The sequence below is a fragment of the Vicia villosa genome, linkage group LG1 (assembly GCF_029867415.1).
Source record: "Vicia villosa cultivar HV-30 ecotype Madison, WI linkage group LG1, Vvil1.0, whole genome shotgun sequence".
NCBI classification, from domain to species: Eukaryota; Viridiplantae; Streptophyta; class Magnoliopsida; order Fabales; family Fabaceae; genus Vicia; species Vicia villosa.
This window is the reverse complement of record NC_081180.1, coordinates 95,153,929-95,218,156: the sequence shown is the minus strand read 5'-3', so window position 1 is coordinate 95,218,156 and position 64,228 is coordinate 95,153,929. Positions and strand designations below refer to the sequence as shown.

General features: G+C 34.3%; 2 protein-coding genes and 1 pseudogene across 2 annotated transcripts; all 3 read left to right on the top strand.

The window, feature by feature from the left end:
• The first annotated feature begins 18,143 nt into the window (after window positions 1-18,143).
• LOC131649642 (peroxisomal ATPase PEX6-like) lies at window positions 18,144-21,967 on the top strand. Its single transcript, XM_058919396.1, has 13 exons — window positions 18,144-18,352; window positions 18,463-18,584; window positions 18,675-18,772; window positions 18,859-18,894; window positions 18,981-19,095; window positions 19,175-19,239; window positions 19,327-19,823; window positions 19,903-19,978; window positions 20,072-20,640; window positions 20,747-20,882; window positions 20,963-21,031; window positions 21,136-21,258; window positions 21,431-21,967. The coding sequence occupies exons 1-13, from the start codon at window positions 18,144-18,146 to the stop codon at window positions 21,545-21,547; spliced, it is 2,232 nt and encodes a 743-aa protein (XP_058775379.1). The 3' UTR covers window positions 21,548-21,967.
• A 27,556-nt stretch (window positions 21,968-49,523) lies between these two features.
• On the top strand, window positions 49,524-53,432 carry LOC131612834 (uncharacterized; annotated as a pseudogene).
• A 2,426-nt stretch (window positions 53,433-55,858) lies between these two features.
• On the top strand, window positions 55,859-61,573 carry LOC131649633 (uncharacterized). The gene is made up of 14 exons (XM_058919389.1): window positions 55,859-55,995; window positions 56,356-56,514; window positions 56,562-56,658; window positions 56,751-56,786; window positions 56,881-56,986; window positions 57,077-57,141; window positions 57,261-57,757; window positions 57,845-57,926; window positions 58,103-58,166; window positions 58,895-59,471; window positions 59,618-59,753; window positions 59,855-59,923; window positions 60,031-60,153; window positions 61,370-61,573. Exons 1-14 carry the CDS (start codon window positions 55,859-55,861, stop codon window positions 61,487-61,489), a joined length of 2,268 nt encoding a protein of 755 aa, XP_058775372.1. The 3' UTR covers window positions 61,490-61,573.
• The last annotated feature ends 2,655 nt before the right edge of the window (window positions 61,574-64,228 follow it).

Sequence of the window (64,228 nt, the reverse complement as noted above, 5' to 3'; positions counted from 1 at the left end):
ATCCTGACTAGATCGGAGAAACCAGAAGAAACACTACCAACCATTCTCTCATAATAATGTCCTTGAAGAGTGTTCATGAACATGTCAACCAGTTCGGATTCAGAAAGTGGTGGATTCACTTGAGCAGCCATTTCTCTCCACCTTTGAGCATACTCTTTGAATGTCTCATTGGTCCTTTGCACTTGATTTTGAAGTTGCAACCTAGTCGGTGCCATGTCAATGTTATACTGATATTGCTTGAGGAAAGCATCAGACAAATCCTTCCAAGATCGGATTCTATTACGCTCCAGATTCATATACCAGTTCAGAGATGCCCCAGATAAGCTATCTTGGAAGCAGTGAATGAGCAATGAGTCGTTGTGGATGTGAGAAGCCATCTTACGACAATACATGATGATATGGCTCTTCAGACAGCTCAAACCCTTGTACTTCTGGAAGTCGGGAGTCTTGAACTTAGGAGGGACAACCAGATTAGGAACTAGACACATATCCTCAGCATCCATCCCATAGGCACTAAATCCTTCAATGGCTCGAATTCTTTCCTCAAGGATTTTGTACTTCTCAGCAGATTTCTCAACGGGTCGAGCTCTTTCAGCAGTTGGTATTGTTTGCATTTCTGGGTTAGCAGAACGAGTACCACAGAAAGCAGGAATAGGAATCTCTGTTTGAGAAGGTGGCACAGGGAATGGGAAAACAGGCCCAGTCATAGTTGGCACTCCAGAAGTTATGGGCATGGATCCTCCTTGGTTTAAAGCTCCAAGAGTATCAGCAGTCATGAAGCTAAATGGCATTCCAAGAGTAGCATTAGTCCTTGGTTGGAACTCAGGTGGAGTAGAAGAAGGTGGAACGACCTCAAGTTGGCTAGCAGCAGCTTGGTTACCAACAGCGGGAATCTCTTGTGTAGCAGGAACCCTTTCAGTTCGCAAGGCTTGGATAGCTTCCAGGATAGCATCGACCTTAGTTTTCATTTGATCCATCTCTTCTCTAATGGCAGCTTGATCTTGTTCGTAATTCTCCATGATTCTTCTTCTGTGAGCTCTTGTCAGATATCGGTGTGGAGGAATCGTCTTGACTGATCTGATGGAGAGGAAGAGTGTAAGAGTCCTTGGTAACCATGGATGCAAATGCATGAATGCACAAATGTTAATGGAGATGCAAATGCAACATAAATCAGGATCAAGGATCAAGGCCTCTTGGATAACAGCTTCTCATGGTCAATAAGATATGGTCGAACCCTCCAGATTCAGAGGTTCGACGTTGCTTTCTGGATAAACAGCTTGTGCATAAGTCAAAGATGGTCGAACCCTCCAGATTCAGAGGTTCGACGTTGATTCTGATAGATAACCTTTGCATAAGTCAAATAAGGTCGAATCCTCCAGATTCAGAGGTTCGACGTTGATTATGATAGATAACTGATGTATAGCTTCTGTATAAGTCAAATGTCCCAGGATCAAAGGTTCAACGCCTTTTTAAATACCAGGAGAACCAATAGTCACCAACAGGACATGAATAGTCACCAACAAAACCGAGTCATCAACGGTACCTGTCATGTATATCCCTCCCCACTCACGGGTGTAGTCTAGGTCAGGGTAGGTCAATATGGCAACCAGCGTTATCAGTTCTCCTGAGATACCACCATTGTTGCATCTACATGCCAACGATGATACCCCATTTGAACCTCGACTGGGCGTGGGTCTCATGATCGCACTAGACAAGACCTGACATCTCATCGGCGTCATGACTATCCACTCTATCCTAGGTATCCTGTGTGTCTCTCTGGCCTGGGTATTGGGCCTTTTACCTCAAATCAGAAACATCCCACCCAACCTGCAAGCAGAGAAAATATGCGGCCCCCACGGGGACCCATAATATAGTCCAGAATGCGAGAAAATAAACATGATATGCGAGCAATAAATAGTCATGATATGCAAGGCATAAAGAAATAGAGCAATAAAGCAGTAAAGCAATAAAGCAATAAATCAATAAATGAACACCCAAAGAAAAGAAAGCAAACACAAGCTAGGATCGACTTGCTAAGAATGAACCAGCACAGGTCTATCACATCCCCAGCAGAGTCGCCAGCTGTCGCACGCTCGCGAAATGTGAACAACAGAGTCGCCACTAACATATCTATCCTAAAAGGAAAGGAACGCTAGCAAACCTAAAACGAATAAGAACGAGGTCTTTCGACCAGAGATAGGGTAAGAAGTCGGTTACGCAAGGGGAAGGTATTAGCACCCCTCACGTCTGTGGTACTCCACAGGATCCACTTATGTTTGCTCTATTCTAAGGGTGTATAAATCTAAAGCTTAATTACTAAGGGAATGCATGCAAATGAAAGAAAAGAAACACGGGGAAAATAAGGTTTATAAATAGTTGTGCTCGCTTAGGCCCCGCGACCTAATGCCTACGTATCCTTTTCAGGAATCAGAGCGCCGTAGTTCGGCTCTTTAGTTTTTGTTTGTTTTTGTGTTTTTTAGTTGAACAGTTACATTCGCACTCCGCTGCTCGACCTCTGGAGTCTTAAGCTGGGAATGGAGCGGAAATAACGTGTCCGATTAATGAGAAAGAATGCCCTGAAGGCAAGAGAAAGAATGCCTCGGAGGCAAGAGAGAAAAGAGATTGGTTTGTGTCTTTTATGTGTGATTCCATGATGGACGAAAACCTACTACAAGGCATCGCATCACTTCCTCACTTTGATTAGATCTGAGCCTTTATTAGATATTTTGAAATGTTTTTGGTTAGGTGTCTTTTAAGGGAAATTAATTTGTGACTTGAATCATGCCGTGAAAAGAGAGTTTTTGTGTATTTAGAGAATGCACATCGAGGCCTACGCCACAATCGTTTCTCTAAATGAAATATAGTTTTTAAATATTTAGAGAATGCACATCGAGGCCTACGCCACAATCGTTTCTCTAAATAACGGTTGAGAAATACACCGAGGCCTACACCTCAATCATTTCTCTTCCGCTAAGTGGGAAAGAACATACACCGAGGCCTACGCCCCAATCATTTCTTTCACACTAAAAAAAAAGCATTAGCATGATTCGCGTCGTCCTTTATTAATGTTTTAAAAGTTGAAAAGGAAAAGAAGGAAAACTAGCCTAAAATGATCAACTAGCCTAATGTTATGATTATAGGTCCTAAATCTTAAAGGAAGCGTACAAGTGAAGTTACAAGCAAAATTACAAGTAAGCATGATACAATATTGGTACAAAAATGACTAAAAGAATGACTTGAAAATAGTACAAAATGATTCACAATATAATGCAAAATTAGTACAAAACGTGAAACTAAACAAGCCAAAATATGGCACGAAATGGATTAAAGGACTATTTATTTGATTTGATTTTATATGACAAAAGGCAAGAAATTAATCAAGCAAATGAATTAAAAGAATACAAGCCTAAACTAATATTTTTGTTGATTATTTTTATGTGACAAAAGTTGTGGATTAAAGTCTAAAATGACAAGGAAAAATTAGTTTAGTCACTAAAAAATTATAGCAAAAAACTAATTAAGAATTAAATTCTAAAATGATAAAAAGAAATGTGAATTGAAGGGGTGCAGATTGAAACATGGTTTGTTGAAAGGAATGGGCGTGTGGCCCAGGCAGATAGGCCCAAGGTTTTTGTTTTTACATATTTTTTGTTTACAACAAGAAGGTGGTGTGCGGGCCCAAAAATGGGGTGCTGAAATAGCAATTCAGGCCCAAGCGTTTGTGTTTTCTTGTGACAGATCCGTTTTGTTTTATTGTATTATTCAGATTTTAATATTAAAAACAAATTAATTAAAATAAAAAAAAGGGAAAAGCAAAGATTGGGATTAGGGTTGAGTTACAGTACGCCGCTCCCAATTCTTTCTCTCGCGAATCCCGCAGCGGCGTCCTCTCCGTCTCCGGTTGTCCTTCACCCTCGTATTTTCTCCGGCCACGACGAAAGTTTGTCTTCTCGCAATCTCTGCCTCTCGCGTGCTCGAACTCTGATTGATGAAGATGGCGATGAGATTTTGTTGGAGAGCGACGGTGATTGAAGATGAAGTGCCGATGAATGGATGAGGAGGGCCAGAAATAAATTCCCGAGCTGGTTTGAAATGAACGCGATTTGAGGCAACTGATCTTCAGGTGAAATCTTGGCTCTTTGATTCTTCCATCTTCGAATTCTTCTTCTTACTTTGCTTCTTGCGTTTTTCTTTTATGATGATGATAATGAGCGTGGTTGTAGATTGCAGATGTTGCCGTTGATTGAAGAATTGCGTTGTGATTGATGATGATTCGGTGGAGATGATGAAGGTGATGTTGATGCTATATTCTTCTTGGTCACCGGTTATAGAGAGGGTCGAAGATTGACGAGGGTGAATCGATGGTGTATTGAAGCATAGTGATGAAGAGATGGCGAAGGTTGCAGGGAATGTGGTTTGGTGAATGGATGAAGGTTCGATGATTGATTGAGTTGTGAAAGTGAAGATGATTATTGAGATGGATGTGTAGAGAAGGTTGAGGTGAAGTCGAGAGAGTGAAGACTCAAGTACGTTGAAGAGGGAGAAGAGATTGCCCGTTATGAAAATGGTGGAGAAGTGAAGAAAATGGTCGAGTGAGAGTCTGAAGATTGAGAATGAAGGGAGAGCCTTCTGAAGTGTGGTGGTTCTGGTTTTATAGAAGTGGAGGAGACTGAATTCTGAGGTCAATTCTCTTCCCCAAACTCTTTCTGTTATCTCTGGTATAAAAAAGTTAGTTAGGTTGTTATGAAGTTAGTTATACTCTGTTATAGGGTTGTTACAATCAGTTATGTATCGGTTAGGATAGGTTAGAGATTTGTACTAGGTTGTTAGAGGTAGTTGGGATTGTTAGAAATCGGTTAGGGAAAAAATAGGAAGGGTTTTGCAATTCTGTTATGGCTGGAAAAGTTTGTTATAAAATTATTTGGAAGTTGTTGCAGGTTAGTTAAGTTAAGTTTGTTATGAATGGGTTCTGTTCTGTTATATGTTAATCTGAGTGGAAACTGAGAAATGTTAGTAAACTGTTAGTAGGTTGAAACTGTTAGAGGTTTTGGATTCTGTTAGTTTAAAAACAGTTGGTAGTTAGGATGGTTAGTTATGGGGAACTGGTTATTTGGTGGTTAAGGTTTAGGAGAGTTGGCAGTTAGTTGAGAGTTTAGAATGTAACTGATAGGTTAGAAAAGTTAGTTACACTGTTAGCAGTTTGTTAGGAAAAAAGGAATAGGTTAGTGAAATTAGCTTAGGTTGAGACTGAGTTTGATAACTGGTTATGGCTGCTGATACATATATGTTATTTTTTTCAGGCATCCTTTGTATAACGGCGACAAGCTCCCCCCTCTAAAGCAAGAATATGCATAGCGAACAATGGATAGTTCACAAGGGATGCACTCCTTGACAACAAACCAGCAGGGCTTTCAAAAACGTCATAAGTTATGCTGCTATCAAAATTAGCATACATGTGAACCGCAAATTTTTGTGTAATTCTTTTCCAAGGTGTAATATAAAAGTGCATTAGACATGTAATGTTGTAATGAGAGTGATTTTCCTGTACTGAGCTTCGAAAATACTTTTGCAAATGAAATTATGATGATTTGAACCTTGGCAATATGTATGATAATTTAAATCTTTCCTCCCATGTTTCCAATCTTTATCTTGAATAAGATGGCATAAGATAAGTCCAAAGAACAAACAAACATGACCTAGGTCAAAGCTTAATTTTTCTTGTAGCCCTCTTGATGATGCATTTGAATATGGATTATGCAATGAGAATCGGACTTTTCCTCTTCACATTCTCAAATGAAATTTGAATGACCTCTTTTTCCAAGTCATGGCCTAAGATAAATCTTTATTTAAGCAATCACCATAAGAATCTCAATCTCAAAAGGCTCGTCGTAGGTTAACATCTTTATCCAAATGAATTCACTCAATATTGTACCATAACCTATAATTCAAGCAGCGCACCGAACAATTACGTACAAGTTCCATAAAAAGGATCTCCTTGATTAATAAATGAATAGTGAAATAAAACCATGATCAAACTGATGCCTTTAACCTATCACCATCGATTTAATGAACCAGTATTATTCTTAATGAATGAATGCATGATGTGTTAAATGTTAGTGAATGAATGCATGATTTGTTAGATGAATTTAATGGAGGTATGCAAATGAATTGAAAAGCATAAGCCAGATAGATGTAAATTAGAATGGGCAAATTTTGGGGTGCAACAACATTTTAATGTAATTTTTCACCATAGAGGTGAATTTTTAATGGTCAAGAAGGAATATATCATATACAGAGGTGGTGTGGATATGATAGTTTATACGCAACATATTGACAAATGGAAAATGTCTGAAATTCGTAAGTTGGTGAATGGATGGGGTTATGATGAATGAAGTTATAGGGTGTGGACGAAAATTCTTGAAGTAGATTAAGATTTCTTTCAACTAAGGAAGGATGATGATGCATATGATTTTGCTACATATGCTTGTGCAACTCAAGTTGATGGTGATATTTATCTGGAACATGAAGTTAAAGACATAGAATTGAAAGTAAGGGTTCCTAAGTGCATTAATGGGGGTGACATATATGGAAGAATTAGATGATGAGGTTGTTGAAGGCTTTGAAGATAGTTAGGATGATAAAACTACTGCTATTATAAATGGATTTGATGGAATTGAAGTTAATGTACCTATAAATCATGGGACCATAGTTGCAGGATTACTAGGTAGGCCCAAAAAGAAAATTGAAGATGAAATATTTTATTGATGAGCTGGACATCTCAGATCCAGATGAATCGGGTAATGATGAAAATCCCAAGTTTTAAAAGTTTTGGAAAGAGTAGCTCAATAAGAACTACAAGTTTAAGTGATGTATGAAATTTAATTCTCTTGCTGATTTAGAGAGGCAATTATATGGTAGGGAAATTACCTTTGTAAAAAATTAGAGTTATAAGATATAGATAGAATGCAAGACTAAATGTGGTTTTTTAGTTCTATGCTCTAAAGTGGGCCACAAGCATACTTATGCTATAAAAACATTGGTGGATATCTACACATGTGCTACAGTTTTGAATAATAGATATGCAAACTCAATTTGGGTGGCCAAGGCAGTAGTGAAGAAAATGCAAACTTCTGAAACTGTGAGAATACGTGATATTATGCAAGATATGAGACAAAGTTTATCTGTGGGGATTAGTGCTGCTAGAGCATGGAAGAAAAAGTTGATTGCAAAGAAAATTATTGAAGGAGATACTGATGAGAAATATGAAAATCTATGGAGGTATGTTGTTGAGTTAACAAGGGTTAATATTGGGAATATTGTAAAGATCAATGTTAAAAGACCAAGGCAATCAATACAACTAGGGTTTGGATAATTCTATTTCTGTTTTTATGGTTGTAGGAAAGGTTTCAGAAATGACTGTAGACCACTTGTTGGAGTTTATGGCTTCCATTTGAAGACAAAATATGGTGGAAAACTTCTAATTGACGTCGGCAGGGACCCTAATGATCAATATTTCTAATTGACTTTTGGTGTTGTTGAAAGTGAAACAAAGGAAAGTTTGAGGTGGTTTCTAAAATTATTAATGGAAGATATTGGACAAGATAGAAGATGTATATTCATTTCAGATCAACAAAAGGTATGTATTTAATATCATGTTTTTAATTTATTTTATCCCTTATAAGTGTTGTTAACCTATTGCATATATTGAATTTGTTATAGGGATTGGTGGTTGTTTTTGAAGAAATGTTTGAAAGAATTGAGCATGGGTAATTTCTCAGACCCTTGCATAAAAATTTTAAGAAAAAGTTTGGAGGTGTCACACTTATAAGGGATTTGATGATGGGAGTTGCCAAGGAAAATTACTATCAAGGTTGGTTGCAAAAGATGAATGAACTGAAGCAAGTGGATGGCAAGGCTTGGAGTTGGCTAATAGAAGCTCCTATCAAATGTTGGTGTAAGCATGCATTTAGTTTTTACCCTAAATGTGATGTTTTAATGAACAATATTGCTGATACATTTAATTCCATTTTTTTAGTTGCTAAGGATAGGCCTATATTAACCATGTGTGAGTGGATTAGAAAGTACCTTATGAATAGGTTAACAACATCTGGCACCAAACTTGAGCAATGGCAACATAGAGTTATGTCAATGCCTAGAAAGAGCTTAGATAATGAGGTATTCGTGAGTGGTCACTGGATGCCAACTTGGTCTATTATTGAACAATTTCAGGATACACATTCATTCAACACACAAGAATTTATTATTGACATTGCCAAAAGATCTTGTAGCTTGTTATTTATTGGGAATTGGGTGGAATTCCATGTAGGCATGTTGTTGCTGCATTGAGTTATAGGAAACAAAACATTGATGATTTTGTGGATGACTATTATTCAAGACATAAGTATGCATTATGTTATGGTTTTTCTATGAGTCCTATAAATGGGCAGGACATGTGGCCTGAAGTTCAAACTGATGAACTACAATCTTGTGTGTACAAAATTGGACCAGGAAGGCCTAGGAAAGTTAGGATTAGGGAATATGGTGAGGATGGTGCTAGGATAAGAAAACTTTGTGTAGCTTATAAGTGTACCAAATGTGATAAATCTGGTCATAATGGAATGTCATGCAAGAGCCTTACGCATGATCCTAATGCTTTGGAAAGAAAGGTAATTTTCATGACTACTATATTTTATATGCTTGCTATGTCAAGATTTGAATGTAATATAACTTTTTTTAGAGGAAACCCAAAGTAGGCCAGGCTAAATTTGAGCTAAAGAAGAACAAGGCTGATGGAAATAATGTACAAGATGATTAAACTAATGTAAAAGCTAATGGAACTAATGTACAAGCTGATGCGACTAATGTACAGGATGATGCAACTAATGTATAAGTTGATGCACATAATATTCAAGCTGATGCTGAGATTGATTGAGGTCTATATGAGACTAATACAATTCGTGTTGATGTTAAGATTGATGCAAGTCAAGTTGAATCAGGTGTGATTGAAACAAGACAGGTTGAGTCAAGTGTGGTTGACGCAAGTTAGACTAAACCAAAACAAAAGAAGATTAAAAAAGAAGTTGTGAAGATGAGAAAAAGGCAAAGTGAAAGATTGATGAAGTGGTTTCAAAAACTAATTACAGGTCCAAGTTCTAATTTTGACCAGCCCATAACTTTGATAGAGCATGATGAAGGAACTTTGACACGAGAAAAAAATGCTCAGGGACCTGGTTCAAAACTAGGTGTGTGTATTAGATCTTTGAAAACTTGGGAGAAAAATAAATTATAGAGCGTGGTTATGTCTTATTAAGGAACTTTGTAACAACTAGTATGTTTATGTACCAAAGCTCGGTTATGTTTTATGGGCCAACTTTCATGTTATCATTCTGTTAAATTTGATGCACTTTTATGTGCCATTTTGTAATGAATTTGTAATGACTTATGAATTTTAAGGGCTTCTTATTATCTAGTCAATCACATTTGGTTCAGCTTGCCTTATTAACCTTATTTGACAAAATTTTAATTTTGTTTGGGACTGACCTAAAAAAGGTTAACAATCTTATTTGACAGAAGTTTAAAACAAAATACAATACCACATCCGAGTAAACCATATCACAATTATAACAAAAACAAAAAGTTTCCATTAGATAAACTAGCAATTTCTACATTGACAATTCATACATCACATTTGATTCAATATTATCAGATACACTAAAGATTATATGAACTTGAAAATAATGGAGAACAAAATCCAGGACAACATAAGTGTAACCATTAAACGATAACTTTTGTTCTTCTCCATTTCAAGCTTCTTCTTGGTCTTTTCATGCTTCTTTAAATTGACTTCTACACCCAAATTCCTTGTCAATGTCCTTCCCAAATTCCCTCAAATAAGCCATTATCATTTCACAATTATTTCAATTTATGGTAATCTTTTGAGTTCTTTGAACCTGACCAACTTCATCGTCCCAGATGAATGATTCACAGCTTACTACACTCTACAATTAGGTACATTATAACAACTAGTTAATCTTAAGAGAAAAATGAAGAAAAAAAATTAACATATTCTTACCCCTGCATTTCGATATTTCTAGAATTTTCTATTGGGGTTTTCAATGGTATTTGAGATCCCACATCTTCATTGGCTCATTACATCCACATCAGGGTAAACTTAATCCACTTGAGTTGCCAATTAATGAAGTTTTGATTCCACCCATGATTTTAAAACCTAATTTCTTAATCGCCTGAAGCATGTAATGGATGAAGAAGATGAAAGACAATGAACCTGGGAATGAAGAAGATGAAGAATGAAGAAGTTGCGAGCAAAGAAGATGAAGAACGACTATTATGTATGCTTCAATAAAAATGACTGTAACCCTAGCTGGTAAATAAAAATGGATGAAAAATTAAAAAGGCCATGTAGAACAAACAAATACTGCGATGTACGAGTAAAATATGATTTTGGGTGTAAATAGTCAACCCAGGGGCCATACAATGATACAAAGTGAATCTTGATATTATAAGGTGGAATTAAAAAATTGTATTACAGGGGGTAAACCAAAAATCGCTGACATTATAGGGGTTGACATATGTTTAACCAAAAAAATTTAAGTTTGATAGACGTTCCATTGTTTGGTGAGAGAATGAATTTCTCCATTTGATAATAAACTTTGATGGAAGTACTACTATTAATAATGCCTAATATGCACGCTAAATGCTAATTATGATCACTATTTTTTAAAATTATATTTTTATTTTTAATTTAATTTTTATTATATAATAATTAAAATAATTGCATAATTAGAAAAATTCAACGAAAAACTTCTCATAATTAGTGAGCTTCATATGAAGATTCATCTCAAAAGCCCCAACGAGTATATTGATGAACACTCAAGAATGAATCATGTAAGTTAATGTTGAGGTATGCCTTAAAACCTTAAGTGAAGAAGAGAAATAAAACATATTTTGAGATTGTAGGAACCAAAATTCTGTAAAAACAACTAGACGGTTGACAGAAGACGTTAGAATCACATGTAGGGGGTTGGGCGGAATTGGTATAAAATGACGGTTGTCGAAAATCAAAATGCGACAATGGACGACAGAGGCATCAAAGTGTGTCAAAAGGGTTTTAGGGGAATCATCAAAGCAACGATGACAACGACTGTCAAGATGTCAAATGTGAACTTCAGAGCCACACAACGATGATCTGGTGGTAGGAATTTGGGCTCTAAAGGATTCTAGTAGACAACCAATAGAGGGAGGCTAGACGACGGTAATGGCTCCATCGAGTAGAGATGTACTCAACAATTATAACTCTTCTGTTAAGTTAAATTTTTGTCTTATTTCATAAAGAGTTATAATTGTTGAAGACCATTTATTTTGGATGTCATTTTAATTTATCCCCACAAATTAAATATTGTGGTGTATTGAACCTTTTAATGTCATAACAATTGGCGACCACCATAGGCCAAAAAGGTTTTGTTTACAAGTGATTACACGAGGTTCAAAATGGCAGATTGAGAGGTTTTCTGCAGACAATGATTTTAGAATATGGAAATTGAAGATGTAGGCAATTTTAACTCAAGATAATTTTATTGAAGCATGGAAATGATGATCTTGTTTAGATTGTAGTTTTTATCCGTGAGGATAGTTATGAGACTGTCGGTGCATTAGTTGTGTCATGTTTGGAGAATAAAAAGGGTTGGATCATGGACTCAGGTTTCTCTTATCATATGTTTCCAAGAAAATAATACTTTGAGACTTTGAAGCTGGAGCTAGGTGGAGTAGTTCTCCTTGGTGATAATAAGGCATGCAAGTTTCATGGTATTTGTAAAGTCAGATTTAAAATGTTCTATGATCACGAGTTTCTTCTTCAAAATGTGAGGTATGTTCCAAAGCTCAAGAGAAATTTCTTATCTATAAGAATGTTTAATGATATAGGCTATTGCACAGGGTGTTGAAGATTTTGCACGGTGAAGTATCATAGATAAATGGTATAAAATATATGGTTCATTCATCAGCATCCAACGAATACTTTCATAATAAGAAAAACTTGTTTGTTTTAAGGTCAAGGCGTTATGGATGCCTAAAAGTTATTTCATAACACTTTAATAATTTTTTCAGAAAACAAGGGATAAAAATGCATGTGACCACTCCGTTGTCATTGGTAGGTGTTCATTTATATGAATAGACTTTGAAACACTTATGGACGTTTAGAGTAGGAAGACAACCTACTCCATTTTAATTTTGTCAAAACTTTGCCCATTGTACAAATTAAACGAATTCAGCTTAATGATAAAGTTGTGGATTATGTCTTCAAGGGCTACTTAAGAGGTAGGAAGGGTAAAGGCATGTCGATTAAAATTTTGAAAACTATGGCAGAGAAGACTCGGTTTAAGGTGGAAGTTTCTACTATGGATACGAGTAGTAGGGGGACAATTATAGATTCCTCTGATTATCACTTTATTCATGAAAAATTAAAGATAGATGTTGTACCATCATAAAGGTATGGTTATGTAAGCCTTAGGTGTTATTATTTGAATGTGTCTAAAGGGTTGCAAAACTAAAAATATAGGACCTTTAAGGAGCCATCTGAAAGTAGGTGAAGTAAAGATGTTTGAAGAACCATACACGTGGGCTTATTATACTATTGAAGTATACAAAATTTAGTTGGGAGCAAGTGAAGGCAAGTGAAAAGATCAAGGTTCAAGCAAATAAAAAATTGTTCGACACATGTTGACGCGACATTGAGCAACAAGGTGGTTGACGGGAAAATTGACATCACCCCTATTTTAAGTTGTTGGGTAGGAATATGGAGTAGATGAACAATCTAGAGGGGGTGAACAAACCCTTTTTAAAAAGGATCTATTTTCCAAAATGGAATCTCTAAGTTTCTTAAACGTGCGGAAGGCTTAAAGCAAAAATAGAGATCTTATGCTTTAGTTAGAAGTCAATCAAGATTACAAGTACACAATTCACGAATATCACAGATTGTTCAAAGACAATACACAAAAATTTAAACACTATATTTAACTGATAAATTGTAAATGACTCAAGATGCGATCTATACAAAAACTCAACTATTGTAAGATTCTAACAACACTATTCCGCAAATTTTAATTAGCACTAAAACTTAACCAGGTTTCAATTCTAACAAACAGGAATTACGATAAACCACACTAAGAAACAATTATCTAAACATGTAATAACCAATGAAAATTAAAATGCGCGCACGAGAGAGAGAGAGAGAGAGAGAGAGAGAGAGAGAGAGAGAGAGAGAGAGAGAGAGAGAGAGAGAGAGAGAGAGAGAGAGAGAATACACCCGGAGGTAAAGTGGTTCGACTCTATCTTTTTCCCAGGAGCCTACTCCACTCTCTAATGGTTTCCCATTGAAAGTAGATATTCCAATATGTTTTGAGATATATTAAACGAGTTCATACAATCACCAATCCACAATATTATTAAGAAAAATAAATCTTCTATTCGGATCTTGACTTGTATACAACCTTTATGCCGAACTCTCTGCAAAATCTTTACTCGATGTCCGCTTCTTAAATCTTCAAGCTTCACCAATTTGCTCTAAGTCTTTGTTTGTGAAAATCACCCCAGATCCCACTAATTTCTTGAGCGATGAACTATTCAAAGAGTTTGAGAAGAACTCATACCATGTCTCTAGGCTTCAACATAGCACTACCAAGGTCAACTTGGAAAGAAGAATATTCTTATTTTCATTGGAATTTGTCACTTCCAATTACAACAACCACCATCTTGAAAGCTTCTTAAGATTATTTACCAAACGTTCAAGAAATGTTAGTTTCAAGACATATCTCCTTCAACAATTACAAATCTTCATAACCAAGATCTGAAATCAAACTAAAGGTTGAAGATGAAAGAAGTCTAGTTTGCAAGAGATTGAGTTTTCAAAAATGAGAGGTTGTTGGTTTCACACAATCACACTTTTGGTTATGAGATTGCCTTATAAAAATGAGATGACAAAAAGAATTTATATGTGCTAGATATTATGCACAAAAATAGGTGAAAATTTTAGTTATATTCGAGTCAAGAGCATTTGTTTATTTAAATTAAATGAACGAGTAGAGTGGAATAATATCAACATAAAGAAAAGTGACCCATTTCCTGTGATTCGAGTCATGATGTAGCTGTATTAGAGCTATGAAAGCTCATGATTTGATTCATGTACAATTCTTGATTCGAATCAAATGGGACAATTCCAAATAGGAAAAAGTGAAAAACTTTGTCATTCGAGTCATCTAGAAAGTGTGATTCGAATCAAAAGAGGCAATGAATTACATAAGTTGTATGATTTGAATCATGTGAAACTTGTGATTCGAGTCATAGGGTCTTATGATTCGAATCCTTTGAGAACTATTATTCGAGCCACAAGCACCAAAAATTTCATGTTTTCCTATGTTTGATTTGATTTGAGTCATAGATTGTGAGTGACCCGAGTCACACACAAAAAGTATCAATTTTTCAAGTTTTTCAAAATAGTTTGAGATTTCACTTCCCACATGATTTGAACCAACAACAATTATGGTTCTTTTTCTATTAACTTAAGCAATTGACTTAAAACATAACGATCATACTCAAATACAAACACTTTGATTATGTGTATTAAAACGAATGGATTCAAAACTCAATCCAAAGATGTAAAATTGATAAAGGAGACTCAATAATAAATGAAATGAAAGCTTAGAAGACAAGAAACAAAATTGTATTTGGGTTCTCCCCCTGAATATGTTGAGACATGCAACTTCATTAGTCAAGGTGGGGATTATTGTAGTATTCCTTAAAATCTTAGGTGAAGAAGAGAAAGAAAACATATTTCAATATTGTAGAAACCAAATATTTGTAAAAGCAACTAGGAGGTCAATCGAAGGCGTCAAGACCACATGTAAGGGGTTCGATGGAGGTGGCTAGTGGCGGCAACTGCTGAAATTTGATAAATGTAAAATGTATCTATTATACATGAATCAGACGGGCCTAGGAAGTCCCTAACATTTTATTGATTGGGTTTTTTTAGTAGAACTTCTCGTCTAAACTTGGTACCATTGAACTCCTTGAGAAGTAGACATGTTAGAGTTGTCACCCAATTTGAGTTTCTTGTTTTCCATTTCCCTATCTTGGTTAACCATTTTATGAACCATAGGTCTTACAATATCAAAGTTGTTAATATGCCTAATGCATGATATCATGCATATCTAGATATAATATTGACTAATGAAACACAAATGAAAGGTATCATCAAGAGGTCAAACAAGACAAGAGAAATTTACAAGACAGAACCAAAAAATTTAAAAGATAAACATGAGAAAATTTGGAACAGATAAGACAAAACACAAATTAAACATGTGAATGAAATATATACGTAGGAGGTAAGGTATTAGAATAAAAATTACAATTACTACTAAAACTAACCATAATTGATGTTTTGAATGACCAATTTTATTTTTTTAACTACATCCATTCAACAGTGTATCCAGTGGTGGAGCCACATAAAGAGTTAGGATGACCGCTAATGTAAAATAAAGATTATAAACAAAAATATAAATAATGTTTTGTATAAAAAATTGAAGTTAAAATAAATATAAAGTTTATTATAAAAAATTAAATTCTATGACTTAAAAGTACCTTAAAATAATATTTTATGCATTTCGAGTAACTTGAAATCATAAATAATAGACTTAAACTAATGCTTACACTAATCTCCCTTTTAATATATAATATCATGTTATCTCCTAGAAACCCAACATAAACCTTGTTTCTCAATTTAGTCTTGATACTTTTCATTATTAAAAAAGACATCTCAATTGTGGTCGTAAAAACGGGAAAAGTCATGATAATGCGGAGTAGTCTATCAACCAAAAAGTAAATTTCAATATGTCCAATTGCAATTAAACATGAGCATAGTTCTTGAATAGTTGATAAATTATTCAAATTTGATGCTTGACGAGCAACAAATAGAAAATGTCAGATTTAAAGTTGTAAATTATTCTTCTCTTGTTCTCTAAAATTCATAGGATACTATTTTTCATCTAAAGAATAAATAGTATCAATGTTAAAAATTTTATATTCATCCTTATGAGAAAAAGCACAAGAAAGGATTAATAAATCCATTGCTTGCTCACTAAATCTGATATTCAACTCTTGTAACTATTTGTAAAATGGTAGTGAAAAATATTTTTGACTTTAAAGTAATGTTGAATTGTGTATTGATTATCTACAAGACCGGAACGTACGAATCTTGTTGTTCAATGAAAATGCTTGACAACGCATATTTGTTAACCCCATAATTTATACCATTAAGTGCAAAATAAATATAAAATCAAATGTCTTCAAGTAATGGGAGAAACTATCAATATCCCCATGTGTAGCATAACTTTCTTTTTCTTTTGGATATTTTTACAAATTGAACAAGTTGCTTCATATATGTTTATCAAGCTACAAATTAAATTCTAATCTTGTATGTTTATGCATAAGGACAATCCTTCATAAAGAGTGTTTGTAAATCCTTCCATTTTTCTCTCATGTTGCTAATATCATCATACCCATGGTTGCGAAGGTTAAAAACATCAAGGTTATGTCTAGAAAGTATATCACATATTGTTTCCTTAAGAGTTAAAGATGTTGTGTCTTTAACATGTGCCACATAAAAATCTCTCTTGTATTAAACCAACTTTATCAACAAATCATAATACAAGAGTCACTTGTTTCTTTTTTGACTCGTTGCGAACTTCATCTACAATAATATAAAATTTGAAATCACTAATTTCCTCACCAATATGCTTTTTTATCCTACTAGAAAGAATTTGCAATAGCTCTGTTTGAATTTGATGTGAAATATATTTACAATTTTGTAGAGCTTTTTCCAACACAATTTTTGCAATTTTATCATTGTAAGATGCTAAAAGTTTTAACAATTCAAGATAGTTTTCTTGATTTCTTGAATTGCTAGTTTCATCATGACCTCTAAAATCACAAGCTTGAAGTTTTAACCAACGAACAATGTCAATTGGAGTTGAGACGTAGTCGATTATTCATTCTGTGACTCGAACTTTGCACTAGAATAACATTTATGACCATCTTGATTCAACAAGACTTAACAAACTTGCATCGCATTGTTATATATGTGGTGAGCAAGAATCCTTCCTTATGTGTTTAAGAAAAGGAACAATATTTTCCATTCTTAATTTTCTTCTAACTTCTAAAACTCATATAAATGAAGACATGTGATTTGGGATATCCACTTGGTTTTTGTTAAAAAGATAACATGATAAGCAGTATGCAAAATCTTCTGACAGTGACTATTCTATATACTCAACCAATTGTATTGAAACCTTCTTGGATGATCCTATTCCTAGACAAAAGATAATTTTATAAATAAATTTAAAATAGACCTCATTTTAAATAAGCTCTTTGTATTACATCCACTTTATTTTTGGTGGATATTGCCAAATTAGAATGTGCTTCACAATCTAAAAAAATGTCAATGTCATGACACTCTTACTCATTTAACACTATACTCGAATCATATTGTGTGTTACTTCTAAGAAATGACCTATCATTCACCTTATTACATATTTGATCCACTCATGAAGATTAAAAAAAATTATATTAGTCGTCGTCTGCCAAACACAACCTCTTTTTCTTATCTTAACTCAGAATTAACTCTGTATAACAAAACTATCCTAAGTATAAATTTTAACCAAATAAAACAAAATTGATTAAATTTTATTTATATTTTTTTATCATTGACTATGATTTTATTTCGATTATATATTTGACATTAGAGAAGATTTTGGGTAATTTGATATCATAGATAATAGTTCCTAATTATAATGACAAATTGTTAAAAATACCCCTATACTATATACTAGAGTCCACCTAATAATCACATTCAACTGATGAATTGCTCAACCGATTATTCCTAATAATAACACATTTTTAGCAAGATAGATAGAGAAAAAATAGGTTTGTTGAATATCAAAGTTTGAAAACTTAAGGCTTCTAGATATTACTACACTCTAATTTTAATAAAAATCAGGGTTTAGTGATTTTGTAGTATTTAAGTAAACTCTATAACATAACAGTGTAACTTTTGTTCCCCGCAAGTGTATACAAAAATGAAACGTTGGATTGTTGAGCATGAAAACAAACATGCTATGTATTCTTTATTGTGTGTTACTGGATTGAACCTTGGATTTAGAACATGGGCTATTAATTATCTATCTAATAGGAAATCTAATTATCGGATGGTGATAGAACTCACGAAACTAGTCTTTCATTCCATAGACCCTGAAGTCTCATTAGAGAATTTTCCTTACCATTTAAGGTAATGTTCTAGGTTAGTTTTTCATGTGAATCTTTGAATTGCACTGTCTTAGACATTATATTTTATATAACTATTTTTTTGATTCATACATGTGATGATTGAAATTGCAGTGAAAAAACCAAAATCTTGTTGATAAGTGCTGGATATGTTCATTTAACACAACAGCAATTATACAAGCATGCGAATAATCTTTCGCCGATAAACCGAGCTATTTTGCTTTCTGGACCTGGAGGTATAATATATATAACTTCATAGTTTGATGTATAAATTCATATTATTTTGGTATAGTATTCATGTAACTGATATTTTGATTATTCTTTTTTTTGTGAAGAATTCTATCAGCATTGTCTTGCTAAAGCTTTAGCACATAATTTCGAATCGAAGATGCTGTTTCTGGATTTGAATGACTTGTCTGCAAAGGTAGAGTTATTTACATTTTGTCACTTTAACATCTTGTATGTTTGAAGTCATATACATAAAATGTTTTCGTTTCCGTTTTTTTACAGATGCATGACACATACGGATGTTCTGCGACAGGAGTAGTGAGTATTATCGATCACGCGTTTCATGTGTTTGTCATGTAATGATGATAGGATCAGTAAAAAATTTCTATTTTGTGCTTATTTAGGTCCTACTCGACGAGACTCTGGAGCGTGTGTCTGGTTTATTTGGTTCGCTATCAACGCTCTCGTCAAAGCTTTATAAGAATGCCTCTAGCGCATCTAAACCAGATCATACTAGAAGTGAGTTTTTTGTTTCTTTCTCAATACTTTGTTTCCATAAGTTTGATAACATGCTTATTGCTTTTGTTTTTGTTTCCAGCTCCTAAGAAGTGCGTAAGACGCTTCTGTTTCGAAGAAAAGCATTTACTAGATTCACTCTACAGGGTGATTATATCACTGCACTTTTTTCAAATTTCATGAACATTGTTCAAGTTTAGTTTTAACCAGCAAAACCTATTGTAATCTTTACAGGTCTTGGTTTCTATATCAAAAACTGGTCCGGTTATTTTATACATCAAGAATGTCGAGGAGATCTTTCTTCGATCACGAAGTATGTACAGTTTGTTCAAAAAGCTATTCGATAAACTTTCAGGACCAGTGTTGATACTCGGTTCCCGAACTTATGATTCAAACGATGAAGGTATAAGAGTTGATAAAAAACTCACTAGGCTATTCCCTTACAACATTGAGATCAAACCGCCTCAAGATGCGACTAGTAACAGACTCTGGAAAGACCATATAGAAGATGCTGAGAAAAAGGAACAGTTGCGAAATAACACAAACTACATTGTTGAAGTGCTTGCGGAAAATGACATTGATTGCGATGACTTGAACTCAATCAGCTATGATGATGTTATGCTACTCAGAAATCACATCAAAGAGATCGCAGCATCTGCGATATTTTATCAGTTGATGGTTAACAAACAGCCCGAGTACCGAAATGGGAAGCTAATTATGTCAGCTAAGAGGTAAAGGTCATGACAATAGTTGTTTACACGATTCATTAAGAGAAAAGGTTTTCTGATGCATAATATTGAACCTATGCAGTTTGTGCCATGTATCGAGTGTGTTCCAAGATGGTGAGAGTATTGCGAAGGATAAAAACGACACTAAAGAATCAAAGGTTTGTTAACTATTTTTCAGCTAGAGTATACTGATTCATCATATGAATAATCCAAATAGAAAATCATGATAGTAAGTATATGCATGTTTGCAGAATGTAGCTTCTGACAACGCCTATGAGAAGATCATAAGGCAAGAGCTTATCCCTGCAAATAAGATAGAGGTGTGTTTTTCGGATATTGGTGCATTGGATGATGTTAAAGAATCACTTCACGAATCGGTTATGCTTCCTCTTAGAAGACCAGATCTATTCAAGCGCGGTGGGATATTGAAGCCGTGTAAAGGCGTATTGCTTTTTGGACCTCCCGGTACAGGAAAAACAATGCTCGCGAAGGCAATTGCAAATGAAGCTGGAGCAAGTTTCATCAATCTCTCTTCGTCTACCATCACTGATATGTGGTATGGAAATAGTGAAAAGAATGTTCGAGCTGTGTTTACATTAGCGGCAAAGGTTGCCCCGACTATTATTTTCATTGATGAAGTCGATAGCTTGCTTGGGAGTCGTAGTACGAATGAGCAAAGCGTTGGGAGAAGGATTAAAAATGAATTCATGTCCCATTGGGATGGACTATTGTCAAAACCTGATGAGAAAATTACTGTGCTTGGTGCCACTAACTTGCCATTTGGCCTTGATGAAGCAGTTATAAGACGGTTTCATCGCAGGTAGAATCACACATTCGTCATGAATCATGATCAAATGTTGCCTATGCTCAAATTCAATATCTTTTTCATAAACTTTAGTGATTTCTGTAATGAAAATTTTCTGCAGGATCATGGTTGGTCTTCCGTCTGCTGAAAACCGAGAAGCGATCTTGAAAACTCTTCTAGCTAAGGAAAAACATGAAGATATAGACTTCAAAGAGCTTTCAGCTATGACAGAAGGATATAGTGGGAGTGATCTTAAGGTTCATTTTTTTTTGCCATACTCCATTTCTTATCGACGACGATGAACTATGACATTAATAGTTATTAATTTCTGTAACAGAACTTGTGCAATACCGCAGCATATCGCCCCATTAAGGAGCTAATGGAACAGGAGAAGGAACAAGAAATGGTTTAGTTACCTAATCACTTCTAATAATGTCATTGGTAAAATAATTTATATTCAATATGAACTATTCATATGCTGTAAAGCTAAGTAATAATCACTTATTTCAGAAAAAGAGGAAAAAGTTGGCAGAAGTTGAAAACTCGAAAGATGCTTCCGATCCTATAGAAGAAGATCATGTGATTGTCCCCAGGCCATTAAACATGGAAGACATAAGAGAAGCAAAGAATAAGGTGCGTTAGCGTATTTTAGATTTTCTATTGGTGTAGTTTCTTATGAGACTGTTTAGGAGAACTTATAAAAACAGTTTATGACATATGCATCAAAATTATACATTTTGTCCACATCGAAGAATGAATACTTTTTTCTATGCATATAAATTGATAGATACATGTGTAAATACAGGTGACTGCAAGCTATGCTGCAGAAGGATCAAATATGAAAATGCTAGAGCAGTGGAATGATTTGTATGGAGAAGGAGGTTCAAGGAAGAAAGAAGAGATGCTCACTTATTTTATTTAGATTTGGAAATACAGTTTCATTAAGCAGAGATATTGAATTCAAAGAGAGAGATATTGCATTAAATCAGATTTATCTTTGCCAAAATATTTAAACATGACCATTGGAATGTGATTATCAAATGCACCACCACCTCTTCTTTCAATGTCAAGTTTCAAAAGCGGTATGGGAAAATATCTACACTTGGTTGGGAGATGACTTGGAGTTTACCTTGGAGGAGTTCAAAAGTTTTGGTTACATCCAAAAAAAGGTGAAGAAATCCAACACAAGAGTTAAATTAAACTCAATTTGGTTAGCTCTAATTTGGTGCATTTGGATAATGAGAAATGCCATTATTTTTTATAATGCTTCTTTTAGCTTTGAAGTGGTGATCTCCAACATTTTGTTCTTTTCTTGGAGATGGTTGTGTAATAGTGACTCTACTTCTAGGACTATTTTTTATGATTGGTACAAGTTACCTTTAAACTATTTTAACTCTATTTAGAGTTCTTATTGTAAGAGTTGAAACCCTAGTGCGATATCTTATATCATTGCTTATTAAAAAAAAAAGTTAATTTAGTGTTAGATATACTAGTTACTTCATGTACAAGTTTTATGTTTTTCTCTATTTTTTATAGTTAGTTGGTTTGTTAGCGAGCTAACCTCAATTGATCTCTCAGAATTATATATACTCCCTCGGTTCCTCCGTAACGGTTTATAAGCAATAAAACATGCATTTTTCTTGTAACAAATTATAAGCAAAAAACAACAACTTTATTTCATTTAAGCATATTTTTCTTAAAAATGCATCTTTTTCAAGAAGAATTAAATGCAAATGTAGCAACCTGCCCTAAAAATATAGACTTTTAGAGTCGCCACCTATTCTGAAGGGCGAATAGGAAACCCTACGCAGTATAGAGATCAGGGTAAGATACTATGTTCAGGTCGAGGAAAGGTGTTAGGCACCCTCAACCCTTTCCTAAAGGCTAACATTTCAAAGATAAAGGTTTATGGCAAGGTCTATAGCTAAGGAATTGAATAGGGAAAAAAATTGAGATTTTAGGGAGGGGGACTCGCCTTGTTGCCAAGTGCCTACGTATCTCCTTAGGGAGAATCAGAGTCAACGTAGTTCGGGGACAGGGTTGTACGCCTTAGAATTAGATTTGAATGGTTTGAAGGCTTTTTGAATGGCCTATCGTAGTTTTGGATAAGGATAAAAATCCGTAGTTTGATTCGAAGTGTTTTTGAATGTTTTAGATTTGGGAAGTGTTTTAGGATTTGGGCGTACAACCCTGTTTTGATTTAGCACTATTAACCGCAACGATCAATAGATTCGATCGCCATAGTTAAAAGATTGAAATTGCATCACTACCAATTTTAATCGATTGATTCGATTATCACTAATAATGAATTAAGATATTTTTTTAATAATTTTATGAATAATTAGTTTGTATCGTTACCCCTCGTAATCGATTGATTCGATTAAAAAGAATAGCGAATTAGAATAAGGAAAATAGAAAGATTAATCATCGCGACTAATAAGATAGTCGAAACCATTTAATCAAATAGAAATTAATTGTATTTTAATTAAATACATTTTAATTAAAGTTATTGTTGACCATAGCGATTAATCGATTTAATCGGAACGAACAACAAATTGACATTTTTAACATTATTATTATGTACTAATTTATTTATAAAAATAAATATTATTACATAAATAAATATATTAAAAGAGATTAATTAAAATAAATAATTAATTAAAATTATTATAGTTTATTAGGATTGGGATTTGATGTGGTTGTTAGTGTGGTACATGGTATGGGGAATAAATCTGGAGCGTGTGATCTAGATGGATGGAGGTTGAATGGTTCAGATTTTGAGAGTCCATGATGAACCCCATGATGGTGTATGCGCAGGATCAGGAATTAGAAATCTCAGAAAAAATAATAGCAAGGGCCAGGGATCGAACCCTGGACCCTTGGTATAACCCCCAAACGCGCTTACCAACTCAGCTGTGTCGTTGATGTGTTAACAAAACATCCTGAATGAAATAAATAAAAAAAACAAACAGACACATGGTAACGCGCGCAAAATTCAAATTCGCCAATACCGTGAGGACACCTAGTCATCGTCCCCAACCAGACCTGCAAATCACACATATATTCTGCTACGATTTTGCTACGAACACATTCGTAGCCTTTTAACCCTGCAATACCAAAACCATGCATACGCAACAGAAACGTTTCACGACACTCTCAAACTCTTCGTCCAGATAATACGAATTCAATGGTGTTCTCAATTGACCCTAATTTTATCCCTAACCAGAAAGCCCCAAATCCAATTTATGAACCCTAATTCGACCGATAATGGTGAATCATGCCAAACATGCCCAGAAACCCAATTAATTATTCAGGAACGTTCACAATCATCACACAAATCATAATACACAAACAAATTAACATATGAATGCTTCAATCATGCAAATCGAGCAAAGTTTCAGAAAGACCTACCTTGGCTTATAGGAGATTATTCTGGGGTTGTTGGGGTCGAGTGATGATCCACACAGGTTCAGAATGATCCAAGGAATCTTTTGACACCTTTAAATCTCTTTGCAACGACCTAATTCCTCCAAACCGAATTTGAGTTTTGGATGGATTTTTTTTGTTCTTGGCTACACTCTTTCTTTCCAGAATTTTTTCTCTATTCGTGTGGCCTCCTTTAGATACTTATAGGCAATGAATTAGGTCAATAAAAACAGTCAAAAACCTCTTTGAATCCAATCTTGTAAGTTTGAGAAGATTGACTTTATTCTTGAATAATAACTTTCTATTTTGGCCAAATTTGTACCAATTCTTTCCTCAATCAATAGTCCACGAAAATATATTATATTTGGCCATAAATGTTGATTGGAATTGGCCTATGTAGATATTTTAACACAATATTTGATTTTTTTTACTTAATTAAATCATTAAAATGAAATAAAAAATCATATTAAATCAAATAATAGGTTAAATTTCGTGGCATTTTGTTTTGGGCATGCTAATGACTTGTGGACCAAGTTTGTATCATAAAACCATAGGCCCATTTGCAGAATTTTTCAATTTGAACCTTCTTTTTTCACATTTGGTCCTCCAAAATCACCCAACTTTGATCAATCATATCTCACTCAATTTTTAAGCTATGAGGGAGTTCTAAGACTTTTTGGAAACCTAAAGAGGTCCTCTATGAGCCACTTTGGAATATATTTTTCATTTGGAGCTTTTATCTTAACCATATCCTCTCTGGGAAAAAACTGCTTTTGGAGGATGCCTGAAAATGACCTGTAATCTTTTGCCCTGTATCTCCCAAATGAATCATTTCTAGCCCTAGCTCGTGAGAGACAAAGTTGTAGGGAATCCAATTTCCTTCAAAATAGGCTTTGAGTGGGGCATTTTTGATGTTCCATGTGAAAGATATGCCCAGTCAAATTGGGTTGACTTTCTCTTAAGAAACCCTAATTTGAACCTTTTTGTATTTGTTCATCTCTGAGTTTCTATTAATGGAATCATGATCATTCTTTGATCAAATGATGATTTTGCACCTATACTTGATGTTTGACCAATGATCATAGGTTTGAATCATGCTTTGATTGTAGTTGGCCTTTAGGATTGGATCAGTTGACTGTGGATCTTGGGATTGTTTGAGCAAAGCTTTGGGGTTTGAATCTTGAACTTTGAATCATTGTAAATGGAATATGGAAGGCAAATTTTGGGGTATGACAACAAATTGCATTTAATTTGATTTCTCTCTCATTTTTTACATAAACAACAACAAATCAAAATTGTTTTTACATCTTTCCCATCAAACATACTTTAAAAAAGACACGAAAAATTAAACTTAATAAGTGTGAAATTTTTTTTTTTTTCTTATAAATCGTTACAGAGTAGTTTATATGGAAGATCTCTATCATATTTAATGTATGCAAATTATCATTCCTTCATCAATAAAGATGGGTTTCTTTCTATGCAAGCTATTCCATTAACATGTTATCACTAGCAATTTTCGCATCCTTTCTTCACCTCTAATTTCTCCTTCTTCTTGTTTGCTTATCTCTCCAATGGCCTTTGTCAATTATGGAGATTTTTCAGCCAGTTCTTCTAATCCCTATTATCTCCACCTTAACGAAAGTACAATTCTCATTCTTGTTTCGCCTCCCTTGAATAACAAGAATTATCATTCTTAGGATTGTTCATTGAAAATTATATTCATCTCTAAGATCAAAGAAAAGTTTGCAGATAGAATTCTTCCTAATCCAAATGTTTCTAATCCATTTATGCACCATGGACACGATGAAACACCATGGCTTTTGCATGGCTTCACCGCTCCATTGGTGAATCCATGGCTAGACCAATCCTTTGGATCAAATCTGCAGTTGGAGTATGGTTAAATCTCAAGACTCGGTTCTATATTAATTCACCAAGATGAAGGCTCTTTGGGGTGAGTTGGAGAATTACAACCCCATTCCTCGTTGCAAATACTCGATTAAATGTAGCTGCAATGCCATTTCTTCTTTGCAGGTCTACTGTGATCAAGACTATGTCATACGATTTCTTAAGGACCTCAATAAGAAATTCAGTGTTATTAAATCTAAGATAATGCTTATGAACCCTTTGCCAAGGATTGATAGTGTTTTCTCATTGGTTATTCAACAATAAAGATAACTTTATATTTCTCTTCTTGATCTTCCTCTCTCTAATGCATCTGACCAGTCTTCCACCCATGTAACTTTCTTGGCTAATACTTCTCAAGTTAAGCCCAAACGAAAAATGGACAGGACCCCCTCGAGGAACTAACCATGTATGTACTCATTGTGATCGGACAAATCACATTGTTGATACTTGTTTTATGAAGCATGATTATCCCCCAGGATTCAAGAATAAAGGCAAAACTTCTCAACCAAATGGTTTTGATAATTCCTAGGGCAACAATGTCACATATGGTGCAAGCTCCTCAAGCTCCAAGTCTTTTGGTTTTACTAAAGAACAACTTCAAAGTCTCATTGGCTTGTTACATTAATCACAAATCAATTCAAACTATAAAGCCAATTTTATTTCCTGTACTCCTCTTTGCTTGACTTCCAAATAATCTTCAAATGATGGTAAGCATCCTAACCTTTGGATCTTTGACACTAGTGTCATTTATCACATTACATTCACTCTTATTTCTTTCTTGTCCTACCATAGAACCAATTTCAGTTTTCTAACCTAATGGTACAAATTTCCTTACTCATATCTCTGGTTGTGTCACACTTTCCACAACCCTTGCATTGCATGATGTCATATACATTACTTCTTTTCATGTCAATCTCATTTCCATTCCTAAACCTATCTTGTTCCATAACAGTTATTTTCAATTTACTTATGACTATTGCCATATTTTGTAGACCTCTATCAAGGAAATGATTGGTATATCTAAAATGCACAAGGGATTATATGTGATTGACATTGCAAATATTAGGTCTGACAAATCTTTATGTTATTCTTTTTCCAATGCTAATTCTACTATATAAGACTATATACTAGGTCATACTTCTCATATTGGCTTGCACGCCATTCTAAAAATAATTTCTCTTTATATCTACAAAGAATATTTGGTCTCCTTGTGACTTTTGCCATTATACTAAACAAAAGAAAATTTCTTTTCCTTTAAGTACATCTACTTCTCATGCTCCCTTTGAATTATTACATGGTGATATTTGGGGGTCCTTTTCAATTGTATCACTTTTAAGGCCACAAATGTTTTCTCACTCTATTATATGACTTTAAAAGGTATACTTAGATAATTTTTCCAAAAACCAAAGATGATACTAGAACTAACATCATCAATTTTTTTACACACATATTAAACCACTTTCACACCATACTAAAGTGTTTATATGAACCCTTTTTTGCAATCAGAATGTATTGTTCACCAAAATTCACGTGTTGAAAGTCCCTAACAATATGGTGTAATGGAGAAAAAACACCAACATATCCTTAACATGGATAAATCATTCTCTTTCCAATCCAACATACCTTTCTCCATGTAGAACTTTAGCACTTAACATGTCATTCATATCTAAATTGCAAAAGCCCTTATGGAATGCTTTATAATGAACCACCTTCCTTATCCATCTCAAGTCTTTGAATATCTATGATATGCATCTTCTCTTCAAGACCCTATGTTATGCATATGCCTTTGCTATAGCTAGAAAGGCTATCGTTTTTAGTTTTAAATATGGCATCAAAGGTTACATCTTATATAATCTTACCTCACACAACCTTTATGTTTCAAGACATGTCATTTTTTATGAAACAAACTCCCCTTTTAAAATATCTGCAGATGTAACATCATTTCCCCCTCTTAACCAAATGCTATCCCAATCTCCTACTCCACATGATCACAATCCTGAACCTTTTCCTAATCAACTTGGCCCTTTACCTAATAATAAATCTAGACAAGACAATCCTACTGAACCTACCTCTACACACCTTGACCAAACCACTACTCTTACTCTTACTGACCTTGAACCTACTCTTTCTGTCACACATAACTTGTCTTCTTCAGATACTTCTAGCAATGAAATACATGTTCCATATTTTCCTTTAAAAAAGTCCACTAGATTAGTCAAACAACTTGCATATTTTTAAGACTTTCACTATAACTCTATTTTACATACTAATCATGTTTCACATGTTAGAAATTCGGTATGATAATGCTGGATAACTTCGAAGAATCGTGTTCGTACACTTTCCGAACAAAGTATTTCGACCCTATTCTTGCCTGGGTTCATGAAATCTTTGTGGGGATAATTCTCGAAGAGCAATCTGTTTCTGACAATAGAGAACAGATCAGGAATGTAGAGAGGAAGTATTAATTTCGTGTGCCAAAATCGAGGCCAAATGACTCCTTATATAGGAGATCAATAACCGAAACCGAAAAGACACACATGTTCAGAAAAACGGTCATGCCAATTGGAAAAGGGTACAACCTGTTCAGCGGGACCCCAGCCAGGGGCTCTGCCCTGCACCGCGCACCCCGCCAGGGGCTACGCCCCTTGGAACCCTGTTTCAATTATTCGTATTCAATTACACGTTTGGCTCGACGAGCGTGCACTCCACACTACCCTAAATCGTTTCAAACTTAACGCATAATTGCATCGGCCTATAGTAAAACACATTACTACCAAAATACATTGATGGTACTAAAATCACCAACATCACATAATCATATTGCATATCCATTATCATATGTTCTTTCTTCTCAAAATTTCACACCTTCATATCAAGTATTTTGTTGTTCTATTTCCACTCATATTAAACCAAAGACCTATAAGGAAGCCTCTCAATTTGACTGTTGGAAACAAACCTTGGAGACTGAGTAACTTGCTCTTGATCAAAATCATGTTTGGTCTTTTGTTGATGTTCCACCAGATAAAAGTATTGTTGGTTGCAGGCGAGTTTATTAAATCAAGCACAAAGTTGATGGTACTATTGAAAAGAATTAAGCAAAACAAGCAAACATGTTGCCCACAAGTTAGCACATACGTCATTATATTTCGCTATCTCCCAAATTCATGATATTTTGCCATCTTGTATTGAGATTATTGATATTAGTAATGAGATGAGTTAAATTTGATGCTATAAAAAAAGACTATTTTAATTATATGTGTAACACCCCATTTTTGAATAGTTTATTTTAAGCGATTTATTTATGAATTATTTTTTATTTTTTGTATTTTACTAATTTGTGGATTGTAGTAGTTAAATGATCATAAGGAGTAGAAGTTAATTGGGATAATTTAGAGTTATTTAGAATTATTTTGATTATTAAAGAATATGACTTTATTTAATTTAATTGAGTAAATATATTAGAATAATAAAAAAAATAGGTTGTGTAGAGAAATTGAGGGCAAGGTTGAAATTAAGAAAAATATGGAGGGTAGGAAGGAAATATCCTAACTAAGAATTAAGAAAAATATGGAGGGTATGAAGGGAATATCCTAATTAAGAAGGAATTGTGAAGTAAGGGTTTGACAGTGTATGCAATTGTTGGAGAATGGGTAAGAGAGGCATGGTTGGCTAGAGGTAGAAGAAGAATAATTCAAGGGAGAATTTTGTTGCTTGCTAGAAAAATAAGGTAAGGGAGATATATGCTTCTCTAATCGATGCTAAAGCATGAGGGGTAGATGGGGGACCCTTAACCTCCTTAGGATTGAGTGTTCTAATTATAAATTCTAAATTTTGATGTCAAGATTGTTATTGTATGATGATTTTGCGATAAAATTTGTGTGTCCTATATGTGTGTATTTTTTGTTTTGATGATTGAACACTATTGATGAGGGTTTTTGGGCAAACTTGATTTGGAGGGATTATGGGATTGTATGTGTTAATATGATGTTGTAATGTGCTTATTTCTCTTGGTTCATTTACCATATGATATGATATGTTTTAAGATTGTTTAGAGGTCAAAACTTGGGGTTTAAGGCCTGTTGCAAGACTGAAAAACAAGAGAGATCATACAAAATCACGCAAAACAGAGAGGTTTTTAGCACTGTTAAGGGTGGCTGTAACACCCACTGGATTTTGGAACTAGTGCATGCTCAAAATGGGATTATGGACTGAGAGCGTTACAGTTCATGACAACTATTATAGGTGACGGTAACAGCTCCCTAGATTTTGTATTGCAAAGTCGTTTCGGTCATAACTTTTGGTCCGTAAGTCCAAATGAGTTATAATTCGAAGCGTTGAAAAACATACGCGAATTACTATCAAATGAAATTGTTTCCAGAAAATGTCATAAGACATATATATATATATATATATATATATATATATATATATATATGTTGTGAAAAACGATACCAATAGCAAAGTATAATAGGAATTAGAGATGAGAAGAAGAACACAAGAATTGGTTATAACTGCTATTCTTTTACTTTCTCTTAAAACAAGATTACAAGTTTACAAGAATAACAAATAACCTCTCTCACCCTAAATTAGGATTTGCAGCTTAGCAATGATGAGAGACTAGTATGCTATTTATAATAAAACCTAACATACTAACTAATGGGCTTTTTCAGCAAGGCCCATTACACAAGCCAACTTAATAAACAAGCTAACTTAACAAATTAGGGTTTAAACACTAAAACCTAATTTAACATGCTAACAACCCTAGCATCTTCGACATCTGCATGCTAGACCCATCTTCGACTACAGCATGCACACTTCGACACCAGCATGTGAACAATCTTTCGACTTCATGCTTAACTCTGTCGAACTGTCGAACCAAGAAGCTACCCTTCGACAATACTAGAGTTCGATCCAATATCTCACAAATCTCCACCTTGGACCTAACTCTACAACGTCAAGGGGACAAACTAGCTTTCTTCATGCAGCTTTATCAACTGCATACAGTGGAAAAACTTGCAACTCGGCAATGTCTTGGTGATCATATCAGCAGCATTGTCTTCAGTCGAAACCTTCAGCACTTGGACTTCTCCACGCTCGATTACTCCTCTGACGAAATGCATCCTCACATCAATGTGCTTAGTTCGCTCATGATAGGCTGAATTCTTCGACAGGTGTATTGCACTTTGACTATCACATTTAACAGTGATACCTCGAGCTTGAAGTTTTAGCTCCTTCGCAAAACCTTCAAGCCACAATGCTTCTTTCACAGCTTCAGTTAGGGCAATATACTCCGCTTCAGTGGTTGATAGAGCAACAACCTTCTGAAGTGTTGCTTTCCAACTAATTGCAGTGCCAAACATAGTGAAAACATATCCAGAAATAGATTTTCTGGAATCCATACAACCTGCATAATCAGAGTCGACATATCCTTCTATTACTGCTTTACTATCTTCACCCAAGGCTCCACCATAAATTAGGACTCTATTCAGAGACCCATTTATGTACCTTAAAATCCACTTCAATGCTTGCCAGTGAGCCTTTCCAGGATTCGCCATGTACCTGCTTACAAGACTTACTGCGTATGCTATGTCGGGTCTAGTACAGACCATAGCATACATCAAAGAACCAACTGTCATACCCCAAAATTTGCCCACACATTTTCTCTTATTCAAATTCAAATCAAAACCCAAAGCTCCAAAACACACTCTCCTATACAAAAGCTCTGAACTAGGGTTTGATTAATTCAATGGAAAATCATTGAATCAATGGCTCAAGGTGGTTCCATAGGGTCACTAACATCCCAAAGTATCTCCATATCAAGTTTCAAGTCAAACAGAGCAAATTTAGTCCCTCAAATCCTGATTAGGTCAACAGTCGACTCCCAAGGACAAAACAGTCATTATACAGTCAAGACTCAAGATATTTGGTCAACAACATCCTCATAACCCTAAAATCATCATTTGATCAAGGGTTGATCATGATGATGCAAGGAAAGATCAGAGAAGTCAAAAGTCAAAAGTTACTATTTTGGGCATGAACTAAAAAAGTCAACCAAACTTTGAAAATTCACCAAATATTCATACTTCATCAGAAAAATTCCCACCAAAGCTCATTTTGAAGAGAATTCATTCCTCTATCCAATGGTCCAAGAATCAAAGCTCACAGGCCAATGATTTCGTATGAGGCCTCATCTTCTTCTTTTTTAAAGAAAAAATCTTTTTCTAAATCTTTTTTATCAAAACTAAAAATAAACCTTTTGTTTTCAAAACCTTTTGGCCAATGATTATCATATGAGGCCCTTGATGTATGTTTTTATACTAACTTTAGTTTTTGGCTAATGATGATACTTGAGGCCACCTTTTATCAAAATTCTTATGTTTTTGACATCCTCTTTATGTTTCGAAACATTTTCTTTCAACTCTCTTTTTTTAAAAAACCTTTTTCAAATACTTTATCTAGAATTACATTTTTTTTGGCCAATGATGATACATGAGGCTTGTTTTTTTTTAATCATTGTTTTGGTCATTGTTGCTACATTTTAGTTTAAATTTATGTTTTTACAATCATAATTATTTTTTTTTTTACTTTTGAGAATTTTTGCCCTTTTAGCCATAATCTAACTTTCTGAACCTTTCTTTATTTTTTGGGAAAATTTAGATTATATGAGGTCAAACCTATTTTATAATATTTTTTATTTTATTATTGTAACTATTATCATTACTAACCCTTATTATTATTATTATTATTATTATTATTATTATTATTATTATTATTATTATTATTCTTATTATTATTATCATTATTATTAACATTATTACTATCCTTGTTTGCAGGTACTTCCTTTGGCCATTAACCTTGTTTTGGCCAAACAATTTTGCTGGCCACTTTCTCACCATGTACTCTCAAGAGCGCACAACACCCAATCTGAGCTAAGTTTCTTTTTTTGTTTTTATTTTAATTGCATGAAATTTTTTATATATATTCCTTTCTTTTTTTATTATTAGTATAATTTTTTTTCTTTTATTTATTTTTATTTATTTAACCAAATTAGTTTTTATATATAATAATTTCATAGTTATTTATTTTAATCGAAAACTCGTTTTTTAATTTTATCAATAATTATTTTTAAAACAATAAAAAATTTTATTTTTGTATATATTTTTAATTAATTAATTAATTGAAAATTAATAATTAAAGTTTTTGTTAACCTTGATTCATTTATAAACCTTAAAATCTTCAGGCAGGTGTTCTCCACTAACGCATTGTTAGGCCTTATAAACCTTTTGGGTCACAATAAGTTTTCTTAAATAACCCTTTAGGGTTCGTAAACTTTTTAGGGTTTATAATCAATTAACGTTTAAATCAGTTAATGCACTAACATTTCTCTTCTTCATGTCAATTCTTTTCAGGGTTACCATCAGGGTTCGTCCGCCTACGCGCCACGCCAGATCAAAAGCTAAGTCCCTAATTTGATTATTATTTTAAATATTATTTTTGTCCTATAAAATAAATTATGATTTACTTTTAAATATCAATGAGTCAGCCATACACTCACTGCATCCTTTTTCTTTATGCCCATCTTTTAGGATTCATCACAATCTGGTCAGTGTCAATGCTTCATGCCTCAAGGCTAGCCTCTGCCCATCAACCTTCATCCATCAAAGATAAAAGTTTGTCAGACTGCCAAAGCTACGTTGGTAACCCTAAACTCTGTCTTTATTATTACTTATGTCAAACCCTATTAAGGGATCCGCTGGTTTCATTGTTCCCTTCCCCGTATTATTATGTAACTGTTCCCTGGTTGTATTGTTTGGCCTTGAAGGCACTTAAAACTGTTATATTATATTAACTGCGTGGTTAGTAATTTAGGGAGTGCAAACCATGAACTGAACATAGATCACCTAATTACAAGATAAATGTAATCGAAGTTAACCACGTGATTGCTGCACACACTCATCTTTAGGGTAACCTCTTCTGTTGCCTGTTGCCTTGCTGCCTCTAAGTGTACTAAATAGTCAAGTCCCTCGATTCCGAGGATACCTAAAGCAAAACAAATGTTGCCCTAAGTTCATTATCATCATCAAGTTTGTCCCTCGATGTTGCCTTATATGATGATTGTCCCAATTGCTAAGGTATCCTCGCATGATGCCTAAAAAGATTAATGACTATTATATCCTTCCCTTAGACTACCTGCCCTCTTTATGGCATGGGACAGTCTTATGGCGAACGATTACTCGATGACCCTTAAACATCCAATTGAAAGACTTCCTGCCCTTTATGGCATGGATAGATCCTTTCGCCTCGAAAAGCTAAAAGAACGAATTTTCAAACTTAGGGTAGTTGCTACTAATTGCTCGCTCTTTTCAAATTCAAATTAAAAATACTTTTCCAACTCAATTTCAAATACTTTCAAAACAAGGCTACGCTTATTTACAAGCTAAAGTCCTTGGACAAAGTTTTTACTTTTTACACACTGCTCTTTTCAAACAAATCAAACAAACAAAGTGAGCTAAGCAATTAAGAGCCCATGGATAACCATGGATGCAAAGGGTGCTTTACACCTTCCCTTTGTATAACTTACCCCCCGAACTCAAAATCTTTTTAAAAGGTCTTTTCCTGCTCTTTTAGCCTTTCCTAAAATTGGATAAAATAAAAGTCGGTGGCGACTCTTGCTTACCGCAACATTATCATTATTAAAAAGTCAGTTCACCGTATTACAGAACTGGCGACTCTGCTGGGGACTAAATTCGATAAAAGAGGGGTTACCTTAAGAGTTTAGGAATCACTTAAATGTTTTCTATTGTTTGCTTTGTTTGTTTTACTTTTCAGGGGCGTTTTGGGAATTAACTGATGGACGAATCCTATTCCCGGATTCAAGAACACTTAAGATTAGGAGTGGCATAGTCATGGCGACCTCTTTCACATATGTGGGAGATGAGTCAATATGAAGTTCACACTTGAGTTAGGACTCCATAGCATATGCACACCTTTCTCAAATGAGGGGGGTCTATGTATGTGTCTGTGGGTGCGCCGGAGCTCAAGGACCTTTAGTTACCCTTAACCCATCCTGGCCTTTAGGAACGTAGTGGGGGGACTACCCTTGACAAATGTTAAGGACTAGTCGCTACCCGATGCTACAATTCAGATAGGTTCTTTCTCAAAGTATCATTGCATGGTGCAAATGCATCATGTCCGAGGGTGCTTTAGAAGGGCTTACAATTCTGGATAACTTGTAGAACCTGTTGCTGAAATCTCCTTATCCATAGAAATGCCCTTGGGAAGGACATCTGATCTAAACTCCATGCAAGCCTTAAGCCAAAAATTGTGTGACTTGTGTGACTTGTTTGTGTTTGCTACTAACCTTTGTTCTTTGCAGGTTTTGTTAAAAGGACGTGTTTGCCCTTACTATCTCACACTATGCCTAATGAACTGCATTTGCATAACTTCATGACATCATGACATCATAAGCATAACATGATTTAACTGACCCTTTCAAGGATCTTAGGGATTTAGGGCGCACTATTTCAGGTGCTCTTATCAAGGACTGAATTCCTAATCAAGGGGCAAGAGGATTTATTTTCCTCAAGCCGCATGCCTTCCAATTCAAAGACTCAGTACCTATCAAGGGGCAGGAGGATTTATTTTCCTCTAGCCATGTATCTTCAAATTCAGAAGTCTCCCGAATCAGAGGCGATGACCCACTCGATATGGTGAGCTTGATTCTCAAAGAAAGACGTTCAGAGACAAAGTTCAGATTTCTTCAAATAAAGACGTGACCAACTCATTTTCTAATGTTGCTAACTAGATTCCTAAAGATCCTTGAAAACATTTCATTTGCATTCATAACATCGCATAACAGGTTTCCTATGATGGATTTCTCATCCTTCCTCGCTGTTTATTTCAGCATCATGAATCTCGAACAATCAGTTAAGGATCTCCAAGCTCAAAACACTGAGTTCCAAGCCTTGATTTTGAATTTGTCCAAGGGGCAAGATGAGCTGAAATCCCTTCTGACTAAGAAGGAAAAGAAGACCAAGAAACCTAAAGGTGTTCTCAATATGGGAAGAAGGTTCAAAGGCCCTCTCAAAAAGGTTGAAGAAGCTGAAGCCCCCAAAGAGGGTAAGAAGACTCGAGGAAAAAAGCTTAGACCAATCTTGCAACTCAGGGATGCTGAAACCTCTGAAGACAGTGATGAGGATGAGCAAGATGATGCTAGTATCAAAACCGGTGCAAAAAGTAACCACGACTCTGCCGAACTCTCTGAAGAAGAAGAAGACTATGACCATGAAGGCGAACATCCCGATGACAAATACAAGATGTTAGAAGAGCGTCTGAGAAGTGTGGAAATTCAGAAGGTACCTGGGCTGGATTTTGAAGAGCTTGGACTTGTGCCTGGGGTCGTTATTCCTCCAAAATTCAAAACTCCCGCCTTTGCTAAGTATGATGGAGTCTCTTGTCCTAAACTACACTTGAGGTCTTATGTAAGGAAGATTCAACCTCACACTGCTGATAAGAGGCTCTGGATCCATTTCTTTCAAGAAAGCTTATCTGGAACTCAACTCGAATGGTACTATCAACTGGAAAGTACCAACATCCATACTTGGGAAGATTTAGTTGTTGCCTTCTATAAGCAATACCAATATAATTCCGATCTCGCACCGACTCGCATGCAACTACAAAGCATGTCCATGGGTCCTAAAGAAAGTTTCAAGGAGTATGCTCAAAAATGGAGAGATCTAGCTGGGAGAGTCCAACCTTCCTTGACTGATAGGGAATTGCTGGACATGTTCATGGGCACGCTAACTGGGCCGTTCTATAGTCACTTACTGGGAAGTTCTTCATCTGGATTTACTGATCTCATCTTAACTGGAGAACGTGTGGAGAATGGTATTCGAAGTGGAAAAATCCAAATGGGTTCATCCTCTGGTACTACAAGGAAGCCATATCAAGGGAGAAATGAGTCTAATGCTATTCATAGTCAAAAGGGCCGTGGTCAGAATGATCAGAATCAGTCTGTTGGTGCCGTCCTCATCTCTGCACCAATATCTCAACAAGCTCCTAGACAAGATTACCAACGCAAGATTGATAAACCAAGGAGACAATTCACTAAGATCAACATTCCCTTATCTCAAGCCCTACAACATCTGCTGAAAGCCAATCTGATCGCCGTAAAGGATCCTCCGAAATTTCCCAACACTGCAAGCCCGTCTTACGATCCCAAAGCTACATGTGCTTACCACTCCAATGCTGCTGGGCATGATGCTGATAGTTGTTGGGCCCTGAGAAACAAAATTCAAGATATGATAGATGCTGGGGAGATCGAGTTCGAAGCTCCTGCAACTCCTAATGTGATCACTGCTCCCATGCCTAATCACAACAAGATTGCTAATACTATGAATGGCTAGAAGGATGAACTCTTTAGATCATTAGATTTACTTTCTCTTGCAATTTCTATTCTGTTTAAACACTCAAATTATGATAGACATTGTTTGTTTTAATAATCATCATCAGAGCATTGCATATGGTTGTCTTGAATAAATTATTTCGCTATCACTCATTTTAAATTATGTCTTTACTTTGCATGTGTTTTGTGATATTCAACTCCTGCTAAGTTGTAAGCCTTTTAAGGGAGGATGACGAAAACGATACCGCAACCTCATACAGTATGCTTTCGAGCGGACTATGCTGACGATGTACAGGCATTTGTTCGATTCCTAAACAGTGGAGATATAAGAATGCTAATCCCTCGTCAACCCCTTTGAGCCTAAGGCGTAGGAGTTTTATTTCTTGAAATTTCAAAACCTTAATCATAACCTGGGGCAGGGTAGTTCTCAGTTAATTTGGCTGTGCATTCTATTTTAAGAGAATCATTCAGTACACCTTTTAACAAAGGTTTCAATCATAAACGTTCAACCATACACATCAAAGAAGTGTTGGAGATGTCAATCAAAAGACAATGATGGTTCATCAATCATTAAGCAAGGCAGTCAATATCTTTCAAAAAAGAAATGGAAAAAACATATATACAAAGAAAAGCCTGCTAAGTCAAAAATCAAAAAGATGGCTTAGGCAAAAATCAAGGCATCCCGCTGACTGTAAACTCAAAATTAGACAGTTCAGGCAAAAGTTAGGGATATCAAAAGGATGAAAAAAGAGAAGTCAATAAATTCCTGAACAACACAACGTTATGACTACCAAAAGGAAGAAGTGACTGGCATCTCAAAAGTTCTATCTGCTTGTGAACCATCAACATTATCAAAGATGCAAATCCAAAAGTCTCTTGGAACTTGAATGCATAAGCCGGATTAACTGAGCTTAGGACTGAAGAACATCACGAAGAAAGGGATGGGTATAAATAAATTTTGAGCCATTATCCTTTGTTTCTTAAACCGTGAACCAAGCCACGTTACAACCCTTGAAAGTCCTAACTGAAGCATGGTTAGTTCGAAAGCATACTGTCACCAAAAAGGTATCCTGACTCCTTAAGGTTTACCACAAATTCCGAGTTGATATCACGTTTTTGCAAACATCACATTGTTACAAATATCATGTTTTTACAAATATCATGCTTTTTACATCTTCTGTTTAAATGCTTTCAAAAAAACGAGACAAACATATGCATTGCATCTCATGAATACATTATTAAACATATTCTGCTACATAATTTCAAATGCTAGCATCAGAAAGAACTTGCACATGGTACAACTAATGACTAAAAGTTATCCCAACAGACAAGATTACTCCGAGAAGCAATGTCTCCTATGCATACAAGGGGCATGGCACGCTTTGCCCAATCAATCTGGGGCAATCAGGTCAAGATTCCGAGAATCTCTCATGGATGCTCGAACAATCAGAGGCAAGCATTCAAGAATATCTAAAGCTACTCCCCAATCAACGTGAGACATTGTCATGAGTCTATGATTACTAGGGGCATGTCGCCCAAAGTGCACATCTCATAAAGTCCTCGCGAGGCGAATCTTTCCAAAGTTCCCACTAACTGGGGCAAATCTATGCAAGTCCAAGTTCAACATCTTGATCAATACTCAGTGGCGTGTCCTGAATCAAGTAGTAAGTTACTATGACACTGGGGGCAACTTTCAAGACACCCACATCTCCCCACAGAGCCAGGTTCATAAGATCATATCCCCACAAAGTAATCCTCAAAAAAGACATCTTCAAACATACTCGTCCAACAAAAGATATACCTCCTCAACAGAGTCCACCTCTTCAACATTGCCGGTTCCCCAACATGTTGCTCTTCTCCAACATGGTTTATCTCCTCAACCAGGGTACATCAAGTCACTGATCATCCCCAAGCAGAAATCATAAATCCCCAGCTAAGCCTCTCTAAGAAAAGATCAAAACATCAAGCTCTCAATGACATAGAGATGTATCTTCTCAATCAGACGATTCTAGCCACACAAGTCATAAAACATATATCACAAGTCATAAACATACATAAACAAATATCATAAGTCATAAACACATTCATACATCATATACATATTCCTCATTTATTTTGAGAAGTATATAACTCATGCATCATGGCATTGCATGAAAAAACTAACAATGTTTGACAGGTGCATTACAAAGATTCAAATCTTATTCAAAGCAAACGCCTGACGCATGGCATTCCAGACATCTACGGATGCAATTTGGATAAGTCTAACGCACGACTCATCCACCGACCGAACGCACGGTCTTCCAGACATCTGAGGATGCAATCGGGATTAGTCTAACGCACGACTCATTCCTTCAACCTGACGCACGGTTTTCCAGACATCTGAGGATGCAATTGAGAATAGTCTAACGCACGATCTATTCTTCGACCTAACGCACGGTTTTCCAGACATCTGAGGATGCAATCAAGATTAGTCTAACGTACGGCTTATCCATCAACCTAACGCACGGTTTTCCAGACATCTGAGGATGCAATCAAGATTAGTCTAACGCACGACTTATCCATCAGCCTAACGCACGGTTTTCCAGACATCTACGGATGCAAACTAGAAACAGTCTAACGTATGACGCATTCTAACTCTCGAGTTCATCAAGTCAGATGGCATCTTTAAGCCCATCTCCATCATATATCTTTTCTAAATACCTGGATGGCATCTTTAAGCCCGTCCCCGACAAAAGTCCCTACTTCAGCTAGGGCAAATTTCTTGGTATTCTAGTGTTCAATCATCTTCCACCTTCAGATACCGACTGGCGCACAAACCACTCTACATCTTCAGGTCTAAGATAATTGAACAGGGGCAGCTGTCATACCCCAAAATTTGCCCACACATTTTCTCTTATTCAAATTCAAATCAAAACCCAAAGCTCCAAAACACACTCTCCTATACAAAAGCTCTGAACTAGGGTTTGATTAATTCAATGGAAAATCATTGAATCAATGGCTCAAGGTGGTTCCATAGGGTCACTAACATCCCAAAGTATCTCCATATCAAGTTTCAAGTCAAACAGAGCAAATTTAGTCCCTCAAATCCTGATTAGGTCAACAGTCGACTCCCAAGGACAAAACAGTCATTATACAGTCAAGACTCAAGATATTTGGTCAACAACATCCTCATAACCCTAAAATCATCATTTGATCAAGGGTTGATCATGATGATGCAAGGAAAGATCAGAGAAGTCAAAAGTCAAAAGTTACTATTTTGGGCATGAACTAAAAAAGTCAACCAAACTTTGAAAATTCACCAAATATTCATACTTCATCAGAAAAATTCCCACCAAAGCTCATTTTGAAGAGAATTCATTCCTCTATCCAATGGTCCAAGAATCAAAGCTCACAGGCCAATGATTTCGTATGAGGCCTCATCTTCTTCTTTTTTAAAGAAAAAATCTTTTTCTAAATCTTTTTTATCAAAACTAAAAATAAACCTTTTGTTTTCAAAACCTTTTGGCCAATGATTATCATATGAGGCCCTTGATGTATGTTTTTATACTAACTTTAGTTTTTGGCTAATGATGATACTTGAGGCCACCTTTTATCAAAATTCTTATGTTTTTGACATCCTCTTTATGTTTCGAAACATTTTCTTTCAACTCTCTTTTTTTAAAAAACCTTTTTCAAATACTTTATCTAGAATTACATTTTTTTTGGCCAATGATGATACATGAGGCTTGTTTTTTTTTAATCATTGTTTTGGTCATTGTTGCTACATTTTAGTTTAAATTTATGTTTTTACAATCATAATTATTTTTTTTTTTACTTTTGAGAATTTTTGCCCTTTTAGCCATAATCTAACTTTCTGAACCTTTCTTTATTTTTTGGGAAAATTTAGATTATATGAGGTCAAACCTATTTTATAATATTTTTTATTTTATTATTGTAACTATTATCATTACTAACCCTTATTATTATTATTATTATTATTATTATTATTATTATTATTATTATTATTATTATTCTTATTATTATTATCATTATTATTAACATTATTACTATCCTTGTTTGCAGGTACTTCCTTTGGCCATTAACCTTGTTTTGGCCAAACAATTTTGCTGGCCACTTTCTCACCATGTACTCTCAAGAGCGCACAACACCCAATCTGAGCTAAGTTTCTTTTTTTGTTTTTATTTTAATTGCATGAAATTTTTTATATATATTCCTTTCTTTTTTTATTATTAGTATAATTTTTTTTCTTTTATTTATTTTTATTTATTTAACCAAATTAGTTTTTATATATAATAATTTCATAGTTATTTATTTTAATCGAAAACTCGTTTTTTAATTTTATCAATAATTATTTTTAAAACAATAAAAAATTTTATTTTTGTATATATTTTTAATTAATTAATTAATTGAAAATTAATAATTAAAGTTTTTGTTAACCTTGATTCATTTATAAACCTTAAAATCTTCAGGCAGGTGTTCTCCACTAACGCATTGTTAGGCCTTATAAACCTTTTGGGTCACAATAAGTTTTCTTAAATAACCCTTTAGGGTTCGTAAACTTTTTAGGGTTTATAATCAATTAACGTTTAAATCAGTTAATGCACTAACATTTCTCTTCTTCATGTCAATTCTTTTCAGGGTTACCATCAGGGTTCGTCCGCCTACGCGCCACGCCAGATCAAAAGCTAAGTCCCTAATTTGATTATTATTTTAAATATTATTTTTGTCCTATAAAATAAATTATGATTTACTTTTAAATATCAATGAGTCAGCCATACACTCACTGCATCCTTTTTCTTTATGCCCATCTTTTAGGATTCATCACAATCTGGTCAGTGTCAATGCTTCATGCCTCAAGGCTAGCCTCTGCCCATCAACCTTCATCCATCAAAGATAAAAGTTTGTCAGACTGCCAAAGCTACGTTGGTAACCCTAAACTCTGTCTTTATTATTACTTATGTCAAACCCTATTAAGGGATCCGCTGGTTTCATTGTTCCCTTCCCCGTATTATTATGTAACTGTTCCCTGGTTGTATTGTTTGGCCTTGAAGGCACTTAAAACTGTTATATTATATTAACTGCGTGGTTAGTAATTTAGGGAGTGCAAACCATGAACTGAACATAGATCACCTAATTACAAGATAAATGTAATCGAAGTTAACCACGTGATTGCTGCACACACTCATCTTTAGGGTAACCTCTTCTGTTGCTTGTTGCCTTGCTGCCTCTAAGTGTACTAAATAGTCAAGTCCCTCGATTCCGAGGATACCTAAAGCAAAACAAATGTTGCCCTAAGTTCATTATCATCATCAAGTTTGTCCCTCGATGTTGCCTTATATGATGATTGTCCCAATTGCTAAGGTATCCTCGCATGATGCCTAAAAAGATTAATGACTATTATATCCTTCCCTTAGACTACCTGCCCTCTTTATGGCATGGGACAGTCTTATGGCGAACGATTACTCGATGACCCTTAAACATCCAATTGAAAGACTTCCTGCCCTTTATGGCATGGATAGATCCTTTCGCCTCGAAAAGCTAAAAGAACGAATTTTCAAACTTAGGGTAGTTGCTACTAATTGCTCGCTCTTTTCAAATTCAAATTAAAAATACTTTTCCAACTCAATTTCAAATACTTTCAAAACAAGGCTACGCTTATTTACAAGCTAAAGTCCTTGGACAAAGTTTTTACTTTTTACACACTGCTCTTTTCAAACAAATCAAACAAACAAAGTGAGCTAAGCAATTAAGAGCCCATGGATAACCATGGATGCAAAGGGTGCTTTACACCTTCCCTTTGTATAACTTACCCCCCGAACTCAAAATCTTTTTAAAAGGTCTTTTCCTGCTCTTTTAGCCTTTCCTAAAATTGGATAAAATAAAAGTCGGTGGCGACTCTTGCTTACCGCAACATTATCATTATTAAAAAGTCAGTTCACCGTATTACACCAACTATATTAGCATATGGGATGCTATTCATATAGGCTCTTTCGACATCAGTACTGGGACACTGATCAATACTCAGCTTGAATTGAGGGTTTGTTGGAGTCACAACTGGCTTCGAATTCGACATACCAAACTTTTCAAGAATCTTCCGTAGATATGCCTCTTGAGATAGACATAACTTCGACTTCTTTCTATCTCTTCGAATGTCAATTCCAAGAATCCTGGAAGCAGCTCCCAGATACTTCATATCGAACTCCTTATTGAGTTCAGCCTTCACCCTCATCACATCTTCAACATTGTTGCTTGCTATGAGAATATCATCCACATAAAGCAACAAAATAAAAAATGAATTACCAGGTCGAAATCTGAAGTAAACGCAGTGGTCGAACTGACTTCTAATGAAACTTATGAGTGTCATGAACTTGTCGAATCTCCTATTCCACTGCCGAGGAGATTGTTTCAGCCCATACAAAGATCTCTTTAACTTGCACACATAATCTTCCTTCCCCTTTTCGACATACCCTTCAGGTTGCCTCATCAGGATCGTTTCATCTAGATCACCATACAAGAACGCAGTCTTCACATCCATCTGTTCCAGTTCAAGATCGAACTGTGCCACCATGGCAAGCAACATTCGAATGGACCTATGCTTCACAACAGGAGAAAACACATCATTGAAGTCGACACCTTCTTTCTGAGTGAAACCCCTTGCAACTAACCTTGCCTTGTATCTTTTCGACGTCACTCCTTCAATTCCTTCCTTAACTTTGAAAATCCATTTACAGCTGACTAACCTTGCCCCAACAGGTTTCTTGATCAGTTCCCAAGTATGATTATCATGAAGAGATTTCATCTCATCATCCATGGCCTTCAGCCATTCAGTCTTATTTCGACTCCTCATAACTTCCTTATAGTCTCTAGGTTCTTCGTCTAGAACCTCACTTGCAGAGATTAAGGCATAAGCTATAAGATCTGCATATCCAAGTCTCTGAGGTGGCTTGATGACTCTTCTCGACCTATCTCTCGACAATAGGTAGTCATCGTCAGTTTCCTCAACTTCAGCATCTTCTGCTTCTTCTTCGACTTCATCTGGGATATGCAATTCAGCATCAACATGCTCCACCTCAACAGGAATCTCTACCTGTTCCAGCTCTTCGTCAGATGTTTCTGTACTTCGACCAACATCATCAGTTTTCTTAAAGGCCATTTCAGCTTCATTGAAAACTACATCTCGGCTGGTGATACACCTCCTGTGACCTGGCTCTAGGCACCATAGCCTATAAGCTTTGACTCCTTCAGGGTATCCCATGAACATGCATTTCAGAGCTCTAGGTTCGACCTTGTCTTGCCTAATGTGAGCATAGGCTACGCAGCCAAATACTCCCAGTTTGTCGAGATCTGGTGGATGTCCCGACCAAACTTCTTCAGGTGTCTTCATATCTAACGCTGTCGAAGGACATCTGTTTATCAGATATGTTGCTGTCGAAACAGCCTCAGCCCAGAACACCTTTGTTAACCTCGCACTAGTCAACATGCATCTGACTCTCTCCAAAATAGTTTGATTAAACCTTTCAGCCAAACCATTTTGCTGTGGAGTACCTGCAGTAGTTCTATGCCTTGCAATACCAGAGGCAGCACAAAAACTGTCGAATGCCTCATTGCAAAATTCAAGGCCATTGTCGGTTCTCAACCTCTTGACCTTTCTGCCAGTCTGATTTTCAACCAGAGTCTTCCAACTTTTGAAATTCTCAAAAGTTTCATCCTTAGTCTTCTGGATGAATACCCATAATTTTCTGGAATAATCATCTACTATGGATAGAAAATACCTTGCTCCTGAATGTGATGGACACCTTGCAGGCCCCCAAAGATCAGCATGAATGTAATCAAGGGATCCATGTGTTCTTCGTTTGCCTTTGTTGAACTTCACTCTGCAAGATTTTCCAAGTACACAGGGTTCACAAAACTTCAGCTTTTCGACTTTGTCTCCACCAAGCAGATTTTGTTTCCCTAATTCGACCAGACCCCTTTCACTGACATGGCCCAATCTCATGTGCCAGATTTCTGTTTTCGACAAAGGTTTCGTGGATGCAACATTTGTCGAACCACTTACAACTTCAGCCTCAAGGGTATACAAGCCTTGTTTCTTCACGCCTCTCAAGACTTCCTTCGAACCCTTCATGACTCTTAGGATACTTTTCTCTCCTTGGAAAACATATCCTTTCTTGTCGAATTCACCAAGAGAAAGCAGATTTCTCTTCAAATCAGGAACATACCTGACTTCAGTCAACAACCTTATTGACTCATCATGGAGCTTGAATCTCACAGATCCAACACCTGCAATCTTGCAAGCCTTGTTGTTTCCCAGCAATACTGATCCACCATCTTGATCACATAATTTCTCGAACAAGTCTTTGTTTGGAGTCATGTGCCAAGTGCAACCTGAATCCATAATCCACTCCTTCTTAGAGTCACTGCTTGAAACCACAAGAACATCAGATGATTCGAAATCATCTTGAACAATGGGAGCGTTGCCATTATCCATACCTCCATGATATTTCAAGCGTTCAGGGCACACCTTTCTTGTGTGACCCTCCTTCTTACAATGGTAGCATCGAATGCCAGATGCTTCGCCACTGTAAGTCTTCGACTGGCTTTTGCCTTTCTTCTTGTCGAACTTACCATCCTTTCGTAAGAGTTTTCCTTTAACGGCCAAACCTTCGCCAACAGTCGAGGGTTTATGCTCCTTTCATTCATTCAAGTCCTTAGAGTACAAGGCTGATTGAACTTCTTCAAACGTCAGGGACTCCCTTCCATACAAGAGAGTTTCTTTGAAGTGAGCATGTGATCGAGGCAAAGAACACAATAGTAACAGCGCTTGATCTTCATCATCGATCTTCACATCAATATTTTCAAGATCAAGAATCAGCTTGTTGAACATATCCAACTGCTCAGCCAATACTTTGTCTTCAATCATCTTGAATGAATACAAAGCTTGCTTCAGGTAGAGTCGATTTACCAGCGATTTGGTCATATACAAACTTTCAAGTTTCACCCATAACCCTGATGCCGTCGTCTCCTTTGATACCTGCCGGAGAACCTTATCACCAAGGCTCAACAAAATTGCGCTGTGTGCTTTCTCGATCATATTCGTCTTCTCCGCTGCCGTCAATTCTGCATTCATGGCTACCTCTCCTTTCAACGCTTCCAAACAACCCTGCTGAACCAGTAGAGCTTTCATCTTCAAGCGCCACAGACCGAAATCATTCACTCCGGTGAACTTTTCAATCTCATACTTTGTTGAAGGCATCTTCTCCACGCTCACCGCACCAATTTGTTGTGAAAAACGATACCAATAACAAAGTATAATAGGGAATTAGAGAGGATAAGAAAGAAGAGGAACACAAGAATTGGTTATAACTGCTATTCTTTCACTTTCTCTTAAAACAAGATTACAAGTTTACAAGAATAACAAATAACCTCTCTCACCCTAAATTAGGATTTGCAGCTTAGCAATGATGAGAGACTAGTATGCTATTTATAATAAAACCTAACATACTAACTAATGGGCTTTTTCAGCAAGGCCCATTACACAAGTCAACTTAATAAACAAGCTAACTTAACAAATTAGGGTTTAAACACTAAAACCTAATTTAACATGCTAACAACCCTAGCATCTTCGACATCTGCATGCTAGACCCATCTTCGACTACAGCATGCACACTTCGACACCAGCATGTGAACAATCTTTCGACTTCATGCTTAACTCTGTCGAACTGTCGAACCAAGAAGCTACCCTTCGACAATACTAGAGTTCGATCCAATATCTCACAATATATATATATATATATATATATATATATATATATATATATATATATATATATATATATATATATATGGGCAGATCTATGTTGTGGGGTTTGGGGGCTCTTACCCCCACAAGAATAATAACCACAAAACTAAATCATGTATATTAATTTAATGTTTAATTATTGTGTTTGTCAATTTCAAAATAAACTTGCTGTTATTACTAATTAAAAAAACACAATCTACTACTTATTTGTTTAAATTATACTTTACCACATTCTTGTAGGCTTATGGCCATTTTAAAAAAGGTCTTTTAATATGAGTTTTAAAACCAATACATTAGATTATCTATTCTATATTATATTTATAAATATAGTTGAAAGGATTAGGTGTAAAATATTTTATTAATTTTATATTATTTAATAACTCATAAGTTTAAAAATATGTTTTTTACGAACAGGTTGGATGTCTTATTTTATATGTATGTGTTACAGATCCGATGACTTGATGTCGTGTAAACGTTCTAGGTTTAAATATGCGTATTAAATATTTTGTTGTAAATTATGTTATGAAGCGGGTTATGTTTTGTTGTGTATGACATTCTAAATAGTTGTAATTTATTTGATTAAATTCTTTGATAAATTATGTGCAGAGTTTAGAGTATTACAATATATATGTTAACGTTTTTAACAAACTAAACTTATATGTGTAAAAAAAAACTAACTAAATTTATAAAGAGTAATCATGTTTTATTTTTTTTAAAAGTATGATTTGATCAAAGCATGTGTAAGGTAGGCTATAAATCCCTATTAATTTATCTGATTTGTTCCTACCCTTAATCGTATAGGAACAAAGTTTCACCTTCATCTCAACCAATGATGCTCATCTAACGGTCCTCCATATAAGAAATTAAAGAAAAAAAATTTTGAATATTAAAATTATAATATAATAAATTAATTAAAATAACATTAAAATGTTTAAATAAAAGAAATAACTAAATAATAAATAAATAAATAAATAAATAAATAATTTTCTTGTCAAGATTCAATCCCAACAACAATGTTTATTTATATTTTTGTAAACATGTTATTGGTATTTATAAATCAATAATTTTAAAAAAAAAATGCAATATAATAAAATATTGAGTTAATCTGTTTAATAACTTCTTAAAAACATTAAATTTGATCAATACGACAGTTGAGGTGAAGTTTTTATCGAGTAAATTATGTGTACAAATTTTTAAAAAAAATATTAAAAATGACTTTATGCTTCATCTATTAGGTTAAAATTCATCGGTGAAAAATGATTTTATAAAAAATAGGTTAAAATTGTCTTTTTTTTTAGATTTAGTGTCTGCTTGTTTTAATTTCTTTTAAAATAATTTTTAAAGAGTTACATGATTTTTAATAAAAAAACATTTCATAAAAGCTTCGAATGAAAATTTGATTTAAATTATTATTCTTAAAATGTTATTTTAAGTGTTTCATCACTTTGTTGAAAATTTTTTTTTTGAATGTCAAAATTTCAAAAAACCACTTAACTTTGAAACTATTTCAAATAGTTTTTAATAAAAATTAACTTTTAAATATAATTTTTTTTTTTAAAATTACAATTTCAACTATGTTTTAACTTTGAATAATGTATGTTTATGTTATAGAATGTCAATATTCTTTCAATTTAGAAAAAAAACATATATATATATATATATATATATATATATATATATATATATATATATATATATATATATATATATATATATATATATATAACTTGTAATATTTTGAAAAAGATTTTATAAAATTAATTTTTAGAAATACATAAAAAAAAAATCTATTTTTTTAAATATACAACAAACAGTCCCTAACTTTTCATTGAGAGAGTTTTGGCCTAATCTCCTCTCCAAATTTAATGGTCATGATGAACTAAAAATGATTTATTATTATAAGTTAAACCAAAAAATTTTTAACTTAAAATAAAAAATTACCTTAATTATTTTCTTGTTTTTACATAATAACTCCAAAAAATATATATCATTAATCCTTAATCCAAATAAATATTTTATTTATAAATTATAAAATATTAATTTTATAACAAAAATAAACTATTAATTTTTTTTTAATAATTAATTTGTACGGCGCATTTGGAATGTTTTATAGTTGAAACAGAAATTTTTTACGGACACTATATGTCTACAAATTATATGACAACGACTCATGAAATATATATGTCGCAGTTTGAATGGTTTTTGGCTGAAACAGAAACTGAGTGGATTTACTTTAACATATTTAAACTTGGACTGCAAGTTTACCTTTACATATTTTTCTTCGTGTCTAAGTAGCAACCTTTTTGCCATTCAACTATTTAGGGTTTTGTTTTCTTTCATAATATAGGAGCTGGATTGGGTGTGATCACGAAAAATGCCATTCAAAAAGTTAGGGTTTTGTTTTGTTCCTTTTTCTTTCATATTGGAGCTGGAAAAAAGGTTGGGATTGGAAGTCATCCTAAGTCTAAACAAATTTCTCAAAATCAGTTTATGGAAGACCTCATGAAACAAGTCATTGATGGAAAGGATAGTGATGTTACATTTGATAACTTTCCTTTTTACTTAAGGTAGTGTACTGTGAATGTGATATTTGGTTAGCCTAATGTTGTTTGAAAAAGTTTCTATTTTTCTTTTCTGCAATGAATATTTGAATTACTTTCTTCTTTGAATATGATGATTGAAATTACAGTGAAAGAATCAAGATGTTGTTGACAAGTGCTGGATATTTTCACTTAAGACAACATGACCTATCCAACCACACCAAGAGCCTTTCGCCCGTAAGCCGAGCTATTTTTCTTTCTGGACCGACAGAACCTACAGGTATATAACTATCATGCAAAAAAAATTATTTTGGTTTTTGAATCATATAACTGTACCTATTGATATTTTCATTTTTGAAGAACTTTATCATCTCATGCTTGCCAAAGCTTTAGCAAATTGCTTTGAATCCAAGTTACTGTATCTAGATATTGATTACTTCTCTCTGAAGGTAGTTAGTTATATTCACATCTTTGCCCTTTATTTGCTTTGGTTTGTGTTATATATGTAATGTGATCGCACCTTCCATGTTTTTGCTCGTTCAGATGCAAATGCAGGGCAAAGATGGATGTTCTTCAAAAGAACCAGTAAGTTTTGTGTGCTCCACCTTTCGTTTTTGCTATGAATTTTAATAATTTTCGGTCCATAGTGAAATTTTCTAACTTGTTTCTTATATATTAGCATTTAAAAAGGTCGATATTTGAGGCGACTCGGGAGCGTGTATCTAGTTCAACAGGTGTGATTAGAGGTACAAAAGGAAGTAGCAAAAGCTGGAACAATTTTGATCAAAAGCTTTTTCTAGATTCGCTCTACAAGGTGCATATATGAAATTGAAATATAACTAATCTTAAGTTGTTAGGATATTTTTGTCACAAGTTCAGTTTTAACCAAAAAAAAAAAACTATTATAATATTTTGCAGGTCTTGGTTTCTATACTAGAAACTGGTTCTGTTATTTTATACATCAAGAATGTTGAGAAGATCTTTCTTCGATCACCAAGGATGTACAGTTTGTTCAAAAAGCTATTCAATAAACTTTCAGGACCATTGTTGATACTCGGTTCTAGGTCGGATGATTTAAAAGATGATTGTACAGAAGTCAATGAGAAACTCACTATGTTATTCCCTTACAATATTGAGATTAAACCGCCTCAGGATAAGGCTCATCTCAAAATCTGGACAGAACAACTAACAAAGGCCATGGAAAAGACTTCTTTGGAAGATAAAACCACCCGCATTGCTGAAGTGTTTGCAACAAATGACATTGATTGTACTGTATTGGATTCAATTAACCGCACTGACATGATGCTACTTAGTAATCACACCGAAGAGATTGTGGCTTCTTCAATTTTTTAACACTTGAAGAATACTGAAAATCCAGAGTACCGAAATGGAATCCTAACTATGTCGGCCACGAGGTAAAGGTCTTGGAAATATCTGTTTATGCAATTTAATTTATTCAGAGAAGAAATATTTTTCTGGTTACTGATATTAGACATATGCAGTTTGTGCCATGTATTGAGCCTTTTTAAGGAGGGTGAAAGTGGTGAAAAGGATAAAAACAACACTAAAAAAGTGTCAAAAAAGGTTTGTCGATTGTTCTTCAAGCTAAGCATAATGATTCATCTAATGAATAATCCAAACACCCAAATATGCATACTTTGTTCCAATGTTGCAATAAAATATGCAGTTCATGATATATAAGCTCAACTTTTATGTTTAACTAATTTCCATTTGTTTTGCTAATTTATGCATGTTTGCAGAATGTTCCTCCTGACAACGACTATGAGAAGTTAATAAGACAGGAGCTTATCCCTGCAAATGAGATAAAGCTGAGTTTTTCAGATATTGGTGCATTGGATGATGTGAAAGAATCACTTCAAGAAGCGGTTATGCTTCCCCTTAGAAGACCAGATCTATTCAAAGGCGGTGGGTTATTGAAGCCATGTAAAGGTGTATTGCTTTTTGGACCTCCCGGTACAGGAAAAACAATGCTTGCAAAGGCAATTGCAAATGAAGCCGGAGCAAGTTTCATCAATGTCTCTTCGTCTACCATCACTGCTAAGTGGTTTGGACAAAGTGAGAGGAATGTTAGAGCTCTGTTTTCATTAGCGGCAAAGGTTGCCCCGACTATTATTTTCATTGATGAAGTTGATAGCTTGCTTGGGAAGCGGACTATGAATGAGAGAAGCGTTTGAGAAGGATTAAAAATGAATTCATGACCCATTGGGATGGACTTTTGTCAAAACCTGATGAGAAAATTATTGTTCTTGCTGCGACCAATATGCCATTTGCCCTTGATGAAGCAGTTATAAGACGGTTTCAACGCAGGTAGAATCACACATTTGTTATGAATCGTGATCAAATGTTGCATAAGCTCAATTGTAATATATTTTTCGCTTGCAAAATAACTAGATCGAGTTTACCTTTAGAAAAACAAACCTTTTGCAGTTAACGAGCCTGGCAATTTTTTGCAGGATAATGGTTGGTCTTCCTTCTCCTGAGAACAGGGAAGTGATCTTGAGAACTCTTCTAGCTAAGGAAAAACATGAAGATATAGACTTCAAAGAGCTTTCAACTATGACAAAAGGATATAGTGGGAGTGATCTTAAGGTTCATTTTGTTTTATTTCTGTTCCCTATACTTCTTGTTCATGGTGATAATGATCTATTAACATTAATTTCTGTAAACAGAACTTGTGCATGACTGCAGCATATCGTCCCATTAAGGAGCTTATGCAACAGGAGAAGGCCAGAGAAATGATATAGTTAATCATTTCCTATAATGTCACTGTTAAAATGATTTCTATCCAATGTGTACTTTTGTATATGCGCTGTAAACCTATGTAATGACCACTTATTTCAGAAAGAGGAGAAAAAACAGGCAGAAGCTGAAATCTCAGAAGTTGCATCCAAAGCTACGGAAGAAGATCAAGTGATTGTCCTCAGGCCTTTAAACATGGAAGACATGAGAGATGCAAAGAATAAGGTGTGTTAGACTTTAAACGGTTCGCTTCAATTGTTATAAAGTGAGTTGTGGCTTCTTTATACTATCTTGAGACTTTTTGGAAGAACTTATGGAAATAGCTTATGGCATGTCCGTAAGTTGTTTTCAGCTTTATTTCTATAAGATCTCAAAGAGAAATTATGAAAACATCTTAAAGTTTATATGAAAGCAGTTTGTGTTTATCTTATCTTTTGATTTAGAAATATCTTATACATAATCCCTAATACCTAACTAAAGTTTCAAGATAGCAGCACATGTTCTGTTTAGACACTGTTAAATTAATCTAATAGTGTTTGTAAGAGATGATAGACTGGTTCAGTGATCTCTATTTGATCAAATTAAATATTTTATTGAGGATTTTAAGCGTAAATATTTAACAATGACATCAATTCGGAAGAATGAATGTCTTGTCTTCTTCCAGCTGAATACTTATTACTATGCATAGAAACTGATATATGAATGTGTAACTATACAGGTGACTCCAAGCTTTGCTGAAGAAGGAACAAATATGAGAATGCTAGAGCAGTGGAATGATTTGTATGGAGAAGGAGGTTCAAGGAAGAAAGAGGAGCAGCTTAGTTATTTCTTTTAGATTTAGAAAGCCAAGTTTTAATATGGATACATCAATATTCATCTCAAAGATGTAGATAGTCTCTTTTTTCCTATAAATTAATCATTAAGCATAGATATTGAACTCACAGACAGTTGGAGAAAATTATGGAAAAACTTTTAAAGGTATGTTGAATTATTTATGAAACGCCAGCTTATAGAGTTTGGTTCAATTATATAAGTGGGCTTTTAAACTAGCACAAAATTTTTTCTTAACAATCTGAACACTAAGGTTAAACCTATGGATAATGGGATAATTTAGTATTGGACTATTTGTTGTAGCATATAAATGGATAACTAAGTCCAAAACATACATTCAAACATAAGAAAAAACTCTTTCCACTTATATGTGCATACTACATTCTTGACAATTATCTCTTTTCTGAGTTTCACCCCAATTTTTTTAAAAAATATAATGTTCGAAGATGCAGGGTTATTTCGGAGATGCATGAGTTATTTTGCAGATGCATCTCCGAAATAACCTTATGCTCTCATTTATGTGGTTTTGTTATTAAGTCAACTCATTGAAATAAAAAGTAAGTCATATTTCCGAAGATGTATCTCTAGAAATGACCAACGTGAAAGTTGATAAAACACCACTTTGCATGAACTTCTTCTCCGAAGTCTTTCCTCAATATAGGATAAGGTTTGTAAGGTCCTCATTGTTTTCAGTGCTTACTTATGTAATGATTATCTATGTAGCACTTTGATATTAATTTATGTTGGTTTTCTATTATGCTACTATTTTCTGTTTGTTTTTTGTCTTAGCTAACATAACATATTCCGGAGATGCATTTCCAGAAATCTTATAGAATAATGAACTAAGGGGGGTTTCGGAGATGATTTCCGAATCAACATTTTGTACATACGGAGATGCAACTCCGGGCCAAATTTAAACAAAACAAGGGTTTCTAAACAATTTTGCTGAATTGTATTTGAAAAAAGATGCGTTGGAAAATACATTTCCATATGTTATGGGTACTTAAGACTTTTTACAGTGGTGTGAAAGATTTCGTAAAGATGGAAAGAGCAACTTCCAAAATTAACTAACCATAATACAAATTTTTAATATTTATAAATCAACAACTAAAAATATAAGTTAAATTGAGTAAATCATTGAGTTAATCCTTTTAATAACTTATTAAAATCATTAAATTTGACTTCACCTATTTATATATAATTATTCATATTAAAACAATATAAACCATAATTAAAATGCAAAAATGGATAAAAATATAGTTAAACGGTAATTTTTAATAGGGTTAAATATGTTTTTGGTCTCTACAAAATTATCAATTTGGAATTTTAACCCTTATAAACAAAAAGTCATGTTTTAATCCCAACAAGATTAGTTATGCATGTAGTTTTAGTCCCGGTAGTAGGACTAAAAGCCATACAAACCCAATTTTACAACGACTAAAATATGACCGTTTTTGTATGAACTAAAAGTCAAAACTTAAGATATTTATAGGAGGACCAAAAATATATTTAACTCTTCTTAATATGTAGAAATAGGGGTGGAAATGGACTAAAAGTTAATTTTTTTTTTTTTTGAAGAATGTAGAGTTTTTTATTTAGTGTTCAAATTTAAACGGGTCCAAATAAAAATTATAAATTGATCCAAAAAATTTGAAAATTGCAAAAAAAAAAAAATTAAATATTATTTGATGTGTTTAAATGTCATTTTATAAAAATTGCACGGTTCGGATCAATTTTCGAATTGATTTTTTAAAACAGATAAAACCAAATCAAACCGAAAAATATATATTTTATACTTATTTATTTTTTATTTGTGTGATATGTTGTGTTAATTTATTATTCAATGATACTTATTTTCTTAATACTATTTCTTAGTTTAGTTAAATCTATTTATTTTTATTTCATTTGTTTCAACCATAATCGATTATTCTTATTTTGTAATATTGATTTTTAATATACTATATATTATATCAAATCTATTATTTATTAGCAATTTTATAATCTTAATCATTAATAAAATTTGTAATTTTAATGTCTAAAAACCAATCCAAAACAAACCGCAACAAATTGGATCAAATTAGATTGATTTTTTTAATTAATCATCCAAAATTAAACTAAACTATATATAAATTTATCTTTGGACCAGATAAATTTTTACTTCAAAATCGATCCAAACTGAATCCCGAATACTCCTAATTTTGATGTTAAGTCGTGGAAGATCCTTTGTAGATATAGAATAATTTTAAAATGAATAACTAAATATAGAATATGTAGATTGATTTTGTAACAAATAAATATATTTAAATCTAAAGAATTAGTAAAAAAAAAAAGAAAGTAAATAGCAAAGATTTAGGAACGAACCCTATAAATAGATCAAATGTATTATAGTACAACCTTACAAGTGAGTATAGGATTCAAATTTGCCGTGCAAGTTTACCGTAACGTATTTTTCCTCGCTTATGTTTATTTGAAACTCTTTGCTGAGAATCGATTACTAGTGTGCTAAAGTAGAAATCTTGTTGTGATTCAACAAGTTAGGGTTTTGTTTTTGTTCCTTTTCCTTTCATAATGGGAAAAAAGGTTGGGGTTGGAAGTGATCCTAGGTCTAAACAGATTTCTCAGCAGTTTATGGAAGACCTCATGAAACAAGTCATTGATGGAAAGGATAGTGATGTCACATTTGATAACTTTCCTTTTTACTTAAGGTAAAAGTGTGATATTTTTAGCCTAATCATGGTTTTAAAAAACACTCGCGCCGCGGTCGAGTAAAGACTTTCAAGATTTTGGTTTGTTTGGGGTCGTCGCGGTGTGAATTAACCGCAATTTATGTGTCAGTTTTCGCGCTCGCGGACCCTTTTTTAAAACCCTGAGCCTAATGTTGGTTGAAAAAGTTTATATTTTTCTTTTCTGCAATGAATATTTGAATTGCAATGTTATACAAAAAACAAGCTTAACAACATTGTAGTTTCATGAACTATGTATAATCTTTTATCATAGTCATATGTGTGATTCATACATTTGCAGAGAATAACTTTCTTCTTTGAATATGATGATTGAAATTACAGTGAAAGAATCAAGATTTTGTTGACTAGTGCTGGATATTTTCATTTAAGACAACATGACCTATCCAACCACACAAAGAGCCTTTTGCCCGTAAGCCGAGCTATTTTGCTTTCTGAACCTACCGGTATTTTGCGTACAAATCCTATCTTGTCATGTAAAAAATCTATTTCTTTTGGAATCATGTAACTAACTCCAATGATATTTTCATTTATGAAGAGCTTTATCATCATATGCTTGCCAAAGCTTTAGCACATTGCTTTGAATCGAAGTTATTGTATCTAGATATGGATTACTTCTCTTTGAAGGTAGCTAGTTATTCACATCTTTGCACTCTATTTGCTTTGGTTTGCATTATATATGTAATGCGATCGCACCTTTCATGTTTTTGCTTGTATAGATGCAGGGCAAAGATGGATGTTCTACAAAAGAACCAGTAAGTTTTGTGTGCTCCACCTTTCGTTTTTGCTCTGAATTTTAATAATTTTTGGTCCATAGTGAAGTTTTCTAACTTGTTTCTTATATATTAGCATTTAAAAAGGTCCATATTTGAGGCGACTCGGGAGCGTGTGTCTGGTTTGTTTAACCGTTTGCAAAGCATCCCTTCAACAGGTGTGATTAGAGCTGCTAAAGGAAGTAGCACTTTAACATACATTAACATTCAAGTTCTTAAGATGATCATCTTGTCAGGAATATTCATTTAGCAATTTTACGTTTTTTTTTCAGCTCCTTCGAAGTGCAAAAGCCGGGACTGTTTTCAAGAAAAGCTTTTTCTATATTCACTCTACAAGGTGATTTATATCACGCAAAGCTCAAATTTGTGTTATATGAAATATAATTAATCTTAAATTGTTAGGATTTTTTGTCACAAGTTCAGTTTTAACAAAAAAATTTATTATAATTTTTACAGGTCTTGGTTTCTATATCACAAACTGATTCTGTTATTTTATACATCAAGAATGTCGAGAAGATCTTTCTTCGATCACCAAGGATGTACAGTTTCTTCAAAAAGCTATTCGATAAAATTTCAGGACCAGTGTTGATACTCGGTTCTAGGTCTGATGATTTAAAAGATGATTGTACAGAAGTCAATGAAAAACTCACTATGTTATTCCCTTACAATATTGAGATTAAGCCGCCTCAGGATAAGGCTCATCTCAAAATCTGGACAGAACAACTAAAAAAGGCCATGGAAAAGACTTCTTTGGAAGATAAAACTACCCGCATTGCTGAAGTGTTTGCAACAAATGACATTGATTGTACTGTCTTGGATTCAATTAGTCGTAGCGACATGATGCTACTTAGTAAACACACCGAAGAGATTGTGGCGTCTTCAATTTTTTATCACTTGAAGAATACTGAAAATCCAGAGTACCGAAATGGAATCCTAACTATATCGGCCACGAGGTAAAGGTCTTGGAAATAACTGTTTATGCAATTTAATTTATTTAGAGAAGAAATATTTTTCTGGTTACTAATATTAGATATATGCAGTTTGTGCCATGTATTGAAACTTTTTCAGGAGGGTGAAAGTGGTGAAAAGGATGAAAACAACAATAAGAAAGAGTCAAAAAAGGTCTGTCGACTGTTCTTCAACCAAAGCATAATGATTCATCTAATGAATAATCCAAATAAATATAGAATGATAGTTATTTTTTCCGACAATAACAATGAATGATAGTTGAATGCCTATTTAACTAATTGAAAAAAATTGATCATTTTTTTGTTTGGTTCGTTTTTTTTTTTCGTTAGGATGATGCCGGAAAAGGTAAACCTATTTCAAACGGGACAAAAAAAGACAGCGATATTAAAGCTATTTCAAATGGGACACAGAAAGGCAAGGATATTAAGCCCATTTCAAACGGGACACAGAAAGACAAAGATATTAAACCTATTTCAAACGGGACAAAGAAAGACAGTGATATTAAAGCTGTTTCAAACGGGACAAAGAAAGACACTGATATTAAAGATGTTTCAAACGCGACAAAGAAAGACAATGATACTAAAGCTATTTCAAATGCGACAAAGAAAGACAATGATACTAAAGCTGTTTCAAACGCGACAAAGAAAGACAGTGATACTAAAGCTGTTTCAAACGGGACAAAGAAAGACAGTGATATTAAAGATGTTTCAAACGCGACAAAGAAAGACAATGATACTAAAGCTGTTTCAAACACGACAAAGAAAGACAATGATACTAAAGTTGTTTCAAACACGACAAAGAAAGACAATGATACTAAAGCTATTTCAAATGCGACAAAGAAAGACAATGATACTAAAGCTATTTCAAACGCGACAAATAAAGACAGTGATGCTAAAGCTATTTCAAATGCGGCAAAGAAAGACAGTGATACTAGAGCTAGTTCAAACGGGACAACGAAAGACAGTGACATTAAAGCTACTACAAATGCTGTATGGCCAGTTTTTTATTAAATAACCAAATATGCATACTATGTTCCAATGTTGAAAAATAATGCAGTTCAATATATATTAGCTCAACTTATAGGTTTAATTAATTTCCATTTGTTTTGATAATTTATGCATGTTTGCAGAGTGTTCCTGTTGACAACCCCTACGAGAAATTAATAAGACAAGAGCTTATCCCTGCAAGTGAGATAAAGGTGAATTTTTCAGATATTGGTGCGTTGGATGATGTAAAAGAATCACTTCAAGAAGCGGTTATGCTTCCCCTTAGAAGACCAGATTTTTTCAAAGGCGGAGGGTTATTGAAGCCATGTAAAGGTGTATTGCTTTTTGGACCTCCCGGCACAGGAAAAACAATGCTTGCAAAGGCAATTGCAAATGAAGCTGGAGCAAGTTTCATCAATGTCTCTCCGTCTACCATCACTGGTATGTATTACGGACAAAGTGAAAAGAATGTTCGAGCTCTATTTTCATTAGCGGCAAAGGTTGCCCCGACTATTATTTTCATTGATGAAGTAGATAGCTTGCTTGGGAAGCGGACTATGCATGAGCAAAACGTTGTGAGAAGCATTAAAAATGAATTCATGACTCATTGGGATGGACTTTTGTCAAAACCCGATGAGAAAATTATTGTTCTTGGTGCGACCAACATGCCATTTGCCCTTGATGAAGCAGTTATAAGACGGTTTCAGCGCAGGTAGAAACACACATCTGTTATGAATCGTGATCAAATGTTGCACATGCTCAATTGTAATATCTTTTTCGCTCGCAATATCACTAGATTGAGTTTACCTTTAGATAAACAAACCTTGCGCAGTTAATGAACCTGGCAATTTTTTGCAGGATCATGGTTGGTCTTCCGTCTGCTGAAAACAGGGAAGTGATCTTGAAAACTCTTCTAGCTAAGGAAAAATGTGAAGATATAGACTTCAAAGTGCTTTCAACTATGACAAAAGGATATAGTGGGAGTGATCTTAAGGTTCGTTTTGTTGGCTAGTCTTTATTTCTTATTCCCTATACCTATGCTTCTGGTTTCTGGTGATGATGATATGATATATTGACATTAATTTCTGTAAATAGAACTTGTGCATGACTGCAGCATATCGCCCCGTTCAGGAGCTACTGCAACAGGAGAGGGCCAAAGAAATGGTATAGTTACTTAATCGCTTCTAATAATGTCATTGTTAAAATGATTTCTATACAATATGTACTACTGCTCATGCGCTGTAAAGCTAAGTAATGACCACTTATTTCAGAAAAAGAAGAAAAAAGAGGCAGAAGCTGAAATCTCAGAAGTCGCCTCCAATGCTACGGAAGAAGATCGAGTGATTGTCCTCAGGCCTTTAAACATGGAAGACATGAGAGATGCAAAGAACAAGGTGTGTTTAGACTTTTAACTGTTCACTTCTATTGTTGTAGATTGAGTTTTACGGCTTCTTTCTATTAACTTATTTGAGATTATATACCAACATAACCACCTATGAGACTTTTTGGAAGAACTTATGGAAATAGCTTATGGCATGTCCGTAAGTTGTTTTCAGCTTATTTCTATAAGGTCTCAAAGATAAGTTATGAAAACATCTTAAAGTTTATATGAAAGCAGTTTGTGTTTATCTTATCTGTTGATTTAGAAATATCTTATACATAATCCGTAATACCTAACCAAAGTTTCAAGATAGCAGCGCATGTTCTGTTTAGACACTATTAAAGTGTTTATAAGAGATGATAAACTGGTTCAGTCGTCTCTATTTGATCAAATTATATATTTCGTCGAGGATTTTAAGCGTAATTATCAGGGCCGTCTCAAAGAATTTAGAGGCCCTGTTCTAAAATTTATATAAAAAAAAAAGAAGAAATCTTGATAAAAAATCTAAAAAATTTCTACATCAACATTAACTAGATTCATATTTTCAATAAAAAAATTGTGATTTTTATCAAGTTTTTGTTTGAGATTAAACTAAGTCATCAACTTTTTTATACTTCTCATATTTAGAATTAAACTTTTTATTTTTAACAAATAATTTAGCAGGTGTAGATGATGAATGGAAAGAGGAAAAAAAAATTAAAACATAAAAAAATCTGCAACATTGAAATTTATTGTCTATAAAAGGTGTGATATATTAAAAGGTGTGATATATTAATTAATTGATGTGAAAAAATAATTAAAATATTTAATTGATATTTTGAGAAATAATTATTACAATTCAAAATTTCTATATATATAAAGAATTAATCAGATAGTCTTACTAATTAAAAATCCTTCAAAATAATTCATAAAAAAAAGCGGATAATGAAATGTGTACATGCTATTGATTATGAGTTGAATTTGTTAGGTATCTTTATTATCTATTTCTGGTTAAATTAATTTTCACTGAATTTACTGCCCATACACTTTGTTCATTGTTTTTTAATTGTAACTAAACTAGCTGTATAAGAATTTGGAGGCCCTTATCATTTTAGAGGCCCTGTGCAGTGGACCAGACTGCACAGGTGTTTAACCGGCCCTGGTAATTATATAATAATGACATCAATACGGAAGAATGAATGTCTTATTTCGATGAATAGAAACTGATATATGAATGTGTAACTATACAGGTGACTCCAAGCTTTGCTGAAGAAGGATCAAATATGAGAATGTTAGAGCAATGGAATGATCAGTATGGAGCAGGAGGTTCAAGGAAGAAAAAGAAGGAGCAGCTTAGCTATTTCTTATAGATATAGAAAGCCAAGTTTGAATATGGATACATCAATATTCATCTCAAAGATGTATATATAGTCTTTTTTTCCAATTAATTAATCTGTAAGCAGAGATATTGAACTCAAAGACAGTTAGAGTAAATTATGGAAAAACTTTTAGAGCTATGTTGAATTATTTGTGAAACACAAGGTTATTGAGTTTGGTTCATTTATATAAGTCAGTGACACCTTCTTCCTAGTATGCGAGCCCTAGTCATGGCGTCGTCCCACACAATGTTATAATCACCTTCGATTATAAAGATCTAACTTTCAGTTTGCTCGTCCAACCCTCCTTGCTGTTGTCTATATGATCAAACTTGGATTTTGATATATTTTAGATAATTTTTGTTACGATTGATTTTTATTTGGTTATTGAGAGTCTTTTGGTTTGAGTAAAATAGAAGAAACATTTAAATAAAAATCCTTATTCAAATGATTTAATTTTGATACAATTATGTTACATATTTAGTAATTAAAATTTATTTTGCATTTTCTTTTTATACTTTATTGTAAAATGTCCTTATATGGTGTTTGTGAGTTGCTATAAAAATTGAAAATTATTTTCAAGTATGAGAAAAATTATATGTTCTCGAGCAATCATTTATTAAGTCAATCTATGTCAGAATGAAATAATGTGTTTTATTGACCATACTTAGACTTAGGTTAGAGTATGGAATGGAGTAAACTAATTGTTATTAAGTTTTATTTAGTAAAAGAAATATTAAGTCTAAGTTTTGTATCGACAAGATAAGGAGTGCATGTTTCAATAATGGAGCAAAATAAAAAACATATGTATGCATATAAACTAGAATCTATGACATCTCGATTTATCATTGACTAATGAATACCTAAATCCTTGGCGAAACATCTCTAACGGTGATAACATAATCTTGAAACATATAAAAAAGGAAATACAAATATATAACGAACATCTATTGGTTTGAGGTTTTTCCTCAAATGAGAAGAAGAGATAATACAATTATGCTTGGTATTGAGGAACATAATCTATATATAAGATATATAAGATGATGATCATTTAAGTCGTCTTATATTTTAAAATGGATGATTTTTTTTTTAATCAAGATATATTAATTTAGAACAAGAGTTCTAACAAAACTCGGTTACAAAAGGCAAAGACCACCAAAAACGGAAAAACAAACACCGACAAAAACTAACTTAAGTAATACAAAGGGAATTTGCAAAACTCATAGAAATTGCAAGGTGAGTTAGTAGTTTTCCCAACAAAGGACCATCTCCAAACAAGCATCTTGCAAGACCAAACCAAATTGTTAACATTGCAAATGGAATTATTGAAGATAATATCATTCCTATTAAGCCAAAGACTCCACACAATTGCCAACCAAATGCAACCCTCTTTGTCTTTCCTCACTTTCTTGAAACAAAAAGAATTCCAATTCCAAAAGCTCTCCATAACATCATTAGCTTTTACAATATCCATTCCTATCCAAGCGGACATATTAAACCATACCGCTTCCGCTATCCGACAATCCAACAACAAATGGGGAACACTTTCATTAATCTCATCACAAAGAACACAAACAAGATTCGAAGGGGATAAAGGGAGACCTCGGTTCAAAAGCGCATTTCTTGTCGGAATCTTATACTTAAAACATCTCCACCCAAACGCTTTCACTTTAAGAGGAACATCCACTTTCCAAATTAAAGAAAAAATGAAGTCAAAGCGATTAACCGGACCGAAAGGAGAAGATAACTTACGGATCTCATTAAAACAAGAAGCCACAGAATAAGACCCGGATTCCTCCAACCGCCACTTGGCCGCATCCGGCTCATCCATCTTAGAGAGAGCCGCTGGCAGCCCCTGAACAAACCGGTTCAGCTGCGCTGTCAGCTCCGGTTCAGCCCCACTTTGCACCCCTAAGTCACCCCACTTCCAATCCCCCCGCACCCATCCTCCCATACCGGCTATAGCAACATCCTGCAAAAGAGAAGAATTAAACAAAACCGGAGAAACGTGTTTAAGAATTCCCTCTTCCACCCAATCGGCATGCCAAAAAGGAACCGTCATCCCACCCCCCACTTCAAAATTAATATTTTTTGCAAAGAAATCTTCCGGCAAATGATTTTTTAGAGCCATAATGTCCGACCACCAAACCGACCTACTAACCAAGTTCTTTCTATTCGAATCTCCAACCAAAGCCTTCACCTTCACGTCCCCATATCTAGCCTTTAAAACCCGATACCACTAAGAATTGTTCTCATTCATAATCCTCCAATTCCATTTCAAAAGAAGCGCAATATTGAATTCTTCAAGACTTCTCAAACCAAGCCCACCTTTTTCTACCGGTAGACAAACCTCTTTCCAATTAACCCAATGGATTTTCCTTTTCTCCTCCCCTCCCCTCCACAAGAAATTACTTTGCAATTTATTAATCTCACCAATAATCTTCTTAGGAGCTTTGAAAAACGAAAGATTGAAAATAGAAAGAGAACTCAACACCGATTTTAAAAGTGTAATTCTTCCACCAAAACTAAGAAACCTCCCTTTCCAAGAATTCAATTTTTTCCTAAAGTTGTTCAAAAGGGGCTTCCAAGAAGAGATCCTTCTAGGATTAGCGCCAATCAATATTCCAAGGAATTTAAATTCTTTCTCTTCCATCCTACAAGCAAGAAAAGAAGTTGCAACCTCCATAAAATGAGCATTAATATTCAAACCAATAATTTTGCTTTTTTGATAAT

Coding starts and splice junctions, on each gene's coding strand:
- LOC131649633 (XM_058919389.1), top strand. CDS start 55,859: ATGGGAAAAAAGGTTGGGGTTGGAAGTGATCCTAGGTCTAAACAGATT. Junction 56,987..57,076: donor GATTAGAGCTGCTAAAGGAA/GTAGCACTTTAA, acceptor TTTTTTTTTCAG/CTCCTTCGAAGTGCAAAAGC. Junction 57,927..58,102: donor ATAAGAAAGAGTCAAAAAAG/GTCTGTCGACTG, acceptor TTTTTTCGTTAG/GATGATGCCGGAAAAGGTAA.
- LOC131649642 (XM_058919396.1), top strand. CDS start 18,144: ATGAAACGTTGGATTGTTGAGCATGAAAACAAACATGCTATGTATTCT. Junction 18,773..18,858: donor TGAATGACTTGTCTGCAAAG/GTAGAGTTATTT, acceptor GTTTTTTTACAG/ATGCATGACACATACGGATG. Junction 19,824..19,902: donor CTAATTATGTCAGCTAAGAG/GTAAAGGTCATG, acceptor GAACCTATGCAG/TTTGTGCCATGTATCGAGTG.